Source organism: Solea solea, chromosome 14 (genome assembly GCF_958295425.1).
Source record: "Solea solea chromosome 14, fSolSol10.1, whole genome shotgun sequence".
In the NCBI taxonomy this organism is placed as follows: Eukaryota; Metazoa; Chordata; class Actinopteri; order Pleuronectiformes; family Soleidae; genus Solea; species Solea solea.
In genome coordinates this window covers 13690331-13757188 of record NC_081147.1, presented here as the reverse complement: position 1 = coordinate 13757188, position 66858 = coordinate 13690331, and the positions used below count along the sequence as shown (strand labels likewise).

Sequence of the window (66858 nt, the reverse complement as noted above, 5' to 3'; positions counted from 1 at the left end):
ATTTTCCCAGCTGGTAGTCTCACGACATACACGTGATTACCAGCCTCTGTGTCTTCACAGGGACTGAGGTCTGCAGAGCTGTGGGCCGGTCTTCCATGGTACAGGTTTATAATAGTTTGATTGAAGGGATAGTAATTGTTAATCTTTTTGATTTTTTCTTTCTTGAATTTGGCCGTTGTCGCCTCTGGCGCCTCCTCTTCCCCAGTTGCATCGTCTGGTCTCTTTTTTGCACAACCTTTTTGTTCGCGGGTTTCTGAAAACATGTACAAACACAAACATTTGCATTGCACTTAAGTCACTCACTGAAACCACTGTGCCAGCAAAGCAGGGATCTGGGAGTTAATAAACATAAAGCATATGCGGTCTGAAGTGCTCACCTGCTTTCATAGTAGAATTCTCTTTTGACACATTAACAGTATCCTCTTGTTTCTTCCGTTCTGCATAGACACAATCCTGAAACGATATAAAATCAGGGTAAAAGTGGAATCTGGATTATGGTAAAACAATTAGTAATGTTTTCACATGTCTCAACTCTATTTGAAAAAATATTCATATTTCAGTTACACACCAAATTGTCTTTCATCTTCATTTCAGTACCAGCGAGGTGGAACTCCAGAAGCCTTGCAGCCTCTTCAGGGAGAAGGGCGAGTCCTTCCGTTTGAACCATCTTGTTTTGTCTGTCTGTAAATCAAGCGTTTGTGTAAGATGATACTCACACGAAGTAACAACAATACCCTCTTATTCTGTGTATTCCTGACATTGTGTTTACCTCTTTTAGTGGACTCTTTCAGGAGAAATTTTAAGTAAGCGTTGCTTTCTTCTAGTTTTCTGGTTCTATCCTGTTAAAGGGAAAGCACACACGAACTGATTCCTCATTGGAATTGGAAAATAGGTCACATAAAAAAACACTTAAAGCTATCACTGGTGGCCATGGAGCAAGCGTTTTAAACATGAAGGACAATAACATCACTGTGGTCCTGCAGTCATGCAAACCTAAGCACTGAATTTGAAAGCATCTCTCAAACTTACTTTGGTTTCCTTGGTTAGCTGGTTAAACTGCTCTTGTAGGTAGCAGGAGAATTTTCTCTCCTCGTCGAGCTTCTTCTGCTCACTGACTAACTGATGATTGAAATAGGCTTGGCACAAGTGAAGATTCTTCTCTAATACCTACAACATAGAAGAAGAGAATGATCTTTTGACCTCTGCCAAGGTTTTCTCTACTGTAAGGGGGATTTTGGATACATTTTCTGGGTTTATGTGATGATCTGGATACAGGATTCTTTTTTAAATGCTGGATAACCTTGTTAAATAGTGAAAACACTGTGGGAAAGTGAGTGCTTTCTCTACATCACATGTCATTTAGCAGACGCTTTAATCCAAAGCGACTTACAATAAGGGCATTTCACCATTTTCACCAAGTAAGTAAAGTAAGTAACCAAACTATAAAGTGCTACTCATACGTGCGATGTACGAGTAAGTGCAACGTTTTCTCTACTTTAGTCTTGCATGGAGAGTTGGAACAGTTAAGATTTGTTCAAAAGTATAAAACTGCACTTTATGAGCAGCAAATTATATTACACTCAACATTATTTTTTCCTGTGGAAGTTTTCATATGCGCTTCTTTTTTTTTCTTTTCTTTTTTAACGTTTATCACCTGCTTTGGTGTCTGTTTGTATACCTGTATCCTCTTGTCCTTCTCCTCCAGCTCAGCAGTGGCCTGGGCCAGCAGGTTTGTGAGGTCCTCTCTCTCCAGCAGGCAGCGATTCTGGCTGAAGTGCTGCAGGTCTTGAAGAGTGTCCCTCATGTTCAGAAGCTTATGCTCTGTTTTCAGAAGCTGCTTTGCTAGATGGTCACGACAGGTGCGGGTCTCGCGGAGCATTATCTGCAGGACTTTGACGTGGCGTGCATGCCTGGCGAGAGTCTGGGAACAGGAGTGGCATCAAGCAAGAAAATGGAGAACGCTTTATAAGGTCAATCAGATTTTTTTTCCCTAAAGAAATGAACCAATTTGATTTCAAATGCACACAGATAAAAAAAAAACACCATTAAAGGTGCCCTCCAAAAGTTGTGTCTCAGAGCTTCCTCTCCACAAGGATTTTACCATTTTAGATTAGACAGAGGAGAAACCAGAGGGACATAACCAACCAACCTCAGCAATCCTGCTTTCCATCTCCTCGAAATGCTGTAGTGCGACTGTGTGGTGATGCTGGAGCTTATTCAGCATCTGGTTCTCGTTCTGGACCTCGATCAGCTGCCGCTGCAAGCCACACACATGGTTCTTTATCCCCACCTTGGCGTTCAAGTCGCTAAGCTGGAACTTCAGCTTTGAAAACTTTGGGGGTTGACATTCATCAGTGCCTTGGAGTTTTTTACCTGTAGAGGAGAATCATAGGCTTACTTTTTCATGCTATTATGGCACTTGGCCTCCGCAATGTTGCATCACTGCCTTCTGGATTTAAATATCTACTCCTGATAGTTTGAAATTGAACAATCTATTTTCATGTAACTCCAACTGCACACAGATGGACACATATATATATATATATATATATACATATATATATATATATACAGAAATAAAGCACCTCTCTTTCTCCCAGAGTGTTGTGTCAGTTGTGACATGTCTGAGGACATGGCCTCAAAAAACATGGTCTCTGATGACATGCCATCGAAAGACGTGGCCTCAGATGCCATTGCCTCTGATTGCGTGCCCTCTGAATACGTTGCTTCTGATTGCGTGGCATCATATCGCGTGGTCTTTGATGACATGGCCTCTAATAACGTAGATTTTCCTTCACTGTCAGATGTGTCATGGAGAGTGTTTGAGTCACAGGAGGGAGCAAACAATTGGTGAGTGTCAGGGCTGCAGTCTGCGTCATCGTCGTCATCATCATCGTCATCGTCATCATCATCTTCGTCGCCATCATCATCGTCATCGCCATCGTTATCATAATCATCCGTGTGAGGTGAACCCTCCTCCTGCAGGCTCTGGACGCTCTCACAAATTTCTTCTACAGGCTTTTTCACTGTGAGAAATAAAAATCATTACCCTTATATCACAACGCACAATAAACTGATGACCATATTACTCTTGACATGGAATATGAGTATATACATACAAGTAAATATGTAAAAAGTAGAGCTTTTTTGAATACAAGGAATGGGGCCACAAAAGAGCAGTTTTTTTTAAACATTGCAGTTTTAACAAAGACATCATCGTACCATTGTCCTGCTCTTCAGAGTTGTCCTTGCACTCTCGTTGCTCCATACTGACGAAGAAACAAAAGAGAACACATTGACTGGGTTGTTGTGTGGAGGGTTCCAGAAATCCATTCTGGATTTGTTTTTGTGTATGCTTTAAAAATGAATGGACTCTCTCCTTTGATCTGCTGTGATGTCATGAACCAAAGAACAAATATGTCACACATCTGACATCACACACTGGGTTCCACAATTAGTTTCTGCTTTGCTTCATTTATGATAAAAATCAACAGTGAATTGAGTTTGGTCAACGCAGCATTGAACCAGGTTGGAAACACTTTGTTTCTAAATAAATAAATACATCAGTGTACTTCACTGTTGTCATGGTAACGAGTGAAACGATTAAGCCTCCCTGAAAAATGTAAAAACTGAAATGTCAGAAATGAAACATTACAGATGCCAATTGCTGTTAAATACCACCACACACCAACCAACCAAACTGTTTAATTTGCAATGAATGGGTTTCATTGCAAATTAAACACTAATTAACTACCTCCCAGCAGCAAATGTCACCAAAATAGAGTGATAACTGTCCAAGGTATACCCCGCCTATAGCCCTGTGTCAGCTGAGATTGGCACAGCATCCCTGACCCTCATGTGGAGGATTAAGCAGCAGAAGATGGATGAAGTTTCTTTGCAGTGTCCAACAGCAGAAGAGACCTGTATGAGTAGGCAATGGAGCAGCCAATAAGGACACGTAACTGTGCTGTGCATTAGTACATTAGGCTGCAATGTTATTATAGAATAACTAATAAATGATGCCATGAAAACCATGTCTACTGTATACTGTGTAGGTAGTGATACTGCTCATTCAAATGAGTGCAATATACTGTACTCTATACTCCCCACACCCCACACAAAATGTGTCATTTTGACGAGTAAAAACTGAATTGCAGATATCTGAAGCTGTAGTTTTGACGAGTAAGAATGACGCCACATTTATCTGCGACTACAATTCATGCTAGACACAATTTAAATTACGACAAGTCAAAGTGACGTCACAGTCATTTGTAATGGTAATTCCGGACCATCAAATTTGGCGTTTAAATGTTAACAAATAGGCTACCGTACACGGAACGTCACGTGTCATTTGAAGCCCGTTCCGATTGGTCAAATGTCTTCGTGACAGCTTCCGGTTCAATGGAGCACACGATTTGAATCTCTCCCGTGAGCGACGTGTGTTTTAACCTCAGCCTCGTATTTACATCGACTACAGACAACCAACGTTTGGTAACATAACCTTTTATTTTGTGTGGAAGTATAGGTGTGTAAAAGTTATGTATTTTAGGGAGCACTGTGTCATGAAACAGCAAGGTGCTAACGATTACTAACGACTGTAGCTGTGGCCGCTTTGTTTATATACAAATACATGTTAGCTTATTAAATGACCTCGTTAACATATATATATGTATATACATATATATATATATATGTGTGTGTGTGTGTGTATGTGTATATATATACAGTATATATATATATATATATAATGTTGATGTTGTATTTGCACTGTCCTCACAGAGGAAAGAGGAAACTATGAATGATGATAACCGCAGGTTATTTGAAAGAGTTGCTAAAAAGATGGGGTGGACGGATCAAGAAGGACTGGACGGAGCAGAGAGGAAGGTGTGTTAATTCAACATTTGTCTGTCTCTACAGTTTGCATTGTTTGTGTACTAATATATTTCAAATAATAAAAAAAAAATATGTATAAAGCGAACGTTAAATACATAACAAACTAAACCTTGTCAAATTACCTTTTGGATAAAAGTTTTAGTGCGTTTTGCAGCATTAACATGTTTCTGACAACAAAATCAACCATGATTGAGTAGAAAAGCCAACCCTTATCACTATGCAACATTAGGGCTATACAATATGACATATTTTAGTGTTCCAATTAAATTAAATGTGTTTTTATGTTTTTTTTCTCAGTACAACCGTTTTTGTGACATTCATAGACAGAACTTTAATTCACAGATAATAATTGTGGTAATTTTTGTTTTAGCTTCATTCCAGTTTGGTTTTAATAATTTTGTCTGTATTGTCTTTTGTCTGTCTTAACTGTTGCTAGTTGATTAGCTCAATTGGCAAGACTCGTCATGGTGCGATAAGTGGGCATCCACATGTAGATCGATCATCCTCGCCTACAACAATTTACCTCTCTGGAAGTGAAGATGAAGCAGAGAAGGAGAACTTGTGCTCCATGGGAAATGACTACAGAAACAAGTCTTTGATTGAGTCTAGTGACGATGACTTTGACCAGTGTGAGTGAGTTAATTTGTATCAAAATAGAATGAAGATGGAGTGAGTCAACACACTAACTTGTACATTTTGTGTTTTTATTCTGTAGTTCTTGTGGGAAGAGCGACACCGAGAGCTAAACCTTTAGCACAGAAAACCTGTAGCGCTACAAAGAAGGAATAGTATGGCAATTCATTTTTACAGGAAGTCTTCTTACGAAGCAAATATTTGTCCTGCTTCACCTTTAATATGTCTTATGAAAGTTTGTGGAATGGCACTATGACTTCTAAATCATTTCCATCTTTTTTTTTAAGTTCAACTGTAGTTGTGGTGAGCTCTGACGATGAAGACGATTTTGAATCATGTAAGTAACCTTTCTGTTTTATAATTACTGACATTAAATGAGCCAAACTCTTAACGTTGTGGATCATATACTCCCTCCAATTAATCCTCTTCCATGTTTAAGTTCTGCAACGAGTGAAAACACCCACCACCAAGCCTAATAAAAAATCACAGAGTGTGAGTGAAGACAGGTGAGATTGTGTTGTATTTGTTTCTCATTTAAAAGTTTGGTCACTGAAAACCTGTTTTTGAAAATATGTGATTTACCTCTGTTTTTCTTTAAAGCTTTAAAAACTTCATTGTGGATGATTACTCATCAGGTGACGACTTTATTGAGACACAATTTTCTTTAAAAGGTATGACATTAGAATGCACAATTGAATGTGGATGTAAAATTAAAAAACAGAAACAAAACAACAACATTGACCCAGATGTGTTTGAAATGGATGTTTGATTCCTCTGTGTTTCAGTGCCAAAGAAAAGCAACACACCAGCATCCAAGCCTCCTCTGAGGAGACCACTATCTCAATTGGAGTCCCCAGTCTTTTTTGGTGACAGTGATGATGATGATAATATTTTGGTCAAGAGCACTTGGAAAACCCGCCACTCCAAACCTAAACCCGCCACAAAAACTAACAGTGATACTCATCTTCTCTGTGGTAAAGATGAGAGTTTGCCGTCTCCGCCTGTCTCTTCTGTCTCATCTCCATTTTCTTTTCCTCCACCAAAAACTCCAACATTGCCCAAGTGTACTTTTTCCACATCTTCTAAACTGGACGAGTCTGCCAGCTCTGATGATGAGTTTACATCCTTGCTGGAGAGACTGAAAAGGAAAAACAAACTCAGTGGCACGTCATTCTCACCCAAGAACACCAAAGGTAACCACAAATCTTCATTGTACTTGTGAAGCTGACAAACATCTATTTAGCTTTGTTTGTTTTTCATTTTTAAATCTAGAGTGTAGCAAGAAGCCTCCTGTGTTAGTCCCTCCCGCAGAGAGACGCACAATGCCAGCCTCTAAATCCTTAGGGGAAACACCTCTGAAAACACCGGGGAAATCCACCATGGTGAAACCTACAGTCAGTCAGACGGAACCCAGACACGGCCCCACCAGCAGGTACGTTGGCTTCTGAACAGTTTGTAGGTACAACCTTGAATGCTGAACAAACAGTTCAGTGGTTGTAATGATATTTATGTATTGTGTAATGTGGGGTTTGTCTTTCTTTTTCTTGTAGGGTAGCACTGTGTAAGATCCCAGGCTGCTTCTTACAGTCACTCTCAAACCCAGGCTCCAGCTTTGGCCACAGTTTTAAGCAGAATAAGGGAAACCTCACTGCTAAACTCTACCAGCTGTACAACACCAGTGTATTCGATAGCAAGGTGGTGACTAATAATACTTTCCCTTGTTTATTTTATTCATTAAGATGTCTGATTTAAAGCTGCAGTTTTTTATGAACATTTAGATTCTTTGTTGATGTTGTTATTCTGCTTCTGTTTAGTCTCTGTGTGTATACGGCAGCCGTGCAGGGGGCAGGAGAGGGCAAGAGACGTTTATACTGTCGTAATGAGTTTTCTGTACAATGGAATTTTACTTTTTTTTTATGTTTTCACTCATACGCAGCATTCTCGCTTTAATCAGAATATGTTATTATGGGTTTGTTATATTTGCTTCTTCAGAATTAAAATAACAAGGATATTAGATTAATAAAACGCAGTATTAGCAGAAGATAAAATATAAAGCTTAATATGAAATATATGAATGACATAAGTATAAGTAGACCCAGGTTTGTGACCCGGTCGAAACAAAGGCCTTTCTGCTTGGAGTTTGCATGTTCTCCCCGTGTGTGTGTGGGTTTTCTCCAGGTTTACCTCCCACAGTCCAAAAACATGCAGATTTGGGGATTAGGCAAATTAGACACTCTAAATTGACCGTAGATGTGAGTGTGAGAGTGGACGGTTGTGGCCCTGTGACAGACTGGCGACCTGTCCAGGGTGGACTCTGCCTTTTGCCCTATGTGAGCAGGGATTGGCACAGTGCCCCTCATGTGGAGGATAAAGTGATAGAAGATGGATGATTGAATGAAGTATCTGCTTATTAAGTGATAGGTTCTATGACAATAGTAAATAAATTATAAATAGAATGTGTGAACAGTTAAAGTGACTTGAAACAGAGACTGTTTGTGATGTAATTATGTTGTCAAACCCACAAGAGCAACATTATTCAGCTAAGCAGCAGATACATATTGCACATGATATATTATACCATGTATTTTGTTATTGCACAAGTGATTTATTTATTTACTTTTCCAGCTTCCTGCTGACATGTCGGTGACCTGGAATAAGAAAATGCGGAAAACGGCAGGTTACTGTATCACAGGGCAGGAGCGAGGTGGTGGAAGCCGCTACGCCCGCATAGAACTGTCAGAGAAAGTCTGTGATTCTGCAGGTAATGCTTTAGTAAAGTAACAAAATTCATCTGCTTTTATTTTTTTTATTTTATTTCCTAAAAGTATGTATCACTTGTCATGCTTGAAAATGATTTGTGTTCTATTTAAATTTCTACTTCCCAGATCGTCTCAGGGACACACTGATACATGAGATGTGTCACGCTGCAACGTGGCTGATTAATGGTGTAAGGGATGGACATGGAAACTTCTGGAAGTTTTACGCTCGCAAGTCCACAGTTGTGCATCCTGAGCTGCCCATGGTAACTCGCTGCCACACTTACGACATCAAGTACAAATTCCAGTATCAGTGCACCCGTTGCCAGAACAGGCAAGTCAACCCTCATATTTTCCTGAAATAATAACACTACAATTCAACATTTTCCAGGCTTGTGATCACTTTCCACCTAATTGTTGCGGTGTCATTCTTCACAGTATTGGGCGTCATTCCAAGTCACTGGACACACAGAGGTTTGTGTGTGCCCTCTGCACAGGTCACCTCGTCCTGCTGACTCCTTCCAAGCCGCGCGCCCCTGCGCCTTTTGCCAACTTTGTCAAAGAGAACTATGGGACTGTACGACAGGAGCTGGCTGGACAAAGCCACGCAGAAGTGATGCGTAAGCTCAGTGCAGACTTTGCCTCCAAAACTAAACTCAGTCAAAGCTGAGACGATGTGGACAGAGCTGCACAGTCACAAGAAACCTGTCCAGATTTTCAAATACCTCAGCCAACTGGTCTTACATCAGGGAGCAGCTGTGAATATTAGTACTGTTTCTATTGTTATACTTTTAATGATATTTTATTTGTGTCCATATGTGAACATATACTGGATCTGGTGTAACAGGGAAAAACTGAGCCTAATCATCAGCAAGTTCATGTTCTTGGGTGTTTCTTTGTGTTTGTTTGATATGTTTGTGTCTTTGATGAGTTGGTGGTCCTGTTTTGGATTGCAGTATGATTTGATCTATATGTATGTTTTTAATCTACAGTTATTTGCTGTTCCTGTCTTTAAATGTTATAATAAAGTTGAATGTGACTGTGCTTCGAATGGACCCTTAAAATCTTTTGTATGTTTTATGTATGCGCTGTTGAAATCTGACAGGACAGCACAGAAAACTTAGTTTTAACATTGTAGTCCATGAGTGACGCAGTTAGATTTTTTTTCAGTGTCGGTCCGTTGGATTTATTGGGGGCACATAAATATGCCCTAACATTTTCTGCTAAACCTGTTTCCACACTTAAGGGAAGGTTTTGATGTATACATCAAATACAACATAGCTATTGACATATGACATACTATAAAATATGTGTAGGTGGAATAGGTTCAGTGGTGTTTTCTATTACTGTGCCTTTGCTTTCAGTTCTGTACAGATGTATCATTTTTCCCCTGTCCTTTTTACAAATGAGAAAATACAATCCTGATTTTTTTTGGGGGGTGAAACAGATTAAACATGCAGCCTCTTTCCCTTGTGTGCAACAGAAAAATAATTGAATTGCCAATCAGATTGAAAGGGTTGGCTAATGGATCTGCTGGATTAATGGTGAGTAAGTCTCATTTTGTCCCCTTCTTGACAGGCACTAAAAGTTTTTTTTTTTTTTCTTCTTCTCACAACTTGCATTTTTTTTCTCTCAGGAAACCAGATAAGGGTCGCCACTACATCATCTACTACCTCATGAAGATGGTGAGCATGTGTGTGCACTTTGCCATAAACATGATGCTCACTACTCCTTTGGGCCCTGGCGATCACATGCTTCCCATCCCTCCTCGGATACGCTCTCATTCCGCTCCTTACATGTTTCCTCTTGTGCGTCAAAAACAATCGTCTTTTGTGTTTAATGAAAGCTTGTCGGCTTTATGTCAGTGCTGACGGTGTAATGATGGAATTTTATATTGCAGCAGTTTCTCTGGACAGTCGAAGCAGCTCTTTTAAGATCTGGAGAGGTGATACCTGTGACCCTGTGTCTGATCCTCCTCCTGAGACACCCAAGCCTGTGCAATGGTTTGTATTTTATTATGTGTACACATGTGCATTTTGCCTTCTCAAACTCACCCACAATATGCTTCACGCAGCAATGATTCCTGATTGTATTAGTTAGTTCAAACACAATGAAGATCATTTTGGGGTTTTTTCCACTATTGTTGCACTTCACTTTTTGTAGCCTTAGAATGAGCCTTTAAATGTACTTAGAAACTGCCATCCACTGTCAATCTGGACTCTATTTTGAGTGATGAGATGTACAGTATGTTATCTGGAAGTTGCTTTATCATTGAGACTTATGAAGTGAATCCTCCAGCTGCTTAAATGCTTCCTGGAGCTAATTCTATTATGTAGAATTATACATGCATCATTAATCTCATACAGAAATGAAAAACAAACAAACCTGAAAGATGCGACTAGCTTTAGTATATTTAATTTGTCTCACAAAGATAAATATGTTGTATATCTGCTTCATAATTCACCATACAAAACTGTCAAGAACACAGAGGAGTAAATGTACTTAGAGATGCTACAAGGAAAACACATCCAACAATAAGCCACATATCGCAGACGATGAGACGTGTGGGGAAGGTGTGCAGGTCAGAGAGGTTTGGGCAGCTTCCCTGATTGTGATCGCCCCTGAAAGAGGCACAGGCACAAATCTGCAGGCAGCGCTGAGGTGAGACACCACTCCCCGATCGTCAGCGCTTACCTAACAGCTTAACATTGAAAGAACAAGAAACATAGTATAATTCAAGCACCTATCGATGGCTAAATCTTCACAATGTATAAACTGTAGTGTAAATCAAAGCTCTGGAATGTACTGTGCACTAGGAACCAATAATCTACACGTTTTAATTTCATATATGCAGCATTTCAAACAGTATTCTCTTATCTTATGCAAATATACATTGGATTATCATTTAAATCAGTGGAAGATAATTAGGATATTATTTGATGTATGCAACACGTAAATCTCTTTGTATGGCACGACTTAATAACAATAATAATGATGAGGGAAATTTTGAGACAGAACTTTTGCATGTTCTCTCCGTGTGTGGGTTCTCTCCAGGTTCTCCGGCTTCCTCCCACAGTCCAAAAACATGCAGATTAGGTTAACTGGAGACTCTAAATTGAACATAGATAGACTGGTGACCTGTCCCGGGTGAACCCCGCCTTTCCCCTATGTCAACTGGGATTGGCTCCAACTCCCCCCGTGATCCTCGTGTGGAGGACAAAGCAGTAGAAAATGAATGAATGAACTACATCTATAAGTAAGAGCAGCATTACATGTAAAACCACCACTCTTTGATACTGCATCACCAACCCAAACACCATGACTCATTTCTTCAGTACAGACAGGTTTTCTTCATAATGCGCAGAAACTCCTGCTGGTTGACTTCTCCATCTCCGTCCCTGTCCGCTTCATCGATCATTTCCTTCACAAACGCAGCATCGGAGGTGTGTTTACATTATTTAAAACTACAGTCTATGATGGAACGTGCAATGTGTACATTATTTGTTACATATTTACCTGCAGCTCTTCGTCCGTCAGGTTCTCGCCAAGCTCTTTGGCCACTCTCTTAAGATTCCTGAAGGAGATCTTTCCAGTCTCATCATCATCAAACAGCCGGAAAGCTTTTAGGATTTCCTCTTTGGAGTCTTTCTCTGCCTGAAGGGACAGAAGACGGAGAGCTGTTTTACCAAAAAACACTACCTTAGTAAGGATGACTAATGGAAGCGGAGGTTGCGGGAACAATGTTAAAGTTTGAAGGCAATGAGAGTCCAGTGTGTAACATTTAGTAGGGTATATTGGCAGAAATGATAATTGTATAATATCGATAAGTATGTTTGTTTAAGTTTATAATCACTTATAATAATAATAATACATTTTATTTGGAGGCGCCTCTCTGGGCACTTGAGGACACCGTACAATACATAAATAAATAAAAACACTAAGAGAAAGAAAAAAAAAAAAAAAATAATAATAATAATAAGCCTTTTATATGTCTGGAGGCTGCCGTCTTGCACCACCATGTTTCTGCGGCAGCCTGAATGTACAACCCAGCCAGCAAGTTTCATTACACTCTGCTGTTTCACCATTAGATAGAATAGAATAGAATAGAATAGAACTTAATTGTCCAACAAGGTGGAAATTTGCCTTGGGCTCACCAGCATAAAGTCATAACAGTAGGCATATAGAATGTCATAAAAACAATAAAATAAGAGATGTCACTAATTCTCCCACACTGATCCTGAAAGTATGTTTCAATATGTACCATTTTCTGTGTCATGACACTGAGGAAGTCGGTGAAGGAGATCTTCCCTGTGCCATCTTTATCCACTTCACCAATCATCTTCTTGATCTCCTCTTTCTTTGGTTCAAACCCCAGAGCTCTCATCGCAACCTGGTACACACACACACACACACACAGAGAGAGAAGGATGGACATTGAGATACACAGGAAAGTGTTTGTTTCCCCAACACCTGTTGAGTGACTGACTGATCGATCGTATTTACCTTGAGCTCTTTGACATCAATGTATCCAGAGCCGTCTGTGTCAAACAGCTCGAATGCCTCCCTGATCTCCTGCTTCTGCTCCTCAGTCAGCTCTGGTTTGGGGGTAGTCTTCTTACGAGGAGGGGGCACTGGACCCTGCAGGGATGGTCTCTTGGCACTGGTTGCCTGTTAGGGTATTAATAATAATACAAAAACACATCCTTGTTTACATCAACATTATGTACATATGTATATATATATATATATATACATGTGTATATATATATATATATATATATATATATATATATATATATATATATATATATATATAAATTATTGAATTAGTGTCCACACCTACAAACCAAAAGAATTGTGTAAATATCTATAACCTGTAAAAACACAGTCATGTAGGTTTAGGCTATAAAGACATTTTGACTCACCATTAGTGACTGTTTATTTGATTGACTAAAATGACAGAGACCTGCAAATCTACTGAGCAATCAATGTTTTCCTCAGGGCGAAGAAGAATCCTCCCTCTCATTCAGGGAGGAAGAGGAGAGAGAGAAACGGCCTCCGCGTCACACCAGTGACACAAATTAAGCCTTTAACAGCGCTAAATGTTAGATAATGTCTTATTCTTTAAAACATAATCCTGTTTTTTCACAAATCTAGCGGAGACAGCGACCTAAATGCGGAGGAAATAACAGCCTGTAGCGACCACCATGCACAGATTCAGCTAGCTGTTGGTGATGGAGCCTGGGGTGTGTTTCATTTGTCCATCCCATGTGTCTGCAGATGTTCTGTCACCGCTCGTGTGTTCACAGAGGGCGAGGCGGGCACAAGCCGGAGTAAAAATGAAACGCACCAGTCGGGCAAAAAGACGATTGGTTGCTGAAAATCACGGGGGGAAAACACGAACACAAAAAAAAATGCAGTGCTTCAGAGAAGGTGAATTTAGAAGATCCCGAACTTCACACAGGGTTCATATACATTTCTGTAGAGTAGGAGAATGAGGACACCTGAAAACACTCATGTACTTTGTTAAGAGTAGTAACAACAGCAACATTAATGTGTATGAATCTGTTTATATGTGTAATATAATACAGATAACATTTTATGATATATTTGTGATAAGTTAATAATATAATATAGATCATTATTTACATGTCATCTATGTATATTCTTTACACTTCTGATTTTTATATAATATAATAAATACGGGCCACATGGTGGGGTAGTGGTTAGCACTCTCGCCTTGCAGCGAGAAGACCCGGGTTTGAGCCCCGGTTGGAACAAGGGCCTTTCTGCATGGAGTTTGCATGTTCTCCCCGTGTGTGCGTGGGTTCTCTCCGGGTTCTCCGGCTTCCTCCCACAGTCCAAAAACATGCAATGTGGGGATAGGTAAATTGGACACTCTAAATTGACCATAGGAGTGAGTGTGAGTGGTTGTTTGTTTCTATCTCTGTGTGTGGCCCTGCGATGGACTGGCCAACTGTCCAGGGTGTACCCCGCCTATCGCCCGAAAATGCACATTATAGTATGTGTGTAGCTGTAGCTGTAGTGTATGTAGCTGAGATTGGCACAGCACCCCCCTAGTCATCCTAGTCATCATCTAGGATAAAGCGGTAGATGATGACTGACTGACTGACTGATAATAAATATGTTGGTTTTTGTTTGTCTTTTGTATCCGTAGTACTACATGTTTGAAATATAAAATAAATACAATAACAACAACAATAATAATATTAGGTCCACGTCTATTCATTTTCATGTGTATAGATCACTATATCTGGTACAATAGCAATACTGTACAATATAATTCTATATGCAATAAATAAACTGTACTTGTCCTCTGGCACTCATAGTACAACAACTGCAGAACAGTACACAATATGACAGCATTTAGAATACATGCTATGCAATACAATGAACAACATATTGACCCTAAAAGACACTGCTATAATATTCACCCACCACATCTACAACCAAAATCTGTGACCATGTGCGTGACATTCATTTAATTTCCCATTTCTCACTTTTCCCCTCATATAATGTGCATTTTCAGTACTCCAATAAATTACAAAAACAAACAGTCCTTCGATACAATTAAACAATCATATTACATCATAATGTGTGAGCAGAATAAGAAGAAAACACGATATCAGAGAGGAAAACTGAACTGAACTCATATTAATGTTGACGGTGATTCGGGGGGCGCGGTCTCAGAGGTGGGCGGTGATTAAACCATGTTCTCGGTCCTGATTGGTTTGAATTGTGGCGTTCTTTGACGTACTCTGAATGTGATTGGCTGTTGGCTGAAGCCATGTTTGAGCTGAGCGTCAGCTCCGCCAATAACAGAGCTGCTCTCACTCAGCTGATTCATGCTGTACATGGACTCAGCGGAACGGTTGTAAGCCGTTCTGACTGAGCGCAGGTGAGAGGAAGTTCAACTGAGTTTTCCTCTGTAGACTTTAAGTTAATAACAATACTTTTCTTCACATACAGCTGCTGTCTTTGTAAAGTTTTCACCTCAGTGCCTTCCTGAGTTAATATCACTTCTCAGTCGTCATGGCCACGCGTCTCAGACCGGTGAGTGTCTTGTTATGAATCCAGTTTTTTTAAGTGCTGGCGTTTACCTTGAATTAAAGCTGCAGTGCGGACATTTTGGTGAATATTTGTTTATGATTTTATTCTTCCTCAGTTTGGTCTCTGTGTTCAGAAACGGTGTACATTTGTGGGCCCTTCATCTAAAAACGGGCTCAATTTATACATAATTTTCGTACATTTTATCGGCACTACATACTCACATGCCTCATTTGTGTTGATATGGAGGTTTACACAATACTTCCTCGCGGGGGCAGTGCCGAGCACCAAGTCACAGGCATCAACAAACATAGCGACCATTAAAAGGGCTTATTTTTATTGTGCTTAATAGAAATAGACTGAAGCCCAAGCGGATTTTGTGGCGGTCGATTGTAAGACAACTAAATGTAAGTTGTGCCATTAATAATATATAATAAATCGGCCTTAACACTGTAGGGCAGCATTTGTGTGTATACAGCAGCAGAGCAGGAGCTTAGGGTTTACTCTGTATAACTGCTGAACAACTAGGTTTTTTGAGCAGTTGAATTTCAGTAGAATAGTTTTTCCTGTGTTTTATAATCTATATGTTGTCCTGGTGCAGTGTAATAAGCGGTGTGCCGTCATTGGCGGCTCTGGCTTCCTGGGCAGACACCTGGTGGAGAAGCTGTTGGAGCGAGGCTACTCTGTGTCAGTGTTTGACATCCATCAGAGCTACGAGCTGCCTGGGGTCACCTTTCACCAGGGAGACCTCTGCAACAAACAGGTGAGGGCATGCAGATACTGTCGGTCTGTGTGAGATTAACCAAGTCTTATGAGTTTCAACCTGGTATTTGACCTTTTTATTGATTATTTTCCACCTCACTCCTGCGTAAAGCAGAGTTTAAAGCATACTTTTACAATTATTGCAATCACTTTAGTCAAAATAATATATACTAGTAAAATGTTCATTTAATCAATGCTAACCCTAACTAACTCTTTAACTTCAGCTGCAGCTGTGATGTTAATTGGTCTCTGTGTTGCTCTGGTGCAGACTCTCCTGCCAGCGCTGAAGGACGTGTCCCTGGTATTCCACTGTGCTTCTCCAGCTCCTGGCAGTGATAACCGTGCATTGTTTGAGAAAGTCAACATCCAGGGCACACGCACTGTTATTCAGGCCTGCAAAGAAGCTCAAGTACAGGTGAGGTAGCTACAGGATCCCAGACAAGCCTTTTTCCCTTTTTAAAGCAATGGTTTTACTTTTAAAGTCTGAGAGTGGCCATTTAAGTGGTTTACCTGTTTGCTTTTGGCAGAAATTGGTCCTGACAAGCAGTGCCAGTGTAGTGTTTGAAGGGACAGACATTAAGAATGGACGCGAGGACCTACCATATGCCAAGAAGCCCATGGACTACTACACAGAGACCAAGATTGAACAGGAGAAGGTCGGAGAGTAATGAGTTCAATTTAAGTTTCATCATCTACAGAGAAACCAATAATCAGACAATTTACTTTATACTATATTCTTTTATTCAGATGATTGTTTTCAAAAGGAATATTGCATTTTTCTTCCTGTTTACGTGTTGTAGAGCACGATCTGATTATGATTCTATCTACATTACATCCACTTCTGTGAAAAACTCCACTGAACACACAATAACCAGGTTAGGTTATAGACGTGTCTACATATTACTACTAAGATAGGAGTAATACCTTAATCAGAAAATGCTGTTTATGGCAGTATTTGGCAATTATTTTGGTAAGTCATGTTATGTGAGAAAAACGTTTGAGTTCCAACTTCTCATGTTTTATGGGGGGGGGGGGACGATTTTAACAGAATTAATCAGTGATTGAGAATTTTTGTCTGAGACATGTTTTTCAGACAAACATCAATTCAAAGAAATTAAATTAAATTAGATGTATTTTTTAATCAACATTCCACAGCAATGACAGAAGTGATTTCATCTTATCTAGACTTCCTTTAATTGCATGTCATCTTCTCCACACTCTTCACGTATCAGTCACATCTAAGTCAAGTGAAGGAAGCAAACAACCAGAGCCACTTTGATTAAAGTTAACAGTGAACATCATCTCCTGTCCTTTGTTACAGTTGGTCCTCGCAGCTTGTGACAAAGAGAACGGTTTCTTCACAGTCGCCATCCGCCCTCATGGCATCTTTGGCCCCCGGGACCCACAGCTGGTTCCTATCCTGGTGGACACGGCTCGCAGGGGCAAGATGAAGTTCAAAATTGGGTATGTTTTTTAGGGTTCAGGTTAATCACCAGTGAGTTGCATCAGTGCTGTTTCATCCATCAATGGATTCTAAAGTGTGTATGGGTGAATAACAAGAGTGTGTAAAGTACTTTGAGTCGTCATCAAGACTAGAAAATGCCATATAAATACACACCATTTACGTCTAAACGCATTTATACTTTATTTCCTTCACTCCAATCCAGTCACTAGCCTTTCTTCTTTGGAAAGTTTGATATTGAAGTGAATTAAGCTCTCCCGCCTTCAAACAGTTGAGAGACAGTTGTTAGTTGTTTTTGGATACTTTAATACTTTGTGGTATTAAAGTTGCTCTGTGTTTGACTGCAAGAAGACAAGTGGGCCGTCTTATACTAAAGAATTTTACCATCATCTATTTTCTCAAAATTGATTCCATAAAATTGGTAGTTCAGATAATGATTTTTATCAATACCCAGCCCTAGTTTACACTCAGTGGCATTTCTCGATATTTTTCCACAGCGATGGGACCAATCTGGTGGATTTCACTTTTGTGGAGAACGTCGTTCATGGGCACATCCTGGCTGCTGAACACCTGAGGCCAGACTCGCCTATATGTGGAAAGGTGAGCAAACGGGAAAGTTTTCATCCATCAGGCTTCGGACTCCAACCAGCACACATCACTGTGCCGTCCTTACAAGATTAAATATTTGGTCTTTTATCCTCTGCTTCACTTCCAGCCGTATCACATCACTAATGATGAACCAGTGAGATTCTGGGACTTCATGTCTGAGGTGCTGGTCGGACTGGGATATGCTGCCCCGCGCTACCGCCTCCCCTACACCTTTGTGTACGGACTGGCCGTCCTCCTCTGGCTGCTGGCTCTGATCTTGCGTCCACTAGTGTCATTCAAACCCACATTTACCCCAATGAGAGTGGCTCTGGCTGGAACCCACCACTACTACAGCTGTGACCGCGCTAAGCAGGACATGAGCTACAAACCGGTAGTCAGCCTGAAGGAGGGCATCGCCCGCACCGTGCAGAGCTACCCTCACCTCAGACAAGGGGCCTGATGTGAGGATGGAGATGAAGACTGTCGAGATAAGTAATTCTCTGGATGTTAGCACAGTCGTGGTGAAAATGAGGTGATAAAGTCACCCGTGAATGGACTAAACAAAATGGGAAACCTCACTATGTATACTGCATAATGTTTATATGTGTGGTGTTTTTTTTTGCCAGCAGATGGCAGCAGAGACAGTTTACTGCAGTTGGTTATGAACAAGCACTTTTGAACAGATTCTGTCCGCTTAAATGTCCTGATCTTACACTTACAAATGTTCTGTTTTCATGTTTCACCTGTTGTGCTGTACACGCATTGAGATGCTGCTGATAAATGACGATACGTGCATTCCACTCGGTGATCGTTCCTCCTGTTTGTTTTAAAATTGATGAGTGTGACATCAAATGGCCAAGTACATGTCTGTTTTGTCTGGGGCTGTTTTTTTAAACACCTTGATGGTACAGAACGCAGTGATTTATTTCATAAAAATAGTGCTCGCAACATGAGGTGACAGTTTGGGATTGTGAGTATGATAAATGGCAACAATGCCCCATGCACATAGGAATGTTTATTTATTTTTTTTTTCAGGGCTTTTGTTGAAGAATTTGATCAGACCTTATACACAAAAGCCTCAACCCGATGAATAAGGCAGCGACTGTGAGCCAGACCTGATCGCTTAAAACCAGTAGCTGAACTGAGGCAAATCCCTGGAGCCATTCAAAGATCTCAAAGTCAAGGCTGCTGTATATAGAGCTATTTTAAATTCACAGATGTTCACGTGGATAAAAAGTCAAGAAGAAGGATCAAATTGAGAGATAAAAAGGAATTCCCAATGTGCTACGTGATTCTGGTGTAAAAGACAGTTCCCATCCTGCATAAAAATACACTCTTTAGTTCAGTCAGAGCTAATGTGACTGAAAGAAAAGGAATCGGCAATGAAAAAACAAACCTTTCAACGTACGTGTGAAGTAAACTTAAGGCTTAATGTGTGTATACATATATGTGTATATATAAACACAGTATATGGAAATGAATTTATGTGTATTATTTTATCGAATGATCCAGTATCAATTCATAAAATCACAAGTTCAGCCTCAAACCAAAACACCAGAGGTGGAAAAGTACTGAAATATTCTACGTAAATGTGAAACTGTTTTGATAAAAGTACTGGTCTGAAAGCGTACAAATGTACTCAAGTTAAAGTAAAAAGGTAGCTTGTTTAAAATTTACTCAGAGTAAAAGTTTTACGGAAAAGCACTTCCGTTTGTTGATGATGTCATCAGTAAACCTCACCACCGTAGCGCCTCCTGGTGCGGGCACTAGTCCGGGCACATCCAGTTGCGTACATTCAACCGCAGAAGAAGAAGAACTACTCTCGTAGCTGCTGAGATGCAGAGCATCCACCGTGCCAGAGGGGGAGCTGTGTATCTGAGAGCAGACATGCTAATTACGTCACTTCCAGGTACCTGGCCAATCACAACACAGTTTGCGTTCTGGGGGGTGTGGTTTTGGTCTGAAACAGCATGGCTGATGAGAGCGGCAGTGAGGAGATATTTCGATCGGCTCGTTTGCAGCAATTAGGAGGTTTTTCACCATGAAAACAAGTTAATATATGTAAGTAGACCTCCATAACTAACATATATGTGCGATACAAGAGTTCAATTGTTTTTAATTAAAGGCAAACCTTTGAAAATTAAAGTGCTGACAAAATAAAACATGTAAACATGTAATGTATTAGTCAAAATGGGTCAAAAGGTCACAAATGTCACTCACTCAGGGACCTTAATTAGCACCAGTTCACCTGTCCTCACCATTCACTCCCAAAGTTTCCGCTGCATGAATTTTTAATTTGTTCAAATTCAGGCCGACATTTTTTTCTTACTCAGTAAAAAGTACAAGTACACAAAAAACCTACTCAATTACAGTAACGTGAGTAAATGTAATTCATTACTTTCCACCTCTGCGAAACACATCCACCAGGGACTCCTCCCCTGAAGGCACTACATACAGACATTTGGTTTAACTTTCATTTTAAAAACTTCAAAGAATGAGAATCTCAGGCAAGTTGGTATTATAAAAGAAAATAAATAAATAAATATCCCAAACTAATGGCATGATCGTCTCATAAATGTGACGAGAGGATGCCACACGGATGCCTAATCCAGATTTTTCCAGACTGTTTCTGCGTGACTCTGCCTCTCTGGTATTTGATGTCATCACAACAGCAGGTGTTTCCTAGCAAAGAACTCGACTATAAACTATTCAGAACATGTCATTGAATACAATAATGGGCTGGGCAATCAAAATGCATCATGAGTTACAATCCTATTCCCACACACAATAAGTCATTCTGATCATGACCAGTGAGATATTGTCATTGCCTCGTCTTCGCAGTGTTCATGTGTTATTTAGCTTATTTATTTAGATTTGCTTTTGAGGTGAATAGAGATGGAGAAAATGGAGATAGATGTAGTTTTTTTTTTTTTCTATGTTAATCATTTTTCTCATTCCTTGTCTTGGTGTGGTGACCACAAGGTGGGGGTTAAGACTAGATACTTTGCATTCTCGTTTTAATTCTACGCCAGCAGCACCCAAATGATTCACAGTGAGACTCAGAGACACCAGGCAAGGCCGTCGGACTGGTTTCTACAGGGACTGGGATCCGTGCAGATAATAGACTCGAGCGTTTACACTTGCCGGGGTGTTCACCCGAGTGAAACTTTGGCTCCTCAGACTTGCTAATTTCCTCTTTGTGACGTGTTGTGAAATCCACCCCACACCCTCGCACCCTTTCTCTCAATTGAAACAATTTTGTATTTGTGAAATAACACAGACGCGGTTTTATCTAGGTTGTGTTTGAGTGAATATTGATCTAAAAAATAGACATCACTTTTCCTGAATTTCACTTGTGCAAACAAGTCACTCACTTAGATTGAGCAAACATGGTGTGTATTTTAGGCTTATTAGAAGGTGATAAGTAAATTCACCTTCACCAAGCTCCAAATGTGTGAAGATGAATCATCCTTAAATCTGAAACACATTTATGAGAGTGAGTGGTTTCAGTTTAATATTATTATTTTATGTTCATTTTAACTCTAGAAATCAGTGTCTTATTTAAAATGAAACCCCAACCTAGATTGAGTTGTGTTTGTATTTTCCTTGGTTGTGTGGACCTGTGTTTCTGTTTATCTCAGCTCATAAGTGGTTTGTGTTGTTCCTGATCTCATTTTAATGATGTGTGTGTGTGTGTGCGTGTGCTTCCTGCGTTTTCCTGCCCAGTGAGCGTGAGAGCAGAGTTCCCACAGGAGATGCTGCTGCCAGTTGCTTCATTTATCGCGAGCCATGTCGTGCGCCTTGTCGCTGCACTGTTCCCTTAACCCTGCACTACACTACACTCTCGGTCGATTGTCGGCCACCTGTGCGACAGGTACATATGCCTGCTTACTCCTTTGTGAACAAACCACAGGTGTAGTAAACACAAAGTGAGTTCTTAGCAACCTCTGACGTGTGCATGCGCACACACATGGGCACATGCACATGAATAGACAAACACACACTGCTCCACCCCACATCTAACTTCCTTGACTGGTTGGGCTTGGTGGAGCTTATGCCTGTACTCACAGGCTCAGAGACGGAGACACCTGTCAGACACACAGAGAGAGAGAGAGAGAGAGAGACAGAGACTCCCCCCTCCACTCACACCAGCCTCACTCAGTGGGACAAACTCAATCTCGACTGAACTACATGGACTTTGCTCTGCTGGGTATTAAGTGAAAGCAGGTAGGCAGATGTTTGCGTTAGTTACAGTGTGATGCAGCAGCTGAACCCTGGCTATAATCTGTGTTTAGAGCTTCGTTCATCGGCAACAGTAAGAAGACACACGCGTGGAATGTGTGTGGACCACTATTCATTTGGGTGTTTCCCCTGTCATTATTGTTTTGACAGTAGAGTCGTCCGTCCTGCTTTTTGCTGGCCTAAAACACTGCCGCGCTCCATTAATCATTTATCATGTGTTCACTGATGTGTTAAACCCAGGATAAATGTGCTTCGTGAGCCCTCTGTAAATTTGTTCTGTCAGTAATATCCAGGACAAAATCCTCGAGAGGTATCGTGGCAGCAAGCATTAGAAGAAGTGAATTTACAGCCTCGGGAGATATTTGCATTTTGAATTTGGCAGTACTCTGTAATTTTGCATAACTTGTGTGTGTGTGTGTGAGTGTGTGTGTCGACTTTCAGATAAGCAAACACTGTGTTTCATCAATTTTTCCTCTTTTAAGTGTGTTTGCCTCTGAGCGGTTCCTTTAAAGGTCAACTAATTTGGATCTTTGTGAAATCTGTGACTGCTTTTTCTCACGCCCAAAAGATGAACAAGTGTGTGTGCTTTTCCGTTTGGATTTAGGAAATAGCTGAATTTTCTTTCTTTCTTTCTTTTTGTGGAAAGTGGTAGGACAGGATGATCTACATGTCTGAAGGATGAGACGGAGGAATGCGTTCCTTATTGGGAGGGAACAAACTGTGACAAGACGCTTTTTCACTGTCTTATGATTCACGATTTCCGTTTCTCTTTTTAAGGTGGACTAAAACAATCAAAGAAGAGAAACGTCGAGAACAAACATGTCAAAAGGTGAGCAGGCTGACTGACCTGACAAGAATGTGTGATTTCTTCAGTAATAGCAGAGGGCTTTACAGGGCGTGTCTCTGTTGAATGTACATATCTCTCATTTAACGGCAGTGTGAGTGTGTGACATGCGTGTCTGTGTCTCAGAGGGGGACAGAGCTGCTGTAATGCGCACCACCAAGGTGCGGACCAAGCTGAAGGGAGATTTCAGCTGGATGCAGAGCCGCAGTGAATCTCAGGACGAAAGTGACGGGGACAAACCCTGGTAAACCACATGTTCCATTCAATTCCCAAAACTTCATTAGTCCCCCGGGCGGTAAATTCGAATGCAGAAGAATTCTCAGAAGTTATAAACAAAATTTCAATCAAAAACAACACACAGGCAGTATTTACATAAGGTTCAACTAGTCTGAGATGTAAGGACACTACATCAGTGCGTGTTTTCTCTCTGTGGAATCCATTACTGAGTGAGTAGACAAAACCAAATCCATTGTTTCCAGGATAGCAGAGGTGAGGGCTAGCCGTGTGAATGGAGCCCCTATCGAGACCAGTCCAGCGCCCTCACCAACAAAGTCCACTCCGCCACCCACCAAGCCTGACACCGAAAGGTAAACACCAGTTTCTGCTGTCACTGTCTTATCTGCAGCACACTTTGAAACCTCTGAAAAAAAAACACGATCGTGCTGATAACAAGTCTCTGTTTTGAAACCTAGAGCGCCAACGTCCGGATACCTGATCAGGTAAGACTTGGTTTTCATAAATTCATGGACATGTCGGTCTGGTGCCAAGTGGTTTCAGGAGTCATTCAGGAGTCCTTTCATGGCCCAATCATTTACTCATCTGATTTGAAATGAGCAACCTGAATTCTAAGCACAAGCTAGAATCTGAATCTGAGCTCTAAAAAAAACCAAAACAAAAACAATTAAAAAAACAGATTGCGTAGATTCTCATTCCTCCACTGGAGGTAAAACATCTCATGATATCATGCTACTGATTCAGTGACTTTTGGAAAAATCATCGATCACTAGACAAATGTCATCCAAATCCTGTGTAAAAAGTACGAATCTAACACTCACTTATTTCTTCAGAGGCGTTTTCACCAAACTAGACGACAAGTCTGCATCATCCTCAACATCTAATGGTTTAAGGTAAGAGCTTGTCTTACTTTAATGAGCACAACTCATAGTGTGACGGTGATGCACTCTGACTGACCTCCGTTTTTCTTTCTTCTTCTGTCGTTTTGCAGCAGCAGCAGCAGCACGGCGACACAATTCAGCAAAAAACCTTCAGAGAGCTACAAGAGAATGTGAGTGTGCACAAAGCAGATTTGCCGGTGAAGTGCAGGCACCTGAGTGAGAAAGTTGTATTCATAGGTGTATGTTTGTGCCTCTGCTCCTCAGCGCTCCCCACACTGTGAGGCCTACTTCAGAGACCCAGGACGATCAGCTCAGCACTGAGGAGCTGGAGAAACGGTAAAAGCCTCTCCTCGCCCCCCAAACAACACTATCCAATCTGTTAGTCGCACAGCCCAAGACATTACATTAACATCATAATGATGTATTTCAAAGGACGGAGGCAGCCAGCAGTGTTCTGCAAACAACTGCAGGCAGGCAACGGTCTTATGTGCTTTCTGCCGCTAAGAAATTCGAGTAAGTATGTCTTTATGTCTCCTCATTCTAATCTTAATGCTCAACCTGTCTGTGGAATGTAATGTTTAACACATAAAAGAAGTGAGTTAAATAGCTCACTCACATATGACTGTATGGGAACTCATGAAAGCTGTGTGGTGACAAACCTTAGGTCTAAAGATCCCGAAACCCCAGTGGTCAACAGCAGTCCATCATTTGTGGCTAAAAGGTAAACACTCCCTCTGATAAGACGCTAAATAAGACGCAGAAAGAAAAGTGCATGTGTGATTACATGTTTGGTCTCGTCTTCATGCAACTGTGCAGGGTGGAGATTATTGACGACGATGAGAGCACCCCAACCCCATCGCCCGTCAAGTCTCCGCCCCCGGCCCCTGTCACACCCGTTTCCTCTGCGCCGAAAGCCAGACCAAGGAAAATGTAGGTCATCTGCCATGTTTCCATTCTCAGTGTGAACAAGACATTTCTATTCCTCCGTGTTCATTCGTTATCCTTGTTGATTCCAGAGCGGACACTAGTGTGAAATCATCTGTTGATGTCACCGTCAATGAACCAGTGGCGCCAAAGGCGCAGGAGACTGCGTCAGAGGCTGTGACAAAAGTAGACCCTGCTCCTGTGCCCATGACACCAAAAGACCCATTTGAAGACATGGCACCAGGGTGCACCAAGGTGGCCACGCCTCTCCCCGAACTCGTCCCCGTGTTTGTTCAAGCTGTCAGTACAAAGCCCGAACCAGAGGCTCCAGATGTTTCTGTGCAATACGACGCCAAGCTGGTTGAACTCACCCCAACATCACCGACCGAGGAGTGGACCGCGCCACCACCTTCTGTCCCAGAATCCTCTGACTCATCGTTTTCTACTGTAACAGCCGTCTCAGTCATGACAGAATATATTTCTCAACCCGATCAAAACCCTGAACCAGAAACGGAACCAGACCCCGAACCTCAACCAGAAGCAGAACCAGAAGCAGAAGCAGAACCAGAACCAGAACCAGAAACACAACAAGAACCGGATCTGAGGTAAGATTCTTACCAACAACAATCTGTGTTGCCATATGTTGTATCTATATCTAAATATATATGTATGTATATATATATATATATATATATATATATATATATATATATATATATATGTATGTATATATATATATATATATACTGTATACAGTGAATTGTTAGAAATGAAACTACCAAGCATCTTGAACAAATAATATAATAATACAACTCAAACTAAGTTGTGTTCTGTACATTTAACTGACGATGTATTAATATTTTCCTAAAGCGAAACACCTTTGAGAGTATTATAAAGATGTCCTTGATGTAAACGTATTATATATATATAACTGTATCTATTAGCTGTGACAGTGTGCCTCAAACAACATTATGTTTGCACAAATACTTCTTCTTATAGTATTTGAACACCGCAATTCTAAATCAGCTTACCTATGCTGACTGTTTTCTTTGCTTATACCAAAGGTATGTTTGCTCACATTCTTTTCATGTGCGTGTGTGTGTGTGTGTGTGTGTGTGTGAGACTGAAAGCTGCTCTTAAAAACCATGTGTTTGTTCTCCATTTATTTTCACAGCGCCAAAGTTGAGACTCTCACTGCCTTTTATGACTCTCTCATTTCTTTCGACTCAACTAGTTCAACAAGGTACTGGAAAAAAGGAGATTACCATGGCAGTGTCTTACATATATATGTATATATATATATGTGTATATATATATATTTATTTTTATATATATATATATATATATATATATATATATATATATATATATGTATGTATGTATATATATATATTTATATATATATGTATACATATATATATATATATATAGTTGTAAGACACTATATATATGTATAGACAAAGTGTTTTTTAACCTAAATCACAGTATAAAGAATGAAAAGAGCACATTTGTGCAGGATATAACATGTCTGACTATCTTTTACTGCCATTCTGTAACACCCAATGTTATTGTGAATAGGTAAACCAGACATTTCCGAGAAATTCATGTTTGATAATTGAGTTACAACTTCATTTCTCTGCATAATATTCAATACTTCAAAGCAACCGAGTCTCTAGGAATGACTGTGCTGAGGAACACACCATGTGATAATCAGATTTTATTCCTCTCCAGTCACAAGGATGAGCCAGAGCTGGTGCAGGAGGAAGGAAGCTTGGTGGACACTCGCACAACCGAGATCAGGTATGAAACATCTTCCTCATTCCTGGCATAGCAGAGCTAGCAGGAAAACTGACAAGCCACCACTGTGTTTCACTTCAGAGGAATCACAAAATCACCTTCAAGAAGAGGGTGTTCTCAAAGGGTGGGAGGGTGTTCTCCTTCATTAAAGTGCTGCTTAAAAAAAAGGAACAGAGATGTGTATCTGTAAGTGCCAAAGCAGGAGCCTTGATTCTTTTTTTCCTCCCTCTTTCTTTCTGCCTGCAGTGATAAAAAGGAGCCAGTTCTCGCACTCAGCAGCCGTGAAGTACTAACAGACGATCTCCTGGCTCTCAATGATGGGTTTGTTAAATATATGTTTTTTTTACTGAATGTGCAATTAAGTCATCCACGAAACACAACCCACAAGGTGGCACTGTTGGACCTGTATACATTTCCCTCTGCTGTGATGTGTCCTTTCTGTAGTCCAGAAGAATCAGCACAGCCGGTTCCTCAAAGCCCTGGACGCTGGAGTCAGGATCTGCTCGGTGGAGTAGACAGGTATAGGATGAGCTTTTGCAAAGAATCGTCTCTTACTTACTCTTATTAACTCTTTACAAAACATGTAAAGAGTTAATGGCAATACCATTTCATTTCTCATGCAGCTTGGTGAAAACAATAGCAATAGTGTGATTATAAGGATATAATATTAGAGTAATACCATGTTATTTCCAAACGAATAGCTTGGTAATGAGATATACTAGAGGCTACCATCTGAGAATTATGATGGAATTGCCATAATATGACTCCCCTCATCACAAAAGTATTTCCACAGCATTGAAATGTTAAGTGTTGAGTGAATTATCCATTCATCAGAGCTCAATAGTTCCATTGTCAGTAGCGAGCTGGGGAGTCAACTTTACTTCCCAGAGTTGGATACACAGTTTGAATTGAACTGGTTCCACAAACTTTGTCCTCATTTGTCTTCTGTGTGTGTTTGATTTCTTTAGTGAGGCGGAACCAGCCAAGACCAGCCAAGGTGTCCTGGATCTCCTCTCTAATGACGTGATTCCAATCAACGCAGAAGCACAAAGGTGAAAAAAAACCCCACAGCTCTTCTTCCTTCTCTTCTGTACCACAATCCCTACATATAGAGATTATTATGTAGTATGGGCAATAATCTCAGCTCCCTGTGGTGTGGGAGTTGAAATAAATCCCACTGGCCCCTAGTGTGATCCATGAATGAGAGCTTTTGTTGTTTCAATCATATTTTAACCCCAGATGATCTGTGTTACTATTGATATGACAAGGGTTATGTATTGGCAAGAATTTCACAATAAGATACACGACATATTGCAATATAACTAATATTTTGAGAAAACCTTTCGTAAAATAATTTAATGCCCAAACATTAGACAAACGACCAAAAGCCTGCTGCCACCTGGTGTTTGGAGGCTTAAACACAACGCAAAACCGCTGTTCATGTCAAGAAATTTCCGATATATTGATATTCAGAGAATCAACACAGCATGGCCATGAAATGTCGCAATATTTCAGTATGTCAGTATTTTCTTATGCACCGTGTGCACCAAACAAAAGCCACGAAGCCACGTCTCATTTGGACTGAAAAGAGAAGAGGACATTTTTGCACTGATTAATATTCTGGCTTTGTTTTTCCCCTTGTCCAGCCACAGCACACAGCCAGAAGAGGAGGAGGAAGAGGAAGAAGAGGAGGAGGAGGAGGAGAAGCAGTCTGAGGAGACAGCCAAAGAGACAGAAAGGTAGAAGGAGATGACAGGCTGCTCTTAAACAATTACCTGTCTGTTCAGAGCTGCTCCTGCTTAGAAAGGCCTTTTACACAAACAGGCCCTTTAACGACTCACTGCATACTAACTCGTAACTCTCTTCCCACCAGCACCACTGAAACAGTCACTATAACCACCACAACTGTGATTATTACTGACAAAAGGTATGAGAACACACACACACGCTGTCCTGTGCTATATTCAGGTGGTTTTCATGCTTGTTTAATAGTGCAGTGGATTCCAAGCCTTTCTAATGGACTGGCACTGTAAATAGTGCATGAGGAGAGCCACGCTAACCTTTACTTGCCCTCCTTTTTATTCACATGGTGCCATTCATCTGTATCGCCCGCCCTTCCCTCTCCCTTCACACCCCTCGCGCAGTGAGGAGCACAACGCAGATCCCTGGAGCTCGCGCGTGGCGACGACAACGTTCACTGAGTCGAGGTAGTTTGTTTACTGCCATGCCACACATGGATGTGTGGGGTGACACTGTGTGTAATATATATGTAAATGTGTTTAAAGTATTGTACCCTATAGACAGAAGGTGGAGGAGAAATTATTCAATCGCAAGGCACAGTATGGTATTGATTATCTGAAAAACATGTTTTAATAACTGAAGTAGAAGGATACTAATAATGATTTGTCCAGTGTCACTGATATCAGGATTATTTTGGTTGAAACCCCCCCCCCGTGCTGATTTGCCGTTCAGCTGCACAATAGACTTCCCATTTGTCAGAGACATCCAGATTCTGATTTTGATTGAGTCTTGCCCCGTCTTCCTCTGTGTTTCTGTTTACCATTCAAACTGCATTAAATCTTTCCATTATGAGTCAATGTGATCAGAATTCCTCCAACACAAGATTGGCCATGCTGACAATTGAGAGTGAAATCAGTGTGAAATTGTTTTTCAGCTCGGCTGATCCGTTTGATCCATATCCGATAGGGACCACATCCCCGAACAGGTAATCATATTGGTTTGGCGCTGTGACTGTTTTCCAGCCAGCCAGATATCATCTCTGCATGCATAATGCAGCAGTTTCTGATTATGAGCCACTTCTCTCTTTTGCAGCTCCCCTGACCTGCTCCAGCCCCTCGCAGATATTCCCATCAACAGGTACATGAATGATAATGCAAATGACGCCGTCGCTAACATGATACCGCCACCATTGAAACTTGCTCCCCTTTGTGAAATTATTCAAATCATTTATTCGTAATCATCAGCCAAGCAATTGACGCCGTGGCCAGAGCGCATCGTATTGATGTGTTTGTGTTGATTTATTCTTTCTTTTTTCTTATTATCTGCAGCGCACCAATCGTTTTAATGGAGAACAATGATCCAAGTCCAGAGACAAAGTACGTGGTAATTTTCTGTCACTTCATCTGAAATTAAGCCAAACAATGCACAGAAGAAGACAGGCCCTAACGATTGTGTTCTCTATTGATTCGTTTGTTTGGTTTCTGTTTGGTTGGAGCTAACATTTAGTCAGTGAGAAAGAAAGTGGATTGAGTTTTTGTGGAATGACATGTGGCTGTTTTCTGACACACAACAGATCAAACAATGAATCATTTAAGTGACAAGATTACTTTTAAATGAATAAATAATAGGTATATGTAGTTGTTAGTTACAGCACATGACCACATGAATCATGTAGACCAGACATGTCAAACTGGCGGCTCGTGGGCCACATGCGGCCCGCATATGGATTACATGCAGGCCGCCACTTAATAACATGTTACAGCCCTTTAGACACATGATAATGACAGGATATCATACTAAATATATTCACAAGAGATATTTTTTATAATAACAATAGCACAGTTGTTATTGTTTTACTTCTTTGATTGGATTTATTTAATAATTAAGATTTATTTTGCATCATAAATGTGTTTTTATTGTGAAGTGCACCTCATTCCGTACCAAAAGAAACGCTCTTACTTTGAAATTCTGTGAAATATCATGATCATTATCTATTTTGTTGTTACTTTAAGCCCCTGAATAGGTTTTTTTCCCCCTCTACATCGCCCCCTCTTAACCAGACTAGACACTCTTTGGCCCCCAGGTCATTTGAGTTTGACTGTAAAATATTGGAGTAGGAACAAAAGCTTTCACATAGTTTTGTTTGACCAACAGTGAAAGATATTTAAGCTCTAATTACTTTAAATTACATAAATGCTGTTAAGGGAAATTGTTATTGACTACTCATTTCAGCACCAAAGGGAAAATGTCTTAAATTCTTCTGTTTTCCCTTCTTTTGACAGCGTGTTTGACAGTGTGAGTGGTGACGCCAGGAAACCCCTCGCAGATGACGTTATGCCCCTCAGCAACACAAGGTATTAAACGTGTGTGTTATGAGTGTGTGGACCTGCAGAAATCAATTTCTCACAAAGTGTGCATTACCGACCTCTGACGTGCTTTATCTGTCACAACTCCGCCCTCCACTTTGGCTCTTCAGTCTCAGCACTCACCGGTCGTGGGCGCACACATGGGAGACCGGCTCACCTCAGCAGACTAACACAGAAGAGAGGTGATGACACACTCCGATTTACACTTACGCACGATGCGGCCGTTACTTGTTAAAAGCCTTTCACTGTATCTCCCCTCTCAGCCAAAAGCCTGAACCAGAAGACCAAGCTGAAGCTCAACAGACGGTGGTCATGTTTGAGAGGAAGTAAGTCATCTTTTTGTTGAAAGCCTTGGGTGCATCATATCGGCTCCTTTTATTCACGTAACCTCATTCCCATTCACTACAGTGAAGTAACGGCTCTTGCAGCATTCAGCCATTGAGCCATAAGACATTGTGCACTGGTGTTGATGTAAATGGGTCAGATTCTCTATATAATGCTTACAACTTTTCCTCACAAATGTGACACACACACACATACACACACACAGACTTGTTTTTATATGTTAGTGAAGATGCCGCATAGGCATAATGCATTCCCTAGGCCCTTACCCTTATTCTAACCCAAGAACCAGGTCTTAACCCTGAATACAGAACTTTAAAATTGCAGGACCCAGACAAAATGTCCTCAAAATGTCATGTTTCTAAATTTTTTTGACCTCACAAAGATATAAATGCAACTCTAACCCTAAAACCGGGTCTTAACCCTGAAAAAGATCTTTAACTCTGTGAGGACCAGTGTCTCTGTGAAGATAGGTTTGTACGTAGTTTTTGGTCCCCACGGGGATAGAAAAACATGTACAACACACACACACACACACATACAGAAAGAGAGGGAAAACCCCTTAAGGCGTCTTCTATCTTTCTTTGTTTCTTTATTTTCTTTCTTTCCTGTTGTGCAATGCATTGTCTCTTTCCCCCCCCCCCCAAAGGTCCACTGAGAATGATTCACCGTGGGACAGATGGACGTCACCCACCGTCTATACCATCGCCAACGATACAGGAGAGGAGGAGGAGGAGGAAGAACAGGAAAGGTATCGCTGCAGATGCTGAGCTCATTAAATGCATTGTATTTACTTTTCCGACCCTTTTAACAGGATGTGATTATAGCACCTTATTATAGCTGACACCTCTGTAAGCCATTTAATTGAAAGTGAGCCAAACACAAGTTCCCAAATCTCCTCCTCAACTTTTTTGTTTTTTTAACCTTTAATACAGTCCCGCTTTTTCACCAGTGCTGCCAGACATTTATTAGAAAGTGGGAATGTCCTCTGTTTTGCAGCCGCGAGGAAACACACATGCACACGGTCACCACCGTCACCACTATCAGGTGAGAAAAACCCCTTCTTCAGATGGGACAGGTTTGAGATTAGAGGGAGTGGAGAGCATGGGTGGCACCTAGGTGATGTTGACAATTACAATGTGTTGGAGGAGGGATCAGGATGAGGCGACGCTGCGGTACAAAAGAAAACAGACCACACCTGGTCAATAAAGCCTGATCCCTCTGGAGCTGTGCGTTAGAAAGATCAGCTTTATACACCTCAGTGGATAGCGTCCAGCTTATTGACTGCAATAGCCTACAGTAAAATTCTAATACAGCTTTTCTTTATTTTCCAGGGAGATGCACAGTGAGCCTGAGTCTGCTATGGATCGGTAAGTTTATGATTTTGTTAGTGTCAGACACAGCGTATTGCAAGAATATTTTCTCTGGAGTATTATTTTCTACTATTTGCTCTGTTGAATTTTTCATTTTGTAAAAAACAAAAAACTTTTTCCACCGGAGCTTTTTGTCTTTCATGATGGGAAATTTTAAATACACAGTGTGGAAATTACACCGATCAGCCGCAACATTAAAACCAGTAAACTGTTTAAGGCTAAACTGTGGATCTGGAGTTACCTGGTGCCTGATAATGAGGCAGTCTCCTGACTCAGCAAAATGTGCGCGCCCATTGTCTTTCAATTTGCCCTCATTTCCTCGTCTCCAATCATCAGTCTCCAGATGTCAAATTAACGATGTGTATTACAGATGTCCTTTTGTCAAATCACAGCCTGTTAAACGGCACCACATTAACAAGCAATGGCTGAAAATGATTATCTCCTGAGTTTATCTCCTGATAAATGTAGAGTCCCTCTGTATAACCAATCACACGGCAGTCATCAGTGTGTGGAACATGAGACTAAATGCTGCCGCTCTTTCCCTCTCCTCCCCAGTTTTGAGACATATTCCCGCACCGTGGTGGAGGAAGAACCCCGTGTCCAAACGCCAGAACCTGATGCCAAAAAGTGAGTCCATTTTTTACTAAAACTTTTTTATTTTTTTATTTTAAAAACACAGTTCCAACCATTAATGCACTATTTTCTTCACCTGTCTTTGTTCAAGGGCGATCGTATATGTGAAGGAGTATGTCAACACATCAGAGCTGGCCATGCATAACATCAGTGATAAGTAAGACCACTGTGTTATCTACACAGTCAAATATATATATATAAAAAACACTACTCTAATAGTGATTCATTTATTCCTCTTGTTTCCACAGTGGGTCAGATTATTTAACATCAAGCTCCGTCAATTACTCTTACAGAAGCCCCTCCACTTATTCCAGGTAACAACAAAGTTCTCTACACCTGCAGTAAACACCGACAGAGTTCTTTAAGCTGTTCATTCTTAAACTGTTCATTCTTAACGGGCCATTTTGACCGGTCTTTGTAGGAAAATTACAGTGAATAAAGAAAATAATGATGGCTGAGTTCCATTTCGCTTCCTCAGTTACAGTAAGCATGCTGGTTCCTAACTTACATGAAGTGAGAAGAGCCATCTCAAATGTGATCAGTAACACCTGTGCTCTTCCTGCTAAAACGTGTCAAAATGGCTGCTGAAATTCACTAACCAAAAAAAAAGGTGTAAGACAGCAGGTCTTACACCTTTTTTTTTTTTTTTTTTACACTTTCACTGAATATTTCAGGATGTCTACTTCCACTATTATCACTTACACTTAAGGGGACAATTCTACTCCTCTCAGCATTTTTACTTTTCTACACAAACTTAATTTTCACTTCCTTTGAAACCGAGACCGTTCCCCTTCACTTCTATTTCAGCTTTATCTTTAACTATTTCATATTTCAAATGTATGAACACCTAACTTTCTCCCTCTCCTTTCCACAGTGGGTCAGATTGTTTGATATCAAGGTCTGTAAATGACTCCCACAACTGCTCCTCCATTTAATTACTGGCTGACAACATCATTTCCTAAACCTGTTTTGAACCAGCTTTAAGCTGACGGCCCCTCTGCCTTGTTATTTTCTGCTTTGATGAAACCAGATACGTGTAAGCAGTGCGGCAACAATTCCACCAAGCCTGCTCATTAGGAGGCTGCGCAGGGAGATGAAATGATTATTTACACTTCTCAAGTTCCCTCACACAGGACAGAGGAGGTCACAGATTATTCAAGAAGACAGAGCCGCTGTAACCCAAGAGCTGTTTATGAATGAGCTGCCAAACTTACGTGTCTCAATCACTCTCTCTTTCCCAGTGGTTCACTGTCCTCCAGCTGTAACTACTGTGGAGAGCAGGTGGGCAATGATGCCAAGATCACCATTGAGCACCTCAATATCAACTGCCACCCTTCCTGCTTCAAGGTAATTCATCTATCTGCACAGATTAAATGAGGTACTCACTGGCCTCTGAAATACAGAATATGGTCACGTCCCTGGAGAGAAAGAGCTTCTTTTTGACCTTAAAGAGAATGATCACAATTTTTAATTTGCTGAAAGCTACTTGAACAGATTGATATAACTCATGTCGACGCCAAAATGAACACCAGATATAAATAAATGATGTACAGGTTGGATGAGAATAGAGACTGTAAAAAGGGAAGCTCAAGCTGTCTTCCAAACTGTTCGGAAGCGTCATAACTTCCTATCTTGTTAGTGTCAGACTATTTCTGGACCCAGGAGCAGTGACTATCTGTCTCCAGTGGTTTGCATGGGAGCCTGTTGTTGACAAGTGTGTCACGTAATCCCCTGCAAAACCACATCTTGTTTGTTCCTCTGTAAAACAAATCAGATTTGATGTGTTTCCTGTTCAGACTTGGAAGTGGCGTGACTCGGCGTTTGCCTCATCTTTATGTTAAGCTAAATGCTGCGGCTTAATATTTGACTGTAATGAGTCCGTTGTGTGTTTTCCAAATGAATCACTTCATGTGAATAGGATTTAGGATGATTTATGGTAAGAAATGGAATATACTCCCCATAGGTATGTTTGTGTGAGTGTATAATTGCTGTAAAACAAAAACAGTTGGTTAAATATATTCCAGTAAGGAAAGAATCCACTGCCACCTTGAGCTGCCATGTTTCTACGGCAGCCAGAACAGATGTGCGTTTTGTGCACAACAACCGCACAAACGACTGCCCACAAAAACCTGATGCAAAAACTAATTAACAATGAGGAAGCAGCAGAGAGTGAGGGAGTGAAGATAGTTGGGAAAGTGTTCACATCCTTTCTGGTCTGCAAAGGTCACCGTAGAAAAATGAAGTGCGAGTGGATGAGTCCGCCGTTTGTTGCCATCTGCAGTCTCGCCATTATATGCCACTAATTTTACAAACTGGATCTAATTTCAAATACAAATTATGTTCACCTATTGTTCTGTATACTGCTGCTCCGTGTGATAAGATTTAACCAGCACGTGTTCTGTGTTGCTAGTCCTCACTTGTGTCTTATGAACTAAAGATTGTGCTATTGTATCACTGAATTACAAGCATAAAAACGCTAACGTTATTCTCTCAATCTTGCAGTGTGGTGTGTGCAATAAGTATATGGGAGACCTGATCGACAGCATGTTCCTGCATGGTGGGAAGGTCCACTGTGAGAGCTGCTACTCCAACGCTTTGGACTGATTATCAAAGCTCTTCAGCAGCCTCGTGTTCATTTGCATATTAAGTGGTGATCAAAGAGACTCTCGCAGTGAACAATATGATTTCTTAATGCCCATGCTTACATTGTGTCAAACGTCTGATTTCTTTAACGTGTCTTAAAAGCTTGCGTTGTTATTTCTTTTCCCATGGTGATGAAAGCTGTATCTGCCTCCGTTTGAATATGAAGGATATGTCTGTACGACACGATGTGCCGCGTACAACTGTGAACGGGGTACAATACTATAATTAAGCAAGAAGAAGTTGTGCAAGACAATGACTTTGTTACAAAAACGTTTACTTTCTTTGTTCTCCGCGATACAAAAGAGTGTGCTCACATAGATGATGTATTTTGACAAAAATAAACTGATTTATATGATCCTGGTAAAAAAAAAAAAAACAACATGTGATACACACACTTACTGTGCAAGGAGACCCACGGCTGACTGTGGAGTCTTGAGCTGTTACATATTTATGTCATTTAAAAAAAGATGACTGCACATAAAGAAGTAACAGAATACAGTTAAAAGCAATAAAGTATATAGCACAGAAATTCATTCGCCTGTCCTGAGAACTCTGTTAGGAACACAGTGGTGATTTTTTTCCCCACTGGGAGTTGTGCCGCATAACATTAGTGAACATAATATTTTCCTTGCATAGTCACTTAAAACAGCTTTGTACATAAATGTGACTTAAGCCAATAACCATCAGCTACCTGCAGGGTAACCGTTAACAAGCTAATGTAGTTCCTTGGCTGCAGTCCTGATGGTCTTCACACACATTTAGGCAGAGCTCCCTTGGTACAAAGGACAAGTCTTTGGCTCTGCCCCAATCCAATGAAAATGTGCCTCCCAGGACAATGTGCATCTCTAGAACAGCTGCACTGCATGCAGTTAATGCTAGCAACACAGGGCAAGTGCCTCTGCCTCAGTAATAACACTTGAAAATATTACCATATAGCGCTCTAAAACATAATTCCCCTATTACTAAACTAGGGGAAAGGACAAAGGAATCCAAAACACCTGCACACAATGTCAAAATGTGTTACAGTATAACTAAACTGCTCCTCAGTGTAGGAGTTTGGCTCAGGTGCAAAAATATGAGTAATTGCTGCTTCATTCCCTCATTTAAACAGAGAGGCTTCGTAATATCAGACTCCCTCTAGTGTTTTCCTCTGGCTCTGCTCACAGCCATGTTTTGGATGTGCTTCCACAGCAGTGAAGGGTCCGACTCGTTATGTCTTATTAGAGACTCCAGCCCCTGGGCTTGGTCCAGACTCTGCCAGTAATCCTGAGGCCATGTTTGTAACCATCTGTGGACAGATATGCAAACGGATTAGGCTCATCACTGAACATATTTTAATCACACAATTAAAATAGGTTGATTTGTCTCTCCCCTCGTACCCACAATAAAAGTACAGAAGACTTCACAGCTGGGACAGTGAATCATCTTGGATGCACTCACCCATCATTTGCAGGCAAGTCTTGGACATCTCCATACCCAGGACTGGGCAGGGGGCATCCCATGTGCAAGTTATCAGCCATTTTAGGCTGAGGAGGTTTGTTCTTCTTAGGCGCTTTTCTATACGCTCGTTCCGTTGCCAGCCGCGCATTCTCCCGATCACACACGTAACATTCAAATCCATTCAAGTAGTTCGGTTTACTCATGTCATTAACTCCCCACTCACGGGTCTCAAGAGCTTCCAGTAAGCGTATGTTCGTTACATGTCTGGGGTTCTTGAACTCTAAATATTTTGCATAATTATCATCGTTTTCATCGAGATGTTTGAGGAAGTCAGCGAGAGCTTTTGGTGAGGGGAAGTTATCAATGACGATGGCACTGTGGTCATTGGGCATCCAGTCCGTCACCACAGAGGAGCCTCGGTAAACAGGCACGCAGCCCTGATGGAGGGGCCGCCAAAGCTTCTCCGTCATGTAATCTGGACACAGGCCATTCTCCAGTGCCAGGTGGAACTTGTAGCGTGCTACAAAATTCATGAATCTGGGTTCCTCGCCGGTAGCGGTGGACGTGTCCTCCAGATGTCCAGGTAGAGGCTTGTTGTTCAAGCATTTCCCATAAGAGTCCACCTACAGAGACAGAAATTAAGCATGAGAAAAGGGGTGTTATTCAATTAAGAGTATTCTTTTTTTTCCTCACAAAAGCCAAATCCGTCATTTCTAATTGCCAACTATATTTATGTGTGAGTAAAAATTTGGGAAAACAAGATATTTCCATTGCAGCTGCTATAACTGCATTTGATTTAAAAGAGTGGTCATGGTATGATTCAAAATTAAGATGGCAAACCAATCAGTTTAAACTGTGTTTAAGAGAAGCTTTCTTTGACATTGACAGCACAGCAGCAGTCAGTTGTGGTTTTGACAGCAATGCTATTTGATGAGCATCGTAGTCAATGTGACCCTGATAGACCCTCTCTGTGCTGTACCTCAATGTACTTCATGAGCTCCACGATATATCTGTCTCTGTCTGATGGTACGTCGCAGTGGGATTGCATGTATAGCACGGGAGCCAGGCCCTCCCTCCTCAGACGGTTCTTCTCCTGTAGAGACACAGCTGAAGGCTCCAGCAAGTATTCAAGAGAGGGCAGCCACTGCAAAGTCAGAGGATAGTCAGACTCCCTGCGAAATGTGGCGGTGTAGTTGAACAGCCTGATCCCCGGGCTATGAGAGAGGATGTAGTTATTCATGGGTGACTCTTCATGGAATAGTGCCCATGTCTGGTGGTGGAGACGCGGGAGCGGCGCCTCATATGCCCGGAAGTCTGTCCCGTAAAAGATGATGGATGTTGTCCGTTTGTACAGCTGGACCTTTAAGATCACAACACAAAATGATTCAATTAAATGATTATTAGTAATCTTGCATGTAGTCTCAGAAAACAAAGCTCTGGGAGATAAAAATAAATATATCTGGTACCTTGCGGTTCTTTGTTACCAGGCAGGAGGACGTGGCACAGTCGATGCGTTCGCTGTTCCCAGGAAAATGTGGGAACAGCCCCCCACTCCACCAGAGGATAATAGGCAGCTCCTTATTGCTGCGGTGGTCAGAGTTGCCAGGTCCTCTGTATGAACTGATGGAGGCAAACTCCATTTCAGACAGAGCACTCTGGGGCAGAAAGGCTCCTCGGTCCACGTCCTCCAGGGAAAGCTGATCATCTGGAAAGGAGGCAAAGGAGACCCACACCCAACACAGCACACCAAACAGCCCGAGACACACACAGGGCACCAGCCTGCCCCTACCTGCCATCTGCAAAAGTTAAAAAACAAACAAACACAGAGGATACATTATTCTTCAATTCAAAACTTAATCATGCATTTTAATAAACTATACTTGCATACAGACAGACACAGTGTCATTGTTTTTATGTCAGTAAATCACATCAGAGGCAGCACTGCCGCGTTAGTGCTACGTGTACACACATGTTATTTCTACTTACAGACAACCTCGTTAAACCAACACCGCACACAGAAACACTCACAGTGAACAGTGATGCTGCTTAAATATCGCGACACTCGATCGTTTCTTACCGCTGTCACTGCTGTAAAAACATGAAGGGACGACACTCCTAACGGTGCAGAGGAAAAAAACAAACAACAGCTTTCTCTTCCACGCTTTGTATTTCCTTTTTCTTCTTCTTCTTCTACTTTTACTTCAGCTTACACACTGACTTGACAGCGCCTCCTACAGTTCCGCTCACGACAGCAGCGCTCACACAGGTTGAAAATCATCATAGAGCAGTGACAATTATAATGTAAAGACAGTGGAGGATGATTTAACGCAGAGGAAAGCAGTCATGCAAAGAGGAGCGAAACGAGGGAGAAGGAGAAGAAAGAATGATGACGATAGAAATTAATAAAAAAAATGATATACAATATAAACAATATTAACTCTACAATACAACCAAATACAACTAACACATCAATTACACTAATAAAATGCTACCATGTCATCTTAAGATTTACTTTGTCTAATTTATTTTAACTAAATTCTAATTCTGAAAATATTGAGAAATGCTGCCCCGTTTTCAGCAAATAATTTTTGTCCATTTTTGTCAATCGTTTTGTCCATTCAATTCAAAACTCTAAATTATTAAAACAAAAGTAGGATTTACTCTCGGGGTCCCCCTACAGTTGGTACACAGTACTGTTTGTTACAAGTGATGTAAACATGAACTCTGAAGCAGGACTACTAATGTGCAAACAACCATGTCTTCAGACCTGATACAGTAGCCTATGTGATGGCATTTTCTATATAACACAAAATAACGGTAGTGTTTTAGTTTGCGTAGGTTAACCTATTGGTCATTGCATGCACATTGTTTGAATTACTTGATTTATGAAGGAGATGGATGAGAGGACGTGGGCTGGAGGTTTGCCTGGGTCAAATCCCGACAGGTCAAGTGCTGGGATACCTCTGAGTTAGGTACCCAATCACCATTGCTCCCCATTGATTGGATTATTTGTCTATACCAGGGGAGCTGAGGAGTGTGTTTTAAATAATTATAATTATTATAATAATAATAATAATAATAATAATAAGAGTTTGGTTATCTCTCTCTCCATCTTAATCTTATTTCACTATAGGATGAGAGAGCAAGTGTTCTTATTGCCTCGTGTGAAAAGTCTGTAGCTGACATTTCATGACCTATACAGTATATGGCAAGCAGTTTTAACATGTAATTTGTTGACAAGATAATCATTACTGATATCTGCAACGTCATTTTTACTTGTCAAATCTACAGTTACAGATATCTGCAATTCAAAAAAAAGTTTTACGAATCAAACTTTTGACATTCTCATGGGGTTTCCACAACTGAATTGTAGTTATTCAGTTTCAGATATCTACAACATCATTATGACTTATGTCTTAATTCAAGATCAAGATATCTTTAATTATCCTCAATATCTACATTGTCCTTTTTAGGTAGCTTGAATTAACTCTCAGATAGTCCTAATGAAGTTGTCGATATATTGAACTTGAATTGTGACTAGTCATAATGACTTTGGATTACTGAACGGGCCAACTGGGCTCAGGCCCAAGACCTCAGGGGGCCCTGAAGTCCAAGCCTCTGCTACCATCCTGATATCTTTGCTACTACACTATTTTAATGGGACCCAGAAACCAAATAACAAAGGTTATTGAATGTTTACGTTTACCCTGTTTACGTCATTTATCAGAGGCGGTGAACTTGTCGGGCTTTAGGACCCCGCACTCCGCACTGCCGGGCGCTGTGTGTGCACGTGCAGCTCCACGATAGACGCGCGCACGTCACGACACTCTCAGATGCAGGGCAACGGGGCAGACCACTCATCCCCAAACTGCCAGGAACAGGGTGAGTGTAAATATAGAGAGTTTGCTCTTTCCGTCGCTTGCATTCGTTGACAGACATGTCTCCTCTGTGCAACGGTTGTTCTTTTGTTGCCTACAAGGCTTTTAAAACTCTTTAGAGTCGCATATGTGTTGAGGCTAACGGTTAGCCTTGGTCAGTCTGGAATGTCAACAAGCCGTCAGACTAGCCGGCTAGCTTGCTTGCTAAGCTGCTGCACAGAAAGACAGTGTCATGTCTGTCGCAGGGAAGTTTTCAAGTAGCAGACTGTTAGTTGTTCCTCACGTGTTCACCTCCCCGAGGAAGCACTCAGTGATGTGCATTATCACAGAAACCATTGCTGAAGCAGTTTCATGAGTTTTATCCGTCTGCATGTCTCGTGTCCAGAGTGGCTCGCCCTTGTTGTTGTTGTGGCGTAGGACCCATATCAATTCAATCTATTCACGTTATTTCACATACAATGGTCCATATCGTTGTAAAAAGAAATAATACCTAAATAAAATAAATAATATACACATTATATGATATATATATTGTACAATGAATGTTTTCCTTTATCAGTTACTGTAATGCCTATTCCCCAAACTAGTTACGTTAGGTCAGGTGTCATGTAGATGGTCAATGCAGTACTTTACAGATCATGACGCCCAACATATATATAAACATTAATAACTTTTATGGTGTGTCTCCAGTTTGCATTATGTGTCTGTACTGCAGTTTGAATAAATAATAATGTAGAACTTGAATATTTACAAATATTAAAAGAAAGTCCTGATTGGATGATTAATTCAATAATAATTTGCTGGTGCCTTTTATTAAAATAATGTACAATTTGGCTGACTGATAAATTGGTTTACTTGAACTGTCATGTTGTCAGCAAAAAGGCTATAGTTGTCCCGTCCACTTGAACCCTTTAGCCAGAGACATTTGGCAGACATCTTGGTCATTCACCCTTGTTATAATGTTCCCAAAATGAGTCAACCATTAAACCTGTCACACATGGTTTTCATTGTTGACAGAAAGACATCGTTTGACATTGAGCACCTATTTTGCTTGGATGACAGTTTTCTCCCCGATGAACTGCAGTGTATCATCTTTAGAGTTCAAGCTGTTACAATTTTGTATTGGCAGATTATTGTCTCAAAATAGGCTGATTTTGTTCTCAGATACTTGATAAATGCTGCCCTGTGTACTAAAACCTTTTTTTTTTTTAACCCAGAACATATATTGAATGTTTAATATTGATATGATAATATTGTTCCCAAAAGTTTTCACATTTGCAGATTTGAGAGAAATACCATACGTCTTTAAATTTAAGCAATTTTGTAAATAATTAGATAATAACAATGAACTATTATAATAATCAGATTTAGAGCTTAAATAACATGGGGACATTTTGAGGAAGCATAATCTTTCATTTACTTTAGCTCAGTGATGTACACTTTTGATTGTCTTGTACTTGTACTTTCCCCCTCCCTCTAGGTACAGTTGACCCTGGTCTGCCACCAGGTGTGGAGGGCTGTTTCCCAGTGAGGAGGCCTTTCTAGGTGGTAGGAAGCATGATGAGTGGAAAGAGCCTGCTGCTAAAGGTCATTCTGCTTGGGGACGGAGGAGTGGGCAAGTCCTCCTTGATGAACCGTTATGTCACAGACCGCTTTGACTCCCAGTCCTTTCACACCATCGGTGTGGAGTTTCTCAACCGGGATCTGGAGGTTGACGGGCGCCTTGTCACTCTTCAGATCTGGGACACAGCCGGTCAGGAGCGCTTCAAGTCCCTGCGCACGCCCTTTTACCGAGGCGCCGACTGCTGCCTGCTCACTTTTGCTGTGAACGACCTGCAGAGCTTCCAGAACCTTGGCAGCTGGAAGAAGGAGTTTATGTACTACTCGGACGTTAAAGACCCGGAGCGGTTTCCTTTTGTGGTACTTGGCAATAAGGTAGACATGGAGCAGAGGGAGGTGGGGGAGGACGAAGCACGGGCGTGGTGTGAGGAGAATGGATGCTGTCCTTACTTTGAAACCAGTGCTAAGGATGACACTAATGTCACAGCTGCATTTGAGGCAGCCGTCAGAGAGGTTCTGGCTGCTGAGGACCAGATTGACCATGCACTTCTGGGTAGTACTATTGATCTCCATGGCAACCGCAAATCCTCTCGTGCATCTTGCTGCTGATTGGTCAGATGTGAATCGACCGTGTCTTAATTTCTCTGGCTTAAACTTGCCTGAGGCAGTTTTTAGAGCCATTCAGATATTGTTTATGGTACATACTGTAGGTACAAGGTACTGAGCAGCATTCACTAAAGATAATATGGATAAGATACAGGTTCTGCAAGAAGGGTGGTGCGAAGGATTCAGCTGGTGTCTAGATTGTTGAATTATTGCTGTAACCAAGGTACAGGCACACTGCAACAGGCACACTCCTCTTTTGTGCCCTCTCTGCTTTCACTGGTGTTGCACAAGAACATTTTACCTAGCCTCAGCTTTGTCTTCCTATGCAGGGGTTTTTAATCAAACAGTGCTTTGAAAGCATTTGTTTTAATTAGAAGAATTACAATTTCAGTTAATACAGAGACCAGCTCTTGTGAAGAGCACATTCTACCTTTGGCACAGCAACACAGCTGGTTTTGTAACTGCTTGACTTTCTATCCACGAGTGGATTTTACAATATTTTTAGAGAAGGACTGAGTACAACATGACCTTCTCTTTATATTAAATATGCTAGCAGTGACCAGTGTGATCTGAGGTACGAGGAAACGGGATGAGTTCTGCATATAAAAGGAAGATGTTCTTGTTTGCCTTCCATTGGAAGTGAACTGTGAGTTTTAATTTTGCAGCTTTGACTGCAAGCATTGGGTACAGGCGGTAGTGGTGCTCTCATGCATTTGATCAATAGATATATTACCACTGACTGCACTTCTGTGTTAGGAGTTGACTGATATAGTTTATGGTACTTATTAGCAATCAGGGAGACCAACATTTGAGAATTCCAGCAAATACACATCAGCAGGAAAACTTTTGAGTCAACATAACACAAACATTTCTATCATTTTGTCCACACTATTTATATCAATACAAGTCAACATCTCCAAACACCACATTCTCCAAAATGGCCATTAAATTAAATCAATAACTCTGAAAACAACATTAATAATGAAATAAATGAACATTAAAGCTTCCGCGAAACAAGGATTTAATGAGCAACTGGTGTATTAGCCTAAATGTATTTTCTTATTTGCTTTTGGTGTTGAGTACAGAGAGTGGTGGCTGCGTCAGAGCCAAATTAGCACGTCATTTATGATCAGTTGGATAAAAAAAGATTCTGATAATTGTGAAATGCTAAAATATCCATTCATATAACTGCACAGTACACAAGAGGCATCAAGCCTACAACACGGGCATTGGATCATATTTATTTGTCATTATTTATGTATATGGCTCTGTTTACTAGTTTAAGTTTATTGACTCTCAAAGTTCAGAAATGACACTGCAGTTGTTGATGAGCTCCTGTCCAGTTTTTTTCTGATAAGCATCCATTTACATTTTCCTTTTAACAGATATTAGTCTTTCTTTCTACACTTTCTACATTAGTGTTCTGTGTGTAATCAGGGGCAGGTTAAAGTCGGTGCATCTCATATGCTGAGATGAGAATATTTAGAATAAGTATTCATTTTCCGAGCCATGGTTGATGTTACTGTCTTATGTCTGTTTTATCATTTTACAGTGTAGCAGGACCTAACATTACAGTTGTTAAGCTCTGCCTATTCCGTTGAGTTACATGCACTTTGTGCTTTCAGTGTGGTCATTTTAGGTCTCAGGTGAATGTGAAGTAGCATGAGCACAAGGATAGCTATGACTTATGTGTCACTGTCACCTTTACTTTCTATTCATGCAGCATTGTGTGAAACTTGCAACATAGTATTCTGAAAACTTGGATGTGTACTTGTATTCCTCTGAGCGGTACTTTACTTTTATACCAGTGTTTTTACAGAAAGAAGAATTTGAATAAGTCCCTTTGGTTTGGTGGCTTTCAGTCAAAGAGCAGTGTTGTTTATCTGTAAGGGATTAGAAAATATGACTGATCTTCAGTGCTTTGAGCTGAGTACGATACGGTTTTAATAGATTATTTTCAGTATTTCAGTTGCTGCTTGAATAGCCTTTTATGTTTCTGCACCAACCAAACCTGTTGCACAAATACGATATTATGTTTTGTCATCTGAATGCACAAAATTGCTTCGGTTTTCATGGTGGCCCCATGTTCTCATACCTTTTTTTTTTTGTCTCTTGTGTTGATGTTATTTTGTCGTTTCTCATTCTGAGATCACATTATTTGCTTTTGAAACTATCATATATATCAATGTGTATGCAGGTGAATATGAACAGACTAATCAGGTACTGACATATTGGCATAATTACATGGTTCGAGTTCCTTGTTTTCATGTAGGACTGTAAATTCATTGATTTGTGTTTATGTTCACTGATGAAAGTTTTATAAGATGTGCTAGTGGTACTCACAGATTACGAACGGTAGTTTAACTGTGAAAGGAGTTTGGCATTCTAAGAGAACAGAGCTACATAATTCAAGGTAAAAAAAAAAAAATCAGGGCTGAAAGTTTGTCTGACTTAATGCAGTCTAGATTAAACAGATTACTTTGTGTTCTCACTGTAATGTTTCAGTTTATAAACTGTTCAGATAATGTAGCCTACCACCGTGTTTACCTGAAATCTAGAATACTTGCGAATGAGCGCATACTGTATTTACTGTATAAGCTGGCATCAAAACCCTGCAGTATATTGCTCTCATGTTGTCCATGTCTTCTCTCACTGCAACCTATTGTCAGTATTTCTTTTTCTTTAAATAATGCTGTAATATTTATGAATGTAAAAGCTTATTTCTTTGGCCTATCCATATTAATGGCTTATGTCAGTTGCAACGGGCATTCATTTTCTAATTACGAACAAAATGACAGTGAACGTCTGTCTCATTTTGTGCTCATCCCACGAGTGTGATCCAGGTTGTGTGAACGACTGTGTGTTGAACTAATCGACAACTTCTCGTACTCCTCTTTTTGCACTACAGAGGATAAGACTGGTTGTGCCAACATGCTGGCAAAGTGTTGAATACCCTCCAGTGCTTGGCTTCAAATAAATCATGCAACGTACCAAAACGAAACACCGTCTTGGCTGTTGTTTTGTGCCGATACCTTTTGAAAATACATGAAAGTATGTGGCTTTTGAAATTACTTTTGAGGTCTGAAAACAGAAGCTCTTTTAAACTATTTTTAAAACAAAAATGGGTCACTCAAATCTATCAGTACCTTATGTTCCCCACCTTTCTCCAGTCACTTCACCAGTGTGGGGATAAGGTCCCAATTAATGAGCAGTAATGCAGAAATCAAGCATTTCTATATTTCACAGTGACATCAGGGAATGCAATTTTTTGAAATTTTACTCTGCACACACCTTGTTTGAATTTAATCACACAAGACCTTGAATGTCACTGAATTACCAAGTATGTGTGAGACCCATGAGACAGTGAGCACTGTTTATTTCCTCTTCATTAAAAAAGAATATCAAGCATGCACTGCATTTTTATTTTCCCCCTCATTAAAAATGATATCAAGCATGCACTGCATACTGTTTAGTTCGTCCAAGGCAGGATGTTTTTTTCCCCCATCCAAAAGATAGATTTTAAAGTCTTCGATGTTTATGATATATTCAGACATTGGTCAAATACAGGAGTAAATAAGGACAAAATATTCAGCGGTTATGCACAGTAACGAAGAAAAACACTCCAACTGTATTTGTACCGTTTCACAACTTATCATGTGGAATAGCCTTAATGAAAACATAACGAAGGGAATCTTTTTGACAATTGCTACAAAGCTATAACACAAAAGTAGAAAATAAAACTTTCACGAGCACTTCATCTCTGATGGTTATCCCTGAAAGTGTCGGCAGCAAAACAGGACACATATGATGTCTCTGCAGGGTATGGAGAAGACAGAATTTCCCCTGCGTCCCTCTCCAGCCTCCCACATAGGTTGTAGCCTTTCCACTCGTCTTTCGCCCTGCGCCTCCGCTTCCTCAGGTACACCTGGTTCACTGCCAATTGCAGGACACAGTGCACCTGTGGACACAAGAGGAGAGAATACAACACACCTTACAAAACACCTTGGCCCATAACTGTGGCAGGAAGCCAAGGATGAAACACCTACTACATTTTCAGGATTTTATAGCCACTCTGCACAACAACTTTAAAGAATATTCTGTTTTATTAGAAAAAAAAAATTATACAAACACATACACACACACACAAAAAAACGCCATCAAACAACCAACTGGCACTTAAACCTACCATTCACAGCTGGATAAAGCTTCAACCAAATAGAATAAACTACTGATTATGTTACAAAGGCTTTTGTTAGTCATAAGTAATGTAAAAGCATTTTAAATTCATCTACAGTGAGTAAACATAACTGTTATACAATAACTACAACTCAAACCTAAATAAAGTACGAGAGACAAAACAATGCTGTCCCGTCTCTGTGAAAATACAGATCCAAGGAGTCACACACCTCAACAATGCATCGAATAAGAGGTCACTCCAAGTTAGCACCTAGTGCGTTTGACATCTCAGAAATTATGAGAAACAATTTTAGACCGTTCTAGATCAGAATTTAACAAATATGTCCCTTTGTTAGAAAGAAACTATTCAAGACAACCTGGAATTCCCTCAGTCCCCTTACTATGAATCCATCATTTCCTTTATCTATGGGGGGTCGTGGTCATGCAGCAGCATGTGGATGTGTTGTGTGTGGTTGTGTGTGGTTGTGGTCCCCAGAAGATCTGCATTGTGGTTGCAGAGAGGTCTAACCTCTCTTTGTCCAGAGCACCCTCTCCTTTGACATGCAATACAACCCTTGGCAGAGACCCGTGGTGCAGGTGGCCCCCGGAGCTGGATCCTTATTGGCTAGCTTTCAACACAAGCATGACTCCATTGTTGAGGCGTCTCTCCAGCCCGTGAGAAAAGTCTCGAGGTCAGCATGAGACTGCAAATGCACACTTGTCTGCCACCATGGCAACCAGATGTGAGGGAAGGTAGCCACAGCAACCCTTTAATCCCTATTCTCCATTAACAGCTGCATGGAAGCTGCACATGTATTGCCAGTTGGCCGTGTGTTATTTCTTGCAAATATTAATTAGTTAGAGGAGTGACACAACTTTAATGCGATGGGAAGCTGAAATTAATATGAGACACTAACCTCAGCAAGAGCTTCGATTTACAAATATTTGGTGAAAAAAAAACACATCACAAAAAAGGAAAATGTATATATTGTATATATATATATAAAAAACATGTTTCCCTAGGAAAGTAAAAATATAAAAGACAAGATTTTCATAAATTCATGGTGGTTCTGTGCAGATGATTTGGAAGAAGAGAATGGTTGTCTTCCCTTTACAGCCCCTTGCTGGTGGTGACAAAGCAGACAGGAAGTGGGTGAGCCTAACACCGTGCACTTATTCCCTTTCTCCCCAGATACCGCAGAACGGCAAAGTTATAGGTGGTCGACACAGTATAGGTGAGCTATGGAAGGAGAAGCAGACACAGGAAGTGTCAGAACAGAAGTGAAGAGCAAACGCACGTCCAGAAAATCCACAGATATGAAAATACATATGATTGACTGTTAATGGCATTCATTTGATGGAAGACATCATCCGTGTCACATCGTCTGTAATGGCGGAGTATAATTGTTGCACCATTCGCGCGGCTGGAAACTACCAGACATTACAACTTTATGACGGTGTTTGTGGCAGCTGACAAAGAGGAACAGAGAGCAACAGTGCAGAAGTCATCAGTCATGGAGGCCGGAGATGCCTCGCCGCCCACACTACGAGCGTCACTAACTCACATGAGCCATAGCGGCCATTGTTGTACCACGCTGTGGATGAATGTGCATCCAAATTGACCCCGACTGAAGCATAATCACTCACCAGAGCCAAGAGGTTGATGCCCGCTCCGATGAAGGCAGCGATGTAGAGGTTATAGGTCATTTGGTACTGAAAGCAAGAGATTTGGTGACAGTGGTGATGTCAACTTTATGTCACGTATGTTAGGATGTAAAACAGATTCCTGTTTCTTACCTCTCTGGTCCTGCAAACAGTGGACAGGGTCATGCCACAGGCTTTTCCTGGCACTGCATTCCATGGCAGGAGACCTGTTAAAAATCAACAGTTAAATACATTTATTTTATCATGCGGTCAACAAATGTCATGAAAATGCCCAAACTAGTGATATAACTGCCATTGTCAATGCTTTTCTATTTGCCTGCTAGGGTGGGTATCTTATCTCCTGGGACAGCATTGTTTTTGTTTACCACCCTGTACACAATTGTTAACACTGGTTATTGCTCCTTTTCCTCCTCGATTACAGGAATGTAAAGAGTAAATGGCGGTTAATGTACATATGGATATTAAAATTAGATTAAAAGTTAAAAATATTGCGACTACACTGAAGTTTTCAAAAACAGGCCACATGATGTACTCTTAGACTAACAAGTACTGCACTTTCTAAATAATCTGGGCACTTTTGCTTTTTACCAAGACTCAGAACGTGAGCAGTGACACATTACTGAGTAATAAATTACTGTAATATTGATATTTCACCCTGTAATAAGTAGCGTAACGGATCACTATGTACAAAACAGTTATAATTTTACAATTACAAAAGCAAAGTAACGCTTATGATCTTATGATGATGTTAGAAGGAATATACAGAAAGATTAATACACATTAAAAAGCAGATTCATGATTTGAATAGTGGAGCTCTGAGGAATAAACTGTAACAACCGCTTTCAAGCGACTTATTAAGTACGAAAAATGTAGAATATATGATATGCTTAAGGTGAGAGGGTGTAAACATGAGTTGCTTCATCACCATATTGCCTGGCATCGACACAGAGCTGGTTGATACTCGCTGGAGTCTCAGTCAGAACGTCAATAGTGTGGCAGGTGGCGTCCATGTTGTAGAAGAAGTACACAGGCAGGGCGGAGAAGGCAAACACCAACAGCCACAGCACAGCAAGTACATATGTCATCACTATAAACTGCGTGGAGAGGAAAAAACAGGGTTAACGTTGTGGTGCTTCATCATAATAAATGTATGTAATTTGAGTAATGAAGCTGGGACTCAATGATCGCATTGAGGTTTTTTTTTTTTAAAGTTTTACTTATGATCTCACCATCTGTTCTCCTCCTTCAGTCCATCCCACCCCCTCAAAAAGTGCTTCAACACACACTGTATCTCTTTCATGTCCCTAAAGGTTTTTAGCAGCCTTAAGATTTTCAGCTCAGCACCCACCAGGGAATGATATTTCTATTAATTCCATCCAATCTCTCAAATCCCTTTCCCTTGTCCCACTCTGGGCACTCTCACCGAGGAGCTGAGGCAGCGGCCACACATGGTGCTCCTGAACTCTCCGAAGGTTTGCTTGGCAGCGCTGGTGGTGTAGAATCCCTCTGCCAACAGCACAATGCAGTAGAGGAAGAAAAAGGAGGCCAAACCATAGATGACATACTGGAAATATTGAATGCTGATAAAGAGAGGAGAAAGAAGTAAAAAAAAGAAGAGAAAAGTTAAGGTTTGCAGAGAATCCACACCTTTAAAAATAGAGATAACAGCCCCAGGGAAAGTTAGCCAGTAAGTCTTTACTACTTACATGTAGGCAAGGGTGATGTAGTCCTGAAGGTTACGAGCAAAGTAAGTCTCAATGAGTCTCTCTGTCTCTGTGAGTGCCTGGTGCCCACAACCGCAGAAGAGGGCAATGCCAGAGAAACACAGCAGTGTGGCAACCAGGGAGCAGTACGGCACTCCACCCAAACAGCGCATACAGCAGTCATAGCAACCTGTGGACAGCATGGACATCGGGGGGCACGTTATTAACCGACACTATGTGGCCAGACCATACTCACGTACATATTGTGCACGATCGAATATAAATGGCAGAGTGTCAACATTTATGAAGTTTGAAAAACATTCCGTGGTGATGAGACGATGAAAGCACACCGCTGCTGATAATAATTCTCACATATCAACAAAAAGCTATTAAATATCCACCATGACAGCACAAAAGGTGCCCTCTTCACAATCTTGTTCCGTCTGATTCACAGTCTCAAAGCGAAGATATTTTGTTCATAGTGATATAAAGCAGAGAAAAAGTCAGCTCAAACCAGGAAGAATGATTAATGAACACAATGTGTCACTTATCAGAGCTGTCAAACATTGCATTAGTGGATTGACTGTTGGATAAACTGACAGCAACATATTTTCCTTTTTCCCCAGGATATTCCACATTACACAATGCCAACACGATTCATCTCCAAGATACCAATTGCTTCTTTGGTATAAAATAGTTTCCCATGAACAGTAGTGCACAGTGGAACAGGAACTCTGACATGTTTAAATGGTGTTTAAAACCCATAACAATTCCTTGAGGTGATGGCGGAAACCTCCAGAGATGAATATCTTCAAATGAGGGCACATGAAACTATCTGCATTCCTAGATAAAACTAAAAAGGCAGGTAAGATTTTATTGCACAAAGCTTAACGGAACATTCAAAATGCAGCACAAATGCTTAATGCTTCAGTCCACATAGCAAAGCTGTGCATTCTCCTTAATAGTCATGTGCTGTTTGAATGGATGCCCAGGGCCAAGGGCATGGGGATGCTGTCTGCTCTGACCCCAGCAGCTCACACCCTGACTCCATTCACCCGCCAGCGGGGAGAGTGTGAGAAAAAAAGAGGGAGGATGGAGAGGGGAGGCAAAGTGAGACAAGGAGAGAAGCCGCTTTTGTGACCGGAGAGACAACAGTCTTTGTCCAACACCATCATGGGGGCACAAGGGCCACCAATGTCACACAAACAAAAGGCCAGAGGTACCACTATGCCTGACACACACACACACACACACACACACACACACACACACACACGCACACACGCACAAAAGACACAGATTTCCTTCTGGAGAGACACAGGCACAAGAAAGTGATAGTGGTGTGCTGTCTGTGCTGGAAGAGAGGGGGAAACAAAACAAGCAAATCTATAAACAAACAATGCAACTGTGTGCATGTGTGCCATCACACGGTTGCATGCATGAATCCACACAGAAAAACACACACACACACACACACACACACACACACAGTAGAAACAGGCAGACTGGTTGGTACCATTATAGTAAACACAGATGGCAGGATGGGGGCAAATGGATGGCTCTTAAATTGAACACATCTATAAGGCTGTGTTCATGTGACGGCGACTGTGATCACGCTCATTCACAAAGCACAACTTAACCATAGTGTGGAAGAGGGAATTTAGTTAATAACAGACAGTTAATTTCACTATTGTTCGATTCAAATGGGAGCCAAATATAGCAGAGCAATTATTACACACATACTTAGGTTATATCCCCTCCCATGAAGTTAAAGACATAGAGAGTTTTACTATGAGCAGCAGGGAAATAAGCCTTGACCAAAAAGATGGATGAAACCAACCATACATGACTGGATAGATGTAACAATGGTAAACTCATGGCATTGAAAAATTATTTTGTAAAGACAGATAATTGAAGGAACATCCAACATTTCTCAAAATAAATGATTTGTATTTCTTATTTCTAAGAGCATGTTTGCTACAGTTATAATGAGCTGCAACAGATGTTTTTTGGTTTTACTTATTATGCTCTTACTGGTCTGGAAATTGTTTGTTTTCATCTGTAATTTGGGCTTAAAATGTTCCATACAAACAGTATTAATGGCACACATTTTATTTTATTTTTTCCCCCTTCTTATTTCATTGCTTACTCTACCATACCAGAGTATAGAGAACGGTAATGTGCACAATTATTTTAAAATGTATGTATGTAAAACTCAATTAAAAGAAAAAAATAATAATAAAAACAACTTAAGAAAACAGAGACGACAGAGCAGTTCCAAACGTCTTAGGTCGCGTGCCTTTTCGCACACCTTCTGCCAATTAACTAATTAATGACATCACCAGCGTGAACAACTGTGTGTGTGTGTGTGTGTGTGTAGACTTTGCTGTCGCTCAGATAAAAATACAGGCCTGATTCTGGTAGGAAATGCAGAGCCGAGGCCAAGCTCCTTTCTTTAAATATGGAGAAAGATTGCGACCAAAAGCAAATGCGACAAGGCTCCTCCGAGGAAGCCAAGTAAGCCTGTCATCTCAAGCATGAAATAAACCTCATAATACAAGTGGAGCATCCGACGGTGAGAAGCGTCCTCTTAACTGACAAAAAGAAGAAAATATGGAAAGAAAAAACTTCTGATGCCCTGCCTCTCACAGTGTTGTTTATATCACATATAATAGAATACAGATTTGGTCATAATAGGCTTTCATTCTAAAGGCTAATGAAGTTGGTCTCTGTAGTAGCAGGAGTTTCTTACCCATGTTTGGAGGAAGGATGCGTTCACGACTCGTTGGCTTTAACGTTGCTGTCTCCTCTGCAGCTGCTCCACTGATAATGTGCGCAACTTTGTCTGCGGCCCCCGTATATATCAGCGTCAACTCTCTGTCTGTCTGTCTCTCTCTTCCCCCCCCCAAACAATGCACAGACCCGCTGATGGCTGCAAGTGCAACCTTAAAGAAACAATGTCGCTTTTCAATGAACTCCGAGGCGCAGAATAATGAGGAGTTCAAAGTTCTTGTGCTTGCGCTTGTGGAAATTTACTCCGGTTCATTGTTGTTGACGCATATATATGCAGAGACGCAGAGACAGAGAAAGGCAGAACAGAGACTCTTCTCTCCTGTGAGTTTGCATCCCTTCTTCGTCAAGGCCTTTGTTTTGTTGTTGTTTTTTTTTTTTTCCACCTCCGCCTGATAAATAAGTTAGATAGATGAGAATCGTGCTGGCTGAGGCTGCTGTGCGTTTTTAAGCAGTGCCTGTGATTTGTCTATGATTATAATAACACCATCAATATGAACCTGTGTACAGTCATGTGATGCTCTCCAGACTTAGGAAATTGTCAGATAGATATCTACTGCAGTCTGTGAGATATGAGGCTGAACAGGAAAGATCTGATATCCCTGCTGGCAACACTGTTATCTGTTAAATTAGTCCATTTAGAGCTAAAATGTTCCGTATGCCGACTTCAAGTGGCATTCACAGACCATTAATATGTGGATAGCTCAACTTTTGATTTAGGAGTTTAATGAATTTTAAGATGGGTAGTTGGAGGGCATGCCTCTTTGATAAGGGGGAAAAAAAAAATCTATTGGTATTTTAATTAGACTGGGTTGTTATGTCATCTGTGATCGTACAATCCCTGGTTTCTTTGTCTATGTCAACTCATGCAACTTTAAAACCCACAATATAAAACGTTGTATGATTAACAGAAAATAATAATAATAAAGAAAATGAATTGCTAATGAAACATCACTGGTCTCAGGCGACCTGACATGACTGTGGCTGAGTGAGAGACCATGCTCTGATTCATCTCCACCCTCTGGCCAAACACTAGAAATAAAAGTCGGATTTGGCTTTGCTTATGTCCAGTAGATGGCAGACTTTCTCCTGTCACAGCATGTGTTCAGCAGCAGCATCAGCAGCAGCAGCAAACGCATCAGCAGTTTTATCCCATAATTCTACTCCCTTTTTCTGGGAAACGACAACTTCATCAGGAGACTTCTCCAAACCTGATGCTCTAAAAACCACTTTGTATAATTGTCAAAATGTCTCTTTTGCAAACCTCATTTTGCCCTCTTTTTTAAAAATAATACAAAAAATAATAAAAATGAATTCATACATGATGTAATCTCACGAAATCAGCGATTCCTCATGTAAAGATGTGACTTTAATTTGCAATTACGTTATGGGCCTCTTATTTTCTCTCACTTAATGTAGTTCATCTCAGTGGAAGCACGGGGCCTATTGGATTATTTATTTTTGAGCTGCTAGCTTGCAAATCCTCAGAGAGACACCACTCATGTTGTACAAGCCTTGTTCTCCACTAACCGGGTTGTTGTACATTGTGTTTTACAGCCTGTGACTACGCGCCTGCCTCTTGTTCTCTCACACAGGTGTATCTTGAAAAGATCACTCATTATGATAACTTACAGATAAAAAATAAGGAAAAAGAAACACGTCTTTTTAACCCCAGCTAAAACAATTAACCTCCTCTCTGGGTGTAATTTTGTGTTCACAGATTAGTGAACATATTTTACTCTGACTCATTCATACTTAATGCATCACTTAACCTGTTTTGATGTCTCAATTGTTCCCCGGCATACAAAGGTATCAGTAACGCATGGGAGTGACTGGCTATTGTGCAGGTTTCTTTGAACTCCAAACATCTGTTATCAGAACAACAAACCTGTTGCCTGAGTGGGTGCAGTACAGTAGGATTCCAGCCTTCTGGGTACGGTCCAGTGCTGTGGGTGAGAAGCAGCGCTATCAGGTAACAGCTGCGAGGTGGTGACTTGAGATGGCGGTGTGCCTTCCCTCTGCCGCCTCTTACCTGTCCACAGCCGCTCCCCGCCTCCTGCGGTTTCTCTCAGAGCTGAGCTTCTTCAAGAGCGACTTTCATCACCTCTCCACTGGAGGAACATTAAACCCTTTTGTCTGTCTAAATAGTTTAGACTCAGTGTTAGAAATCTGAGAAAGGCCCAATTGACTTAGCAGACCATTACTCCAGTCTTCTTCTGGCATCATTCAATTCCTGAAGATAATAACTGTAATTCTGGTATTCTAGTAACTAATTCTAGTGATGTCTTGCGTATACCGCGCTCTATCTGAGGTTGCATCACCACTGTCAAATGATGATATTCAACATTCTTTGATAGAAAGCATGGGGAAAAAGTCCCTTCTAGTAGGAATATCAAATACTACACATATAATCTCACATTTTATTCGCTTTCCTGGTAGCTCCCAGGGATCTTTATCAGAAAATGGATCAACTTTCCTCCCACAGACCATTCTCCTGCATCGCTGTTGACAAATGTTGGAATGCACTATCAGAATTATTCAACAAAATTGATTATTAGCACTTTTTTTTTAAACAATCACATATACAATACATATTTCCTCTCATAAACTGCGTTAATCTTTGACACTGACTGAGTAAGGAATACACACACTGTTTGTTTGATTATTTTAGTCATTAGAGTTATATTTGTCTCTGCCCCTGAGTGGGATCTCGTTCTCGTCAATCTGTCCCCTTGTCTTCTGACGTACACTTAGTCGCCTCTGCTTTATGTATAAAACTGATGTCACTAGAAACAAACATGTGGATGCCAGCATTAAACCCATGCCGGCTAACAATGTCAGCTGAGCAGACCTTGGAGTCTCTATTTCACATATCAGGGCCCTTGACGGGGTTTGAACCAAGTTGGTTGTCCCTGTCCAGGTTGGTGCCCTCTCTAAGTGGCAGGGCTCCGCGCTCTCGTTGACCAACAGATTAACCCAGACAGTGCTAAAAAGAGGAATCGGTTTCCCCCCATCTCTGACCACGATGAACAGGTGATGCATTCCCAGGTGTGTCTGTAGAAGTCGCTGAGTCAAGGTGATGTTCCCAGACCTTGAATCCACCTGAAAGGGGCTGCTGTTTTTCACTGATTCTGGTGCCACAATAGTGTATGTAATCTCTGAATTCAGCCCTGAGTCCTCATCAATAGCGTAGATCTTTGTTACCATGGAGCCTGCTGTAGCAGTAGGAGAGACAGTCAGGCACGAGGAGTTGCTGCTGGGGAAGATTACTTTGGGCTGGTTGTCATTGATGTCCTCCACAAAGATAGTTACCCTGGCAGTGGATGTAAAATTGACTGTGTGCCCGTGATCGCTGGCCAGCAGGTAGAGTTCATAGCTGTCTTGCGTCTCGCGGTCCAAGTTCGTTGTGGTGTGAAGTGTCCCCTGGGGGTTATCCACAACAAATGGTCCACTGCTGTTAACAACATGCAACTCTGTGTTCCCATTCTCCCCTTCATCTGAGTCTGTCACCCCAACGCTCCCCACCAGGGTGAAAGGTGGTACATTCTCAGAGATGAAAAAGATAAAGTGAGGGGTTTTAAAAACAGGTGCATTGTCATTCTGGTCAAGAACACAAATAGATACTGTGGTCGCAGACTCCAAGGGAGGAGAGCCGCCATCTCTTGCAAACACAATGAGTTTGTGTTCACTCTGCTCTTCCCTGTCCAGAGAGTCTGACACGGACAGTTGGCCTGACACACGGTCAATGTAAAAAATGGTAGATGCGTGTTTGTCCAGCCTGTAGGTCACCCTGCCGTTGTGTCCGCTGTCTGCGTCTGAAGCCGAGACTTGCAACAGTGACATTCCCGGCTGGTTGTTTTCCATCACCTCCAGCTGGTAATGAGACTGGAGGAAACGTGGAGAATTATCATTGACATCTGCCACCAAAACCCTGATCGTATGCCTGGAAGGAATGATTGTAGACACTTCATCTGATCTCCCATGGACTATCACAGTAATATGATGTTCCCTTTTCATCTCATAATCCAGTGGCTTTGATGTGGAAAGCAGATATTTGCCATTCTGCGGGTTCAAAGTGAAAGGCACTTCACCCTCAATGGCAAGAGATGAACCTTTAAAGCTGCTGTCACCCTCGAGCTCTAAAACAGCTAAGCCAGTGGGGGGCTGGTTCTCTGGTAACACCAAAGTCTGGTTGTGATGGTCCACTATGAACTTGATCTTGATGGTCAGCTCTTTGTTTGCCTTGGGGAGCACAGATATGGTTACCTGAATGTCTGCTGGAGGGCAGTGATGGCTGCTTGCTAACACTTTTAACACCAGCTCCTCAGAGTTGTCACTACGCAGGTCCTGTGTTAGCCTGATGTACCCAGTGAGGCTGTCAAGGCTAAAGAGCTTCTTGGCCCGCTCAGAGACTTTGGGACTGAGGGAATAAGTGATGGCAGCATTCAAGCCTAAATCTGAGTCTGTGGCTGTGACCTGAGCAACAAACATATTCTTTTGGGCATCTCCGGGAATGGTGACATTGCGAGGGCTGTCAGAGCTAAAGTTTGGACAGTTGTCATTAACATCTGTCACCGTGACTTTTAAAGTTGCCGTTGCGCTTAAGTGCTCTGTGCCACAGTCTGTGGCCACCAGCGCCATGCGATACTGGTCCTGAGTCTCTCTATCCAGAGCGGCTTGCACAACTAGCATGATGACAAGTCCTTCATCTTCAACCTTTAAACTGAAAACTCCACCGGAATCTTCGAGGTGGTAGTGCACCTCTCCATTAGGACCAGCATCACTGTCCAGAGCCTGGTCATCTATTAAAAAACTGGTCCCTACAACCACGTCCTCAGAAATCCTCAGGTGTATTTCATTGTTTTCAAAATGAGGTGCATTGTCATTGACGTCCTCTATGATCACAGGAAACTGTATAAGCTCCCCAGAGGAGCTCACAATAGCGTAGTGCAGAATAATGCATTCTTCAGCTTTTGTCTCCTCAGGGCAGAGGATCTCACGATCAATTTTTAGCTCAGTGGTGTAAAGATTCCCTGTGCTTCTGTCCAACCACAGGTAGTCCTGTGTCAGGAGCTGGTACGGAGGTAGAAAGTGTTCACTGAGTGACCCGGCTAGAGTGCCAGGTTCCTGTTCCTCTGGGACAGAAAACCGGACAGGACCACATATGATCTGCCTGAGGTGGACCAAAAGCAGTAGATTCTGATGGAGAAAGAAACAAACTGTTAGCACAGGGTTTTTCTTTTTCTTTGTAAACTAAAGGCACCAGTTTTGGCTTTGATTTGGCCCCATGTCGTTGTCCTTTAGTCGGACAGGAAAGGTTTGTCCCAGGTTTATTCACGCCTCCGTGAGCTCTTTTAAAGGCAACTGTACAAACAAGGTAATGTGATGCCCCTCACTTATGTCCAACCAATTACTCTCACATACAAAAAGCAAGCAGCAAAACATCTATTTGGTGTCACAAAAAACTGCATACTGCCTATTTCTCTATAAATATTAGTAAGATTCTAACTGGATTTTTCCCACATTACCCAATAATTCTTCAGTGACTCCAGCACAATACATTTAGTTATGTCAATGTACAGTAAATAATAATAAGAATAATAGTTATACTCTTTCTCAATCAGAGACAACACAGAGATCCTAATTTAATACCACCAGAAATAATAATCCTTGTTTTGTTTTAACTCACTGACCTGCAGAAGTCCGGTCCAGTTCATATTATGAGGAGTTCCATGACCCATCGGCCTCACACAAGTGAAACACCAAGGACAGAGGCAGCAACCTAAACCTGTACAGCTGACGGCATAATTCATTACACGCCCCTCCTACAATGCTTTGTGCGTGAGACTGACACAGGAGAAGTCCGAGGAGAACAACAGGTTTCCCTGCATCAGCTGAATACCTGTTATCATAACAAAACAATGAATAAAATGTTATGTACACAACGTTACACAGAATGATTAGTCTGGCATTGTTGAGTGTGTTTACCCACCAAGTTTTATTGCCACACCTGCCTCTTTTCATAATTGTCTGCCTTGATTAATGTTTTTTCTCTGTATGTTTTAATAAATCAAGACCTGTGTTAACAATGTTAAAATGGGCCTGGCACATTCATAATTTCTCCTGTAGGTAAACAATGTACTCAAATAATACTTTGAGGGAGATTTCAGATGGAATTGGTGTGTATTTGTGTTCTTTGCCCACTCTATTGCTGTATGTTTAGAGTATTTGAAACGGTGGCATTAATTTTACCCAATCACTTCAATCAACATGCAAAGCCACTTCACTGAAAATGCCAAATGGTTCTCATACTTGCTGCACAGCTGCTCTCGAGCAGAGGGAATTACATTTGAGTGTCCTCTATTGACAGAGCAAAGTACTGCACCACTTATGGCAGAATCATACTACAGTATGGTATATAGGCCAGGTTTTGAGCATACGTTGCATGTGGAGAAAGAACTCTTCTAATTGAAACTTCACACTTTTAAAGTCAGGGCCTCGAGTATGAATTGACACACTCAAAAATGAATAATACATTTTTTTATGACAAACATTGTCACATATGAATCCATGTTTACCAGAAATACCGTTGGAGTAAAATAAAATCCTTAACATTGTCCTAGTGAATTGTGACTCCTCTTCCCTGTAGTCATTTAGTCTATACCAGGGGTGTCAAACATACGGCCCTCAGGCCAGAACTGGCCCACCAGAGGGTCTGATCTATCCCGCAGGATGAATTTGTGAAAATTTCCCTCATAATGTGACACACTATTTTCAGTTCTAGATACCTGTGACTAAATGTTTAGATCCACTGTGATCTGTACGTTGTAATACAATGTGTAAATGGTAAACTTAGGCATAATGTTTTTGAAATTTCAGCTTGTTTCATACTATGTTTTATAAAAAAAAGATATTCCAATAAAATGCAAAACAAAGGGAAACATTTGGAGTCCTTAACCTATAAGTCCTTGTTTATAGGTTATTATTTATGTTATTATTTTACTGGTCCGGCCCATTTGAGATCAAATGTGGCCCCTGAACTACACTGGTCCATGCAGTATAAACATTTTAATTACTTACTTAATTAAATAAATTAATACGACGTTTTACCTGTGAGACCTGATATCACAGTGCGGCCGGCCCCTTTACAGTGTGTGTGTGTGTGTGTGTACATGGGCTGATCGTCTCCAGTTTATATTCTTCTATAAAAGCTCACTCTGACTCTGTAAAACCCTGCTGTTGCCAACCGCTCAAGTGCGTCAGTCGTGATAAATCTCAGATGAACAGTCTACTAAAGTGGGAAAATTAACTTTAAAAGTCCACACAGAGTTTCCCTTTTTATGTGACATCATGATGAGAGGGGGGAAAAAGTGAGTGAAGAGTTGCATAACGTCTTCTTGATTTGCGTCTCGTGTGTGTGCGTGCGTGTGGTTTCCTTTTCAACCTTCCGCCCACCTTTTTTTTCTTCTTTTTTTCCACTGACAGTAAAGCCTCGGAGGGAAATGGGTGGCGCGACCCGCTACTTGAAGCGGGCGTGGATTACTCTTTTTTTAATGAAAGTGCAGTAGCACAGCTCTGAACTCGGACACACAGCTGCGGCGTGGCGGCGTCTCATTTCACTGATCCACTATGTCCTCACATGTTTCCACAGGTGAGTTCACGGACCGCTCAGCTTTAGGTGATAATGCAGTGCTGGTGCTTACGGACCCTGTAAGACCACATGTTTAATAATTTAACTGAGGCTGTAACTTAGACTTGGAGTTTTTAGTTGTTTTTTTTAATTATTATTTTTAACCATTTCATCTCATGTTTTCCCCTTTTGTTGGTGTACTTTTAAAAGACAGTCATATTTAATGTATTGTTTTCTTGTAAACTACAATTTTACAGGAGAATGGTTGGCTAAATCTTAAAAAAATGGTGTCCTTTACTGTTATTTTATGATTTTGCAATTGTGATCCATGTATCTATCTATCTATCCATCTATCTATCTATCTATCTATCTATCTATCTATCTATCTATCTATCTATCTAGAGTAGATTTGTCTGTCAAAGCTCTCGTGGTCCACATGAAGTAACCTCAGATGATCCTCACGTGTTCTCTCACTGATGTAATGTGACTTCTTTTCCAACTGCTGTCACATTTTCCACAGACTTGGAGCTGGAGCTGGGTGAGCTGCTCCAGGAGTTCCAGGATGTGGTGGAGGAGCTGAAGGCGCCCTCTCAAAGCAAACCACACGCCTACCAGCACATACTGCAGGGGGCCAAAAATCGCACGGGGCACGGGGACGACAGCGGGGTTGAGGACTCCGATTACAGTGAGTAGTGAACAAACAGTGTGGCTGCGATTGTGAAAGTGTGAGGGAGGAAAGACGTTATTTACTGCACCATTTGTTGGGTGAGAATGTCTGAAGCCCCATGGGTTTTTTCGGTGGAGCCCCTTTATCCGCCCCAAACAAGTGCCGCTTGGCACTTTTAATTTGCATGAAATTAATTTAACAAGAGGACACTTCTCATCAATGGGTATTTTGCTCACGACAATAGATGTGTACTAGAATGAACTGCATTTACAGAAAAATCCATCTTTTGTAATTGTCTGCATTCTGCTTGTTGCCGCTGTTTGTGTGTTTGTTGATGTTTAGGAGATGAAAGAAGAAAGCGTGTTTTCCTGTTCCCATGCGTTGTCATTATTGGAAATATTTTGGCCCCTAATGTTTGAACACATGGGAGTCGCGAACAGTGAATGGGTTTACCTTCACTTCAGTGCGTGTTATTATCATTACGTGTGTTGAAATGACTGTCGTCTTCATTGTTGTTGTGTTCATTTGCATCAGCTGGCCTTCGTGCTTGTCTTCTGGTTGTTATCTCCGCTCACTCTCCCCTCATCTCCCCTCCTCCAGGCAGTGAAGCTTCTTTGGGAAACAGTTTGAACACCAGTGAGGAGGAGCTTCACACAGCAGGAATAACGCTGGCACCGAAAGGTACTGGAGGCTTCCATCAGCCTATTTCCATCCACATAGCCCTCGTTCTTACACTGATCTCTATCACTTGTGCTCAGATCAGTATCACAGCCACACAAAAATGCTCCACATTAGGCCCGGCAGCTGTTTTGTTTTCACACAAACAAAACCCCTGCCGCCCCGTCTGTGACGTCTCAGACAACACAATGTCTCTCGTGGGGCTTATTCGTGCTGATACATGGTGGCTCAGGTCTGTGGCCATGTTTATGAATGGGAGCTGTTTTGTTGCATGCAAATGTACAGACTGTTCCTTAAATCTCAAAGGACGAAAACAGGAAGGTGACCAGGGGGTGTGTGAGCCTACTCACGAATTTACAATAGAGATATTGTTGGAAATCCATCAGGCTGTGGAGTTTTTGTAGGACTTTCAGCTTTACCTCAGGGAGTCAAAAAGAAGCTCGCTCGTCCAAGGGCAGTTTGGTTCATATGCAATTCTGGGACCTTGTGTCCTTACACCGCTTGGTCCAAAGGAAATACTACGTAACAGCTGCATTCCTCCACAAAAATGTTCCTTGCTATCCCCCCCCCCCGGATATTTTCTCTAATTCTAATTCTATTTCTTTGTCCTCTTTCTGCAGCCAAGCTGGGAGACACAAGGGAACTCGAGAGTTTTATTGACATGTTGGACCGGGAACTTGCTGGTGCGTATTTTAGAGAAACATATCACTCAATCTTTGTTGGATTTGTTTTGCACTCAAGCAGACAAGCCCAAAGGATGCTGTGAGTAATAGTTGCACCGTTCCATGTGGAGTCCATGTTTTGTTACACTCGTAGCCACTGTGTTTCTGCCCTATACCCCCTCCCCGTTTATCTCTCTGTACCTCTTGTGTGAAAACTCCCTGTCTGGGGACTCAGGTTGACTATCTATGCACTCTGTTTTGTGATAATAGAATACAAAAGCATCATGATCTTGCTATCAGCTTCAGAGGTCTATGTACATACAGTATTAATGTCCCCTCCACACACACCTATGTTCGAAAACAAAACATGCGTTCCCTGTTATCTGTGGTCTTAACACAGAGAGCATTCATCTTATGAATTCATTGTAACTCCCCCAGTATCTTTACAAGACTCACTTATTAGTCTATGCATTCTTGGGTGACTGCAAATATCCCTGTGTGCTTTTTTTCTCTTACTCTGACATCTGAGATTTTTGTGGTTTTTTTCTCTCTCTCGCTCTCTTGCAGAGATGTGAAAAGAGAGGGATGGCGAACGACATACGGGGGGGGGGAGAAACAGGCCGGGGGCGACAGGGCTGGCTACTGCCGAGCAGACCGGCAGATCTACACCAGAGCAGATCTGAGGGAGCAAATACTCCCCTGGCTGCTGTGGGGAAAAAGGTTAACATCAGACATTAAAAGGGCACTCCATTCCAAAATGCAAGAGCACCCTGAAACCCTTGGTAACACCTCGTCCAGCCAGCAGGATGATGTCCCTGCAGCATCAGATCCAAGCTTCCATCTGTCTGGGTGACTGGAAAAAACCTAGTTCAGGGTATAGAATACATGTTAATGCCACATTTTGAAATTCCCATGTACAATGCAATTAAACCCTCAGTGCGGTTTTTAAAGGATGCTGATCTTTATGCTGTTTAGAAAGACAGATGGCTTGTAAACAAATATTCACATCCAGGAGGTTCAGATCCGCTGTCAAATGTCATTTTTATACTGACCTCTCCAGTGTACAGTTTTTGTGAATATTCCTTTATTAATTATAAATTGTATAGATGAATGCACATATGAATAAAGCCACTTTCTTTTGATTTGATTAACTTCTGTATTTTGGTTCTTTGCTGACACACACAGAACAGAATGTAACGCGGCTCCGTGGTTCAGAGACACTGCTGACCTTATACTCTACAGACAAATACAATGTTGAAAGTTTTTCCCAGAAAGTATAGCACCAACTGTGTTGGCAACACATTATCTCTTGTGTGCTTGCACCTTCTCTAACCCCTAAACTCACTGCTGCCAGTGTCGCGCCACATGCCTCGGGAGCCCTGTACCCATTCTTTCTTTGTTCCCGCGTTTCCTGTGTGTGTGTTCTTGTTATGCTTTGGGTTTCACTTCTGCCAACTAAGATCAGGAAACACACATTTAACACGGAGACCATGTGAAGAAGGACTGAAAAGGAAATGCGTCAGTTGTGCTGCTGCGACAAAACAATGCTCATTTAGACTATGGGCTGTAAATTCTTGCGGGGGCTGGCTGACTTCACTTTTGTCATAAATTCAGGCTTTGAACTGGAAGAAAGAATTTCCCCCCGCTTTGTTTCTCCCTCCAGAAGAACATCTTAATGTTTACCTTACTTGACTTTCTCGGTCTGCTGTCGTTTCACCGTAGCGTTGGACAACCTCTTGTCATCCATTCCCCAGTGTCTCCTCCCTGGTGTTGTCAAAGCAACGCCGCTTAGGGAGACAGACTCGCAGCGGAGTGAACGCTGTGGTTGTACACTGTGATGTTGTACTTGTGACATGGGATTTTACGATAGTGATAGTGTGTGATTTGAAAAAAACAACAAAAAAACAAGTCTCAGGCAGAATGGTAGCAGTTGCCAACTCACCACAAAAAGCATTTAGATATGCTCTATTCATTTTGACCCAGCATTTTATTTTACAATCTCACAGCACTACTTCAGTGAACAATGTAGCTTTAAAAAACTTGGTAACTAGGTAACTTCATTCTGTTGTACATGTTATTTGATCTGATTACATGTCAGACCGACCTAACATGAGATGTGCACTGATTTTGCAAATATGACTCATTGCTTCCTGTCTCATGAATTGTATCCTTCAATTGTGGTTATAGAAGAGTATATGATGAGCTCGACTCATGACTCAAGCTGTGTTTGTTTGACTGCTTAGCAGCAGACATGAAATCAGCTTTCATGAAGACAAGACAGAGGTCATTATTGTTTGGACCAAGTGGTGTCCCCAATGTCCCCGGTGGCTCTGGATCCCCCGTTATAAAAACTTGAATCTACAGATTCATTCAATGGCGAAATCCCCCTTTTTTTCAATCGCGTCTTTTAGCGAAGGTCAAGCCTTTTCTTTCTTTTAATGATTTTGAGAGGCTCATTCATGCTTGCATCTCCACCAGACTGGATTATTGTAATGCCCTCTATGTTGGTGTGAGCCAGGCTGCTCTCTCTCGCTTGCAGTCAGTTCAGAACGCTGCTGAGCATATCACACCTGTGTTGGCTCCTAATTTATTTTTAGAATCAATTTTAAAATCTGTGTGACCTGAATCACGTATATTCACGTGACAATCACTGAGGTCTACCCCCACATTAATCTTGCTCCCACACTGCCTGTTTTTAAATCTCGATTAAAAACCCACACGTGTTAAATTCTGTTATTATTAATATTTTTTTTTGTTTGTTTACATTGTTTCATATCCTGTCTATTTATGTATTTTTTTAAAACATTTTTATTATGTATTTCCATTGTACAGCACTTTGGTCAACTCTGTTGTTTTTAAATGTGCTATAGAAATACAATTGGATCGGGGAATGAAAATCACAATTATTGAAACTATCAACCCGCTATACAAATTGAAATGGGCCTTGAATACTGACTCCCGAAGAATGAGCAAACTACAAGCAGCGCTCAACAAATCTTTATCTGCACGGCTTACAGCTGGTTGTGATTGATCCGATGCTAACACTCTGCTGTCGGGCGAGACACTGAACCAAATATACAGCGTCTGTGTGTTGATGTGCAAACGTAGCATGTATTTTTTTGTGTGTGTAGTCCATTTGACAAGGACAGTGTTTGTCCATTTGCTTACAGTAATTACTCTTAGGACTCTGGTGTCAGGCAGTTAAAAGTAAAGAAAAAGTTT

The 66858-nt window shown here is 41.2% G+C and overlaps 10 protein-coding genes across 15 annotated transcripts in view; 5 read left to right on the top strand and 5 right to left on the bottom strand.

Annotated features, from left to right (window-relative positions):
- LOC131472773 (lebercilin-like protein) overlaps window positions 1-3340 on the bottom strand; it is a 3682-nt gene extending 342 nt beyond the window's left edge. Inside the window, exons 1-9 of the mRNA XM_058650221.1 lie at window positions 3223-3340; window positions 2586-3026; window positions 2150-2373; window positions 1679-1921; window positions 1030-1167; window positions 770-839; window positions 569-681; window positions 378-453; window positions 1-253 (exon numbers count right to left, since the gene is read on the bottom strand). The exon at window positions 1-253 is cut by the window's left edge and continues 342 nt beyond it. Coding sequence (XP_058506204.1) covers window positions 1-253; window positions 378-453; window positions 569-681; window positions 770-839; window positions 1030-1167; window positions 1679-1921; window positions 2150-2373; window positions 2586-3026; window positions 3223-3268 — 1604 coding nt within the window. The 5' untranslated portion in view covers window positions 3269-3340. The remainder of the gene's footprint in view (window positions 254-377; window positions 454-568; window positions 682-769; window positions 840-1029; window positions 1168-1678; window positions 1922-2149; window positions 2374-2585; window positions 3027-3222) is intronic.
- Window positions 3341-4366: 1026 nt separating this feature from the next.
- Window positions 4367-9326, top strand: gcna (germ cell nuclear acidic peptidase). Of its 2 annotated transcripts, XM_058648984.1 has the most exons (13): window positions 4367-4491; window positions 4780-4884; window positions 5330-5522; window positions 5609-5681; window positions 5814-5863; window positions 5966-6032; window positions 6127-6197; window positions 6312-6719; window positions 6799-6958; window positions 7077-7221; window positions 8152-8287; window positions 8412-8616; window positions 8721-9326. In XM_058648984.1, exons 2-13 carry the CDS (start codon window positions 4795-4797, stop codon window positions 8950-8952), a joined length of 1830 nt encoding a protein of 609 aa, XP_058504967.1. In that variant the 5' UTR covers window positions 4367-4491; window positions 4780-4794; the 3' UTR covers window positions 8953-9326. The 2 variants fall into 2 exon arrangements, with proteins under 2 accessions (XP_058504967.1, XP_058504968.1); XM_058648985.1 differs by lacking the exons at window positions 4367-4491; window positions 4780-4884 and having other exon boundaries at window positions 5373-5526.
- Window positions 9327-10681: 1355 nt separating this feature from the next.
- cetn2 (centrin, EF-hand protein, 2) lies at window positions 10682-13520 on the bottom strand. The gene is made up of 5 exons (XM_058649989.1): window positions 13208-13520; window positions 12786-12950; window positions 12544-12672; window positions 11799-11936; window positions 10682-11703 (listed from the first exon to the last, which is right to left on the bottom strand). The coding sequence occupies exons 1-5, from the start codon at window positions 13208-13210 to the stop codon at window positions 11614-11616; spliced, it is 525 nt and encodes a 174-aa protein (XP_058505972.1). The 5' UTR covers window positions 13211-13520; the 3' UTR covers window positions 10682-11613.
- Window positions 13521-15146: 1626 nt separating this feature from the next.
- nsdhl (NAD(P) dependent steroid dehydrogenase-like) lies at window positions 15147-18962 on the top strand. Of its 2 annotated transcripts, XM_058650013.1 has the most exons (8): window positions 15147-15201; window positions 15273-15356; window positions 15952-16113; window positions 16381-16527; window positions 16640-16768; window positions 17434-17576; window positions 18072-18174; window positions 18290-18962. In XM_058650013.1, the coding sequence occupies exons 2-8, from the start codon at window positions 15336-15338 to the stop codon at window positions 18620-18622; spliced, it is 1038 nt and encodes a 345-aa protein (XP_058505996.1). In that variant the 5' UTR covers window positions 15147-15201; window positions 15273-15335; the 3' UTR covers window positions 18623-18962. The 2 variants fall into 2 exon arrangements, with proteins under 2 accessions (XP_058505996.1, XP_058505995.1); XM_058650012.1 differs by having other exon boundaries at window positions 15184-15356.
- A 3213-nt stretch (window positions 18963-22175) lies between these two features.
- znf185 (zinc finger protein 185 with LIM domain) lies at window positions 22176-36714 on the top strand. 2 transcript variants are annotated; one of them, XM_058649807.1, is made up of 34 exons: window positions 22176-22389; window positions 23182-23233; window positions 23375-23492; window positions 23728-23835; window positions 23941-23967; window positions 24316-24375; window positions 24474-24533; window positions 24628-24699; window positions 24796-24876; window positions 25028-25084; window positions 25180-25293; window positions 25380-25892; window positions 26462-26530; window positions 27019-27087; window positions 27331-27405; window positions 27529-27603; window positions 28053-28136; window positions 28731-28823; window positions 28958-29011; window positions 29229-29291; window positions 29759-29809; window positions 29917-29961; window positions 30153-30200; window positions 31107-31178; window positions 31301-31372; window positions 31454-31516; window positions 32182-32283; window positions 32532-32579; window positions 32867-32902; window positions 33461-33532; window positions 33630-33695; window positions 33787-33852; window positions 34780-34885; window positions 36041-36714. In XM_058649807.1, exons 2-34 carry the CDS (start codon window positions 23224-23226, stop codon window positions 36140-36142), a joined length of 2751 nt encoding a protein of 916 aa, XP_058505790.1. In that variant the 5' UTR covers window positions 22176-22389; window positions 23182-23223; the 3' UTR covers window positions 36143-36714. The 2 variants fall into 2 exon arrangements, with proteins under 2 accessions (XP_058505790.1, XP_058505791.1); XM_058649808.1 differs by lacking the exon at window positions 22176-22389 and adding an exon at window positions 22457-22477.
- fut11 (fucosyltransferase 11 (alpha (1,3) fucosyltransferase)) lies at window positions 36439-41249 on the bottom strand. Its single transcript, XM_058650564.1, has 6 exons — window positions 41183-41249; window positions 39699-39820; window positions 39088-39417; window positions 38601-38981; window positions 37622-38244; window positions 36439-37469 (listed from the first exon to the last, which is right to left on the bottom strand). Exons 1-6 carry the CDS (start codon window positions 41247-41249, stop codon window positions 37319-37321), a joined length of 1674 nt encoding a protein of 557 aa, XP_058506547.1. The 3' UTR covers window positions 36439-37318.
- A 180-nt stretch (window positions 41250-41429) lies between these two features.
- On the top strand, window positions 41430-46666 carry rab9b (RAB9B, member RAS oncogene family). The gene is made up of 2 exons (XM_058650124.1): window positions 41430-41503; window positions 42980-46666. The coding sequence occupies exon 2, from the start codon at window positions 43057-43059 to the stop codon at window positions 43666-43668; it is 612 nt and encodes a 203-aa protein (XP_058506107.1). The 5' UTR covers window positions 41430-41503; window positions 42980-43056; the 3' UTR covers window positions 43669-46666.
- A 358-nt stretch (window positions 46667-47024) lies between these two features.
- On the bottom strand, window positions 47025-54246 carry plp1a (proteolipid protein 1a). Of its 3 annotated transcripts, XM_058650122.1 has the most exons (7): window positions 53962-54246; window positions 51213-51399; window positions 50930-51086; window positions 50432-50600; window positions 49639-49712; window positions 49489-49554; window positions 47025-47623 (listed from the first exon to the last, which is right to left on the bottom strand). In XM_058650122.1, exons 1-7 carry the CDS (start codon window positions 53963-53965, stop codon window positions 47420-47422), a joined length of 861 nt encoding a protein of 286 aa, XP_058506105.1. In that variant the 5' UTR covers window positions 53966-54246; the 3' UTR covers window positions 47025-47419. The 3 variants fall into 3 exon arrangements, with proteins under 3 accessions (XP_058506105.1, XP_058506104.1, XP_058506106.1); XM_058650121.1 differs by lacking the exon at window positions 53962-54246 and having other exon boundaries at window positions 51213-51418; XM_058650123.1 differs by lacking the exons at window positions 47025-47623; window positions 53962-54246 and adding an exon at window positions 47750-49081 and having other exon boundaries at window positions 51213-51418.
- Window positions 54247-56415: 2169 nt separating this feature from the next.
- On the bottom strand, window positions 56416-59959 carry pcdh20 (protocadherin 20). The gene is made up of 2 exons (XM_058650093.1): window positions 59693-59959; window positions 56416-59198 (listed from the first exon to the last, which is right to left on the bottom strand). Exons 1-2 carry the CDS (start codon window positions 59810-59812, stop codon window positions 56667-56669), a joined length of 2652 nt encoding a protein of 883 aa, XP_058506076.1. The 5' UTR covers window positions 59813-59959; the 3' UTR covers window positions 56416-56666.
- A 1516-nt stretch (window positions 59960-61475) lies between these two features.
- Window positions 61476-64783, top strand: si:dkey-27i16.2 (regulator of cell cycle RGCC-like). Its single transcript, XM_058650030.1, has 5 exons — window positions 61476-61650; window positions 62150-62314; window positions 62897-62977; window positions 63595-63657; window positions 64204-64783. The coding sequence occupies exons 1-5, from the start codon at window positions 61629-61631 to the stop codon at window positions 64209-64211; spliced, it is 339 nt and encodes a 112-aa protein (XP_058506013.1). The 5' UTR covers window positions 61476-61628; the 3' UTR covers window positions 64212-64783.
- Window positions 64784-66858: the final 2075 nt, after the last annotated feature.

Excerpts from the sequence above, each read along its gene's own strand:
- znf185 (XM_058649807.1), top strand. Across the intron at positions 23,968-24,315 it reads ACGTCCGGATACCTGATCAG|AGGCGTTTTCACCAAACTAG; the intron begins GTAAGACTTGGT and ends TTATTTCTTCAG. Across the intron at positions 31,373-31,453 it reads CAGACTAACACAGAAGAGAG|CCAAAAGCCTGAACCAGAAG; the intron begins GTGATGACACAC and ends CTCCCCTCTCAG.
- cetn2 (XM_058649989.1), bottom strand. Across the intron at positions 11,937-12,543 it reads GTGTCATGACACAGAAAATG|GCAGAGAAAGACTCCAAAGA; the intron begins GTACATATTGAA and ends CTGTCCCTTCAG. Across the intron at positions 11,704-11,798 it reads TGACGGACGAAGAGCTGCAG|GAAATGATCGATGAAGCGGA; the intron begins GTAAATATGTAA and ends GCGTTTGTGAAG.
- si:dkey-27i16.2 (XM_058650030.1), top strand. The coding sequence starts at position 61,629 with ATGTCCTCACATGTTTCCACAG. Across the intron at positions 61,651-62,149 it reads GTCCTCACATGTTTCCACAG|ACTTGGAGCTGGAGCTGGGT; the intron begins GTGAGTTCACGG and ends CATTTTCCACAG. Across the intron at positions 62,978-63,594 it reads AATAACGCTGGCACCGAAAG|CCAAGCTGGGAGACACAAGG; the intron begins GTACTGGAGGCT and ends CTCTTTCTGCAG.
- pcdh20 (XM_058650093.1), bottom strand. The coding sequence starts at position 59,812 with ATGAATTATGCCGTCAGCTGTACAGGTTTAGGTTGCTGCCTCTGTCCT. Across the intron at positions 59,199-59,692 it reads ACTGGACCGGACTTCTGCAG|AATCTACTGCTTTTGGTCCA; the intron begins GTCAGTGAGTTA and ends TTTCTCCATCAG.
- nsdhl (XM_058650013.1), top strand. The coding sequence starts at position 15,336 with ATGGCCACGCGTCTCAGACCG. Across the intron at positions 16,528-16,639 it reads GCAAAGAAGCTCAAGTACAG|AAATTGGTCCTGACAAGCAG; the intron begins GTGAGGTAGCTA and ends TGCTTTTGGCAG. Across the intron at positions 16,769-17,433 it reads CCAAGATTGAACAGGAGAAG|TTGGTCCTCGCAGCTTGTGA; the intron begins GTCGGAGAGTAA and ends CCTTTGTTACAG.
- plp1a (XM_058650121.1), bottom strand. The coding sequence starts at position 51,418 with ATGTCCATGCTGTCCACAGGTTGCTATGACTGCTGTATGCGCTGTTTG. Across the intron at positions 51,087-51,212 it reads TACATCACCCTTGCCTACAT|CATTCAATATTTCCAGTATG; the intron begins GTAAGTAGTAAA and ends TCTCTTTATCAG. Across the intron at positions 47,624-49,488 it reads GCATCAACCTCTTGGCTCTG|GTGCACTGTGTCCTGCAATT; the intron begins GTGAGTGATTAT and ends TTGTGTCCACAG.
- fut11 (XM_058650564.1), bottom strand. The coding sequence starts at position 41,249 with ATGGTAGCAGAGGCTTGGACTTCAGGGCCCCCTGAGGTCTTGGGCCTG. Across the intron at positions 38,982-39,087 it reads TGGTAACAAAGAACCGCAAG|GTCCAGCTGTACAAACGGAC; the intron begins GTACCAGATATA and ends GTGATCTTAAAG. Across the intron at positions 38,245-38,600 it reads AGCTCATGAAGTACATTGAG|GTGGACTCTTATGGGAAATG; the intron begins GTACAGCACAGA and ends CTGTCTCTGTAG.
- gcna (XM_058648984.1), top strand. The coding sequence starts at position 4,795 with ATGAATGATGATAACCGCAGGTTATTTGAAAGAGTTGCTAAAAAGATG. Across the intron at positions 6,720-6,798 it reads CTCACCCAAGAACACCAAAG|AGTGTAGCAAGAAGCCTCCT; the intron begins GTAACCACAAAT and ends TTTTAAATCTAG. Across the intron at positions 8,617-8,720 it reads TGCACCCGTTGCCAGAACAG|TATTGGGCGTCATTCCAAGT; the intron begins GCAAGTCAACCC and ends CATTCTTCACAG.
- rab9b (XM_058650124.1), top strand. The coding sequence starts at position 43,057 with ATGATGAGTGGAAAGAGCCTGCTGCTAAAGGTCATTCTGCTTGGGGAC.